Raw genomic sequence first — 60948 nt, 5'->3', positions numbered from 1 at the left:
AATTTCATTTCATATGAAAGGCCCTGGCCATTGTGCACAGATCTGATATATTTCTCAACATCCAATATGTTTATTATGAACAACTTGAATTCTTTGTTCACAATATATATTTCCTCACCACTAGAGGGAGCCATTCTCAGTAAAATGACAGCGACCAAAGCCGACCAGAACTTTATAAGCAAAAGTAAGTTACAACCCCCTTAAGATGTAGTACATTGTCTTTAGACTTGAGCCTGTTCCATTTGATTTGTAAGTCAACACCTTGTGTAATGTGAGGACATTTCTCTAGTTTGCACCCTCCCCCAGTTTTTAGCTTGCAGTTGGAAAGTGCACTTGCTGTTCAGTGACTGCAGGATTTGCCAGAGCTTCTACACTGAGCAGTTAAGTGGTTTAGTATCTCACTGGCATTTTGTCTTTTCTCAGTTCACCATCCCATCACCTCTACAGGCGACACCAGCCCTGCTCCGCCTTCGCCCAAAGCCAGCGTTGTCCCTTCCTCTGCCTCCGCTTCCTCTACCTCCACTTCCTCTGCCTCCGCTTCCTCTACCTCCACTTCCTCTACCTCCGCTTCCTCTACCTCCACTTCCTCTACCTCCGCATCCTCTGCCTCCTCTTCCTCTCCCTCCTCTTCCTCTACCTCCACCACTGCTCCCTCTGCTGGTCCCCCTATGGAGCGGGATGCACTAAGGCTGGTCCTGCTCGGTAGGTCTAGTTCCGGGAAGAGCACTGCTGGGAACGCCATCCTTGGCCGGCAGGAGTTTAAGTTGCGTCGGGCTGGTACCTTTGGGTCCACCACAAAGCAGTGTGGGAGGGGGATGGCTACTGTTGGAGACAAACGGGTCAGTACATCTTGCTCACTGCTTTGTCACACATGGCTTAACCTTTCAAAATGTTGTAACGCCCTTATAAAAACCTTTTGTAAGTTCAGTTTCTATGACTTGTACTACAAATTCAATCTGTTGTTTATTTTTCACTAATTATACACATGCGACTCACTGTCAATGTTTAGGCCACCCAAAGGGCTATAGCACTGTTAATCAGCACAGGGAAGATGAAAGTTTATTATAATCTTGCAACTATTCAGCTCTCAGTTCAATGTCAAATGTCACAAGCAATTGTAACGCAGTGACAAAATTAACTACGTATTCAGAAGCGGATTTACAGTCAGTCTGCCTTCGTTGCTGTCTCAGGTGGCCGTGGTGGACACCGCACCCTGGCTGTGGTCCGACTGTTCTGCAGACGAGGCGAGAGCCCACCTCTCATCCTGCACGGCATTGTCAGCGCCAGGTCCCCACGCTTTCCTGCTGTGCACGCCTATCACGCTGTCCGGCCACTCCACCCTGCGCTCCCTGGCTGCTGTGGATGCCACGTTTGGCCCTGGCGCCGTCCTGCACCGCACACTGGTTCTCTTCACGCACGCGGACCTCATGGAGGATGGTGCCGCGCAGGGGCCCCCTGACGTGGAGCGGTATATCACTGCCAAGCGGCCCGAGATGCTGGAGCTGGTAGAGAGGTGTGGCGACCGCTACCACGTGCTGGAGGGTGAGCGGAGCGTGGACCAGCTCCTGGAAAAGGTGGAGCAGTTGGTGAAGGAGGGCGGGGGGAGCTGCCACGGCTTCCAGCAGCTTCCCGAGCTCACGGAGCCCTTCAGACAGGGCTCAGCCGCTGTTGAGGGAACGATGCCTTTCCGAAGAGACAGGGGAGGGGTGGAGCGGCTGGTGGAGATGGATCGAGGCATCTCGGGCACTCTCCACGCTCTGAGAGAGGAAGAGGAAGATGGGGAAAAGGAGGCAGGACAACAGAGAGTAGGGCTGGAGAATAGCGGGAAACTAGAGGAACCTGGCACCTCGCCCTCGTCTTCTTCACGGCTATGGTCCTTCCTCAGTTTCATTGGAGGGATGGCAGGAGCAGGTGCCAAGCGTGTGCCTAAGCCAATAGCTGGAGGGGCGCTGGTCGGAGGAGCAGTGGGACTGTTTTATGGAGGACCTTTGGGAGGCGCTGTAGGTGCTACAGCAGGATCTGTAGCTGCAGAGGTGGGGAGAAGAAAATTCAGCAAAAGCAAAACAGACTGACACCACAGACTTCCAGAGAGCTCGGGCGATTTCAGGAAGCAGAGTTTTCTTGGTTAGCCTTGTAACTTAAAATGATTCTCCACTGAGAAACCTTCTCCTACTTTTTCCCAGCCAGATAACACAAATGATATGATCCAAAGCCCTCACTGACTAGACTGGAAATGGACAACTTTAGCTGATCATTTCAAAACCAGGCACTTCCCAGATTTTGAGTACTGATTTAATTTCAAAACTGTTTAAAAGCAGAAGGTGTACGGGAACATATCCTGTTGTGTTGCCTTTTTCTCCAGTTAACCAGGAAAACCAGTTTAGTGAAATATCCTGCTTGTATATTGCTTATATTGTTGCATCTATTGAGTACAAAAAGCACCACATCTCAGGCATTTATAAGTGTTGTATTCAGTTCAGCTTAAGCCTTGTTGTGTGCATTATTTATACTTCTGTCCCAGTTTCTGTCCTAAACTAAAAACATGATCTCATATGAGAATACCAAGCAGATGTGTAATTTAGTGAAAGACTAGTCTTAATGTGTGCCTGAAGGAAGCAGCTATCAGCTGAGTTGGAGGCATCGGCCTTCAGACAGGGAAAGTCAAAGCGCTGCCCTGGAACTAGAACATAATGACGTAACCCTAACGGGACCTACCAAGACTACCAGGACTACTAGGAGTTGAATAGGCCTGGTCTGTTGAATTCTGTTGCCATACCTCTGCTCAGAACAATAGTGTTGGGAGCTGGACACACTCTGAATGGGAGTTATAATCTAAGAACAGTGCATTGTAAAGTTGTAGCATAGAAGGCAACATTAAACTCATATGACCTTACCTTTGACATTGAGCCCTTTGAAATGTTTGCTTAGAGTTCTCTCTGTTTTTGTGTTTTGTATTTTTCCAGTGTGGCACTATTAGATGTGTGCACATATGTGCGTGGATTTGTTTGTGTGTGTGCGTGCGTGCGTGTGTGTGTGACCCTGGCCAGAGGAAGCGCTCCATGTCATCAGGGATGTCGTAACCGCGGTAACTGCAGCAGGAATGATGAAATGCAGCAGGTGGCCCAGTGCTGTGCCAGCAGTGAGGGTGTGGTACCCACAGTTCTTTGCTGCAGGGCACTGAGGATAACAGTATGAAGGGCGGTGGGGGGAGGGGGAGCAGTAGGAGGTATTTATCTGTATGGCACAGACCACTCTACCACCCCCACGCCTGCTCTCCAGGGCCCCCCATATCAGAAGCCAGACACAGCAGGGGTAGACGCTGTCCTCCATGCTCACTCAGTCACTGACCTAAGAGCCCCTTACGCCTCCCATCCAGCTTTCGTGGGGGCATAGGTCCCAACGAAACCACACGATACTAGCCTGAGCTTCTTGCGGCAAGTGATTCAAACCGGTATTATAGGCTTATGCAAGTTTCCCTTCCTGTTGTGCCTTGTGTGTATGTGTGTGTGTGAGAGAGAGAGAGGGAGGAGGGAGGTGTCAGTGAAAGCACTTAGTGGTGCCCCCCCCCCCCTTTTTTTTTCATGAGTGTGTTCCCATCGCTACTCTGTTTCAGGAAGCGGGCTGGCTGTCGATGAGACAGCACCAACTGACACCGCTTCCTGGACACCTGATAGAGGGGAAGGGGACTGTCAGTATGGGACAAGACCATAGTCCCCATGACCCAAAGTATACACTCCCTCCACACCAGCGTCCTCACCCCCCCAGGGTACCTGACCCCAGCCACGACTCCTCGGTGACCGCACTCGCAGCTGCAGTGGGAAAAAATGTGCTCACTCCGTCTCGAAGGCCAGAAAGCGGCTGCCCCCCCTTCGCTTTTTTTCCATCCCATTCCGATTCTCACAGCACTGTCATGGATAAGCTATGTCCGGTTACAGGACGCCGTCTAGCGGACTTTCCCCTCCTCGTCGTTGGAGCTTCGCTTGCTAATGGCTCTGTTATTCCTACGCTTCGTGTTACATTTGGCAGTTTACTGTGATAAATCTTTCATCCTGTCCGCTAAACACAATAGCATCTGCACCGGTCTGTATGCGAAAGATGCCTGTCTGTTTATTACAGCAGAGCTTTCATGCTGTCATATATTGTTTTCCTTCTCTAAAGGTTTATAGATTTATTTTATCTTTATTACAAAATGGCAGGTATAACAGGAATTCCTCATCAAGATTGTTTTTAATGTATGAAAGTTTGCAGGTGCTATTCAGTTTGAGATTTCAGTATATTTCATTGTTAGACACTGTAAGTTTCAACTTTTTTTTAAACAAATTTCTCTTGGTTTCAGTAGGGTACTGAAACATGACCACATTTGTAGACTTCCAGAGACCAGTACTGTCTGCAAAAACTGTTTTTTTGGAGCGGCATGCAGAGGCTAGTACCTGCTAAATGTACAAAAGGAAAGATAACCGGTGAGCTTGTGACAGGGATATGAGGTCCCAAAGCACACTGATGCACGTGGAGAGCGAAGGTTAGCCTGACCAGTTCCACAGAGTAGATGAAAATGTTCTTGCAGGCCAGGACAGGAAGGTGTCAGAACACCCAGCTTGCTGCGTTTGGGGCTGCGTAGCTGCAGACTGGTCAGTGTACCCATGCTGACCTCTCTCCACCACCCAAAAGTGCCTACACTGAGCATGAGAGCATCACAACTGGCCCATGGAGCAATGGGTTTTCTAAAGGCAGTGGCCTCTTTCAACAGGAAAATGTGCCCTCCCACACTGCAAAAATTGTTCAGTAATTATTTGAGAAACATAACCAAAAGTTCAAGGTGTTGACTGGGTCTCCAAATTCCCCAGGTCTCAAACCAATTGAGCATCAGTGGAATATGCTGGACAAACAGGTTCAATCCATGAAGGTGCCACTTACAGCATCTAAATGCGCTACTGTACCAGCAGATACCACAGGACATATTCAGTGGTCATGTGGAGTTCGTGCCTCAGTGGTTCAGAGCTGTTTTAGTGGCATGACGGGGAACTACACAATATACGTTTCAAAGTTTTTAAACATTAAAGAGGGGTTTTATGTTATGGCTGATCTGTTCTATTAGACATTTGTATTATAATACTTTATAATTATAATAGTTTATAATATGAATTTATATTGAAATGCTGCTAGAGGAAAAACACACTCTTGTTTTTAATAAGAGGATGTCGACTGCGGAACCACAAACCCAGAATTTCTATTTATTCCTGCTGTCTACGATACAGAATGTCACAATGTCTTCAAAAATACAAAGCTTGTTCTTTTTTCCCTGATAGAGGAAACCCAAATGAAGAACTAGCAAAATGCCGTGGCATCACATTTACTGTGAAATCAGGATCAGGGGCTCAGAAAGGTCCCCACTGATGTTTAGTTTGGGTGTAGAGACACAGCAAACCCAAAATAAAGTTTAAAAGTCATTATAAAAATAATAGCACAATACCACAAAAACCATCCACATACACTCATACTACACAGTTATCTTTGGAACAATTGTTCCTCTTTGTCAGTTCGTCATTTCCCAGAGTGCTCCAGTGTTTGGCACGTATGAAGCCCATGGGATAGGTGATGTCACCGCTGGTATCCGCTCACTGTAACAGTCTGAATCTGCTCCTTCATCTCCATCATCCCCTTGCTCACACCTGCATTTATGATGTCAGGATTCTGCAGAACCAGTGTCTCCTCACTGTCTGTGTCACCATAGCAACTGGACCCTGGCGACGTGGTTAAGGCGATGATGGAGTCTGTGGAGTCTCTGTCGCGGAGGGCCGTGGCCAGAGCGGCGCGGGCCGCAGGGGGCTTCTGGCGGGTGAGCCGGTCACCATCACAGTTGCCCGGCGCGTCACCGCCCTCCTCGGCCCTGCCGCCGGACTGGTCGTTCAGCAGTTTGACTAGGAAGTTGATGTACTTCATGGCGAGACGCAGGATCTCGTTCTTGCTGAGCTTCTTGTCGGGCGGGTGCGTGGGGATGAGCTTGCGCAGCTCGGAGAACGCGCCGTTCACGTTCTGCTGCCGCCAGCGCTCGCGGCTGTTTGTGAAGACGCGACGGGCCAGCTTCTGCGGAGGACCTGAAAGAGACCCACGCAATCCTGCTGGGGTAAATTACACGGGCAATAGACAAAGCATGCATTCTGTACACCATTAATGAATGCAGCTACAGTGTTAACATGCTTTTGTCTCACTTGCACAGATGTATCACTGTGGTAATTATTGGACACGGTTTAAAAAAAAATGTTTTAAAGATTTTTTTGAAAATTAACATTAAAAGGTTATAGCTTTCTATCTCAGGTTGGGGAAATCGGCCTATCGAGTTCCATCACATGGACAGACAGAGCAGGGAGGAGTTCTGACTCACACTCAGTGAGGTCCAGGTCAAAATGGGCCGGTGGCCTTCTCTTAAGTCGACTGTTGCTGAATAGACCATAGTTACCAGAGGCACCAAGGAAGGAGCTGCAAGAGGAAGAGGAGTTAAAATACACCAAGTGTGTCACTTTCTAGCCAAACCAGAACTCTGGAGTTAACACAGCCACCTGCAGGTTTACAATCTGCTCCTGAGAGAGCAAAACAGAAAAGTAGCTGCAGCAAACTATGCTATTCAACCCACGTGCCGGGATGGAAAGAGAGCCTTAAAAAGCAATTATCTAGGCTTTGATGAGTTGCTGTGCTTGGATTGAACAGATGTGACCAGTCGAGACCTGACTTCATTACAGCTGCTCGCTGAAGGATCAAGGATCTGGAGGAGATCTTTACTTGTTTAGGTTGCCACGGCTGCACTTGGGCAGCCTGTTGAATCAATCATTTTATCTGCATACATGCTGAATATCCTGCATCTTTTGCTCAAAGGTTGATGAGGAGCCATGATTCTGAAACTCTTGTCCTGATTCTGGAAGATCACCATTGGCTGGGAAGAGAGGGAACCGTAATCTGAAAAATGGAACCAAAGGAGAGAGGCCGCATCTGTGCCGTGGGCACACAACACCGCTGTCAGCGCAGGGAAGACGGACGGAGGCTTGTGACACAGGTCAAGTCTGTGGGTGTGGGAGGCAGGTGCTACTGGGGTTTTTCCTCCCCAGTTTCCCAAAAGCATCGTAAACGCAAAGACTGCCACAAAGTAATGAGACGGGACTGCTGTGTAGAGCCTGAAGTCTCTCCCAAACCCTCCTTAATGGTAAACATGGACCCTGCAAAAAAACATCGTTTGTATGCCTTTAATTGTGCATCGGTGAACAAACAAAATGCACTCTGGTAGAGCTGCAGTTTGGTAAAGGCTCTCATGGCTGGTTTGAATTGTTTGAATCGCTGCTTTGAATCGTTACTGGCAGTATTCTAGTCAATGATGTAGCCCCACCCATCAGGCAGAAACCTACTGGGTTGGGGTCCTGAGCCTACATAATCTCGTCCTGGAAGATCCAGAAATGTTGAAAATAAGAGGCAAAAAAGATCAGGAGTTTTGCCTTGAAAAGTAATTACTTTTGGAGATAACTTGAGCTCGTGCTTCCTCTTCTTAACTGAAAAAGCTGTGTGGTGACTGTAAAGCATCCTTGGGTTCCTTCTAAGGCCCTATATAAATAACTTAATTCAGCATTCATTCCTGAACATGAGTGCAAAAATGAAACACTTGTGTAATACTCCGAGGAACGTTACTTCCTTGGCTGCCTGGCACCACCTTTTTTGGTGCGTTCAGTGCCATTTAGTTAAACAAGTACTAGTTTAAAACCAGGCGTGGATTGTGATGATCAGTTATGCAAATGATCTGATGCTAACTGGTCTGTACTATAATTGGCACATTAGCATTTTTAGATGAAACACACTAAGTATAGCTGGCGCTATGACATCTTTGGTTTGTTATGCGTCATATGATGCTCATGGATTGCTACAGCTGAACATCATAATGACAGATCAGTCAAAAAAATCAAGCAAGCATTGTGAGTTTACAAAATTCTGTTCAACGGTCATGTGGGAGGGCCCAAGTGTAAGTATTGGAAAAGCCTGAACCAGATGACAGAGCATCTAGTCTCAAAATGATCGTGTCCTGTTCATTTTGATACTGATTCCATTTCCTCCCTCATTATCTCATTAACCTGTAATTAATCCTGAAATAATCCATTGTCAAGCTTGTCAATATTTTAAAGTTCTTTAAACATGTTATACTGCAGCACCTCAAAGGATCACACAAAGATCTAAATCAATCTAAATTAAAAGTAGATGATATAATAACCTGCATAACTGTGGTCATCTGGACCTAATCTATTGTTTTGAAAGCATTTAGCCAAAACCTCACTATTGTTTGTAATGAGTATTTCTCTTGAGCTATGTTCTCTTGAACATAGATCCTAATCTATATAAAAAACATCAGCCCCAATTTGTACACTAAGGAATCTAAGGTTGTCCCTAATACTAGTACTAAAACTAGAAGTAATTTTACTATATTTTACTTAATTGAGTAGTAACATCTCAGTTGTAAAAAAAAAAAAAAAAAAAAAAGTAAATATTTATATTAAAGTGCTGAAAGACTCATGTTTAATATTTAATTACTTTTAAATAGTAATTTGTCACACCAAAGTTTACTATAAAAGCTACAAAGTACTTTGCTTTAATTTATTTACCTTCTGTGAGAAGATCCCAGTAAACCTGTGCTATCAGTGATTCTAGCCCAGAGATCACATCTCTATAGTTCAATTCAAAACCCAAATAGTAGTCGTGAACCTTGTTGACCTTCCCTAACAACATAACTTACTAAAACAAATGTTATGCTTAATTCAAAATGTTCTCCGAAGTAGCAGAACTAGTTCAGTTAACTAATTTTCTAAACAATATATTACTCTGGCAGTGGCTAAAATAAACCACGATCCTTTCCTTTGATATTTATAAATTACTTGTTTATTTCCAGCATCTTAAATGGACTTAGTACTCTCAAAGAGTGTCGGAAACAAAGGGAACTGACCCACAGCATATAACGGTCTATTTATGGAGACATATTTCGGTTGCATAGTGTATTCCATGAATCCCTCCTACCATCCTAGGTGTCTGTGCTCCTGCTCATCTCTCATGGTTTTAGCCCTCAGCCCTGTTTTCACTACAACCTCCTCTCACTTCTGGTGGGAGACTGCAAACTGATCCATTAACCTCAAGCTGCAGCCCAGAGAGCTCCTTACCTGTTGAGCAGCGGATGTGTAGGCAGGAACTGGTGCGACAGGAGAGCTCCAGGCGGGGCCACGGTGGATGTTGGATTAGCCCCAGAGAGAGAGGCCAGCTGGGCTAGCCTGATCTCTCCTGGGCCATGGGGCAGGTGGGGAATGGGGTGCAGGGCAGTCAGCTGGGGCAGAGGAGGCTTGCTGTGGGCCAGGCTGATGACAGGGATGTTGGGTGGCAGCGTGGCGGTGGTCGAGGAGGGCGTAGAGGACGGCGTGATGGTGGAGGTGGTAGGGGCGGTCACGCGCGTGGCCCCCGGCAGCTGGGGCGGCGTGGCTGGCTGCACAGCCGCCGGTTCGTCCTCCGCACTGATTGGCTCAGGAGGTTGCTCCAAAGGGTGCTCCACGGCAGGGCTACCGGGGCTCGTGCCGATGTGGCTCTCTGTGCGGTTAGTCTCGTTAGCCGAGGGGCTGCTGGTGCACGGCGACAGAGTGTGGGGAGGGGTGAGGGGGTCAACCACCGGGAGTGTGGGGGGGGGAGAGACAGCGTGCTCCAACTTCTCCATCATGGCCCTCCCCTAAGCCTGTCTCTCTCTCTCGCTCACCCTCTGTGTCTGGAGGCACAGATATACTCCTGGATATGGCCGGGCTTCTGATGCCGTAGTTAGAGCCGTAGCTCTGTACCACAGGTGTGCTTTTGGCTGTCCCTTGCTCCAAGATAAAGGGCACAGGAGAGCTTAACCTCCACCTTTTTCTTTCCTTGCTTGAATCAGGAGGAAGCTCGTGAGTGGAGCCAGGAGTGTGTGTGCTGACCGTGGCACTCCGAGGTTTGCCCTTTCGACTGGTGCCCTGCTGACACCACATCAGGCGGCTGTGATACCGAATTGAAAGTCTCTCCAGAGCTCACTGCAGAACAGCAGACGGTCGCTGACAGGCTTGCCAGACGTCTGGCTGCATTTTGTTTCCTTTTCGGTTCAAACGTCAACCATTCGCAGACCTACACAACTGTAGAAGGACATCAGAAATTGTAGTTTTAATAATTGAAACATATTACATGTAACATTAAAAAAAAGCAAGACAGTTTTTCACAAAAGTCCCTCACCTTTGTTTATTGTACATTTATTGAGTCAGTACAGCCTAACCTATAAGCTGTTCACATTTGAATAAACTGGGTGAGCATTTCTGAACACAAACACATTTGTCATGTTTTAAAAAGATCTTCTAAAATGTATTTAGGATTAACAACAAGAGCAATTTGGGAGACATTTAATATTTGAAACCAAGTTACACAGACCAGTGTAAAATCTTCACGGACTCTCACAGATGAGCCGAGACAGGTAATTAAGGCAAAGTTCCATGTTCTATTTTATTACCCGTGAAAGAATTAAACAAAGCGCCACTGGTCATCTGTTTTCGGACGGTATAAACACAGAGGGGCTGGGGCTCTGTGTTTGCGCGGCCTTGAGCGATTCACAACATGCTTTTGCAATCCAGATCCTTCCCCTTTCCACACAGTGCACTCTCTCAAATGACTTCCATTCACTCAGCGAGTTTCTCCTTTCTACCGATGCTTCGAAATATTCCTCGTTATTATGGTGCTCTTAGGTGGGGCTGTAACAGAGATGCTGTTTTAGGTGAACTGCGCTGTGGTGTACAGTCTGACAGTGGAACCTCCAGACATGGGGCTTCATACACCAAACAGTCATGCTTTTTGCCAGTTGGTTGATGCAGGTCAATCAAGAAAGCAACTGATTAATTATTTGATGGAATTAGCACAGACAAATGAGAGTGTATTTTCATATTCAAAATACTCTCTTCATGACCTGTACACTGTTAATTAATTACAAGTCTCTGTTGTTATTGAACATTAAAAGTTACATTTAGTTTTAATTTAGGCAAGGCGTACACTGGCAGTTTTTACATTTGACATTTGCTCTCTTATGTAGCTGAATGGTTAGGAGATTTCCATAAGTATACAATTTGACATTAATATTAAAACACCAATATAATTCTAGTGTTTGGACTTACCGGCACACTGAGGTGAGGTGCAAAAATAACCATATATTTAAGAACACCAGCAGGATGACAGTTACTCTAACTTACATCTTGAGTAATTTCATCTAAACTCCCTTGAAAAATTTTTTCATACTCATTAGCATATATGAGGTTGCTATGTCATAAATGGGCAGTTGTATGAAATAACTCAAAACAAGTAAACTATGCGGTTTCAATATAAGTGTTCTTACTGTTAAAGATTCTGAAAGTATATGCTTAATTTGCAATATAACTGTACTGAAAGAGTGCACGTACCCAATTACCTTTAATATACTCATCAGTTCATTAAAAAATGGTTCGTGCATCATTGCGTTAATACAGGAAGATTGAGAGAATAAATTAGCAAATAAAATTTTATTTTAATATAACCTGACAAAATATAACGGCTATAAAGTAGTTATATGTTAATTAGTTAAATAGAAGCAGCATTGTTATTGTGCACAAAGGCAGACAGATGAATGTCAATAAAGTCCACTTCCTTAATAGCCTCCCTGATAGCTTCCTTAAGGTACTTACCATGGTTGTGGACGGAATGCCGATCACACCCCTACACACATGCTTGCTGCGCTCCTCACTGCTAGTGTATGCGTCCGCATGTCCTCCACCGACAGCCTTGTGTGCCACAAACACAACCTCCTAGTCTTTCTCGCCTTCCATTCGTTCCACGCTCATATCTCTCTCTCTCTCTCTCTCTCTCTCTCTCTCTTTCTCTCTCTCTCCGCCCTTCTTGTCCACCTCTCGACAGCTCCACAGATGAGCCAGAAAGGTGCAGTGACTGCTTCTGAAATGAGTGACTTGTCTGAGTATAGCCTGGGATCACACAGTACAGTGGAACTACGGTGGAAGACACAGAACACTGCTGAAGCTTCCACAGGATCCAGTGTTTTGAGCAGAAGCCATTATTATTGTGAGGTGTAAATGGAGGTGAAGCATTTTCACCCTGTCCTCTTTCTTCTCCTTCTCTACTGTCCTCGTCTCCTCTTCCCCCCAGCAGACATGGTCTTCCAGTTGACTTCCACTTGGATAGGGATGTATTGGTCTATACAGAAAGAGGGAGACCAGGAGAGGGGAAGGAGGGAGGGAGAGAGAGAGAGGGAGGGAGAGAGGAGGGGGGGGGCAGTTTTCCGCTCTCTACTGGACAGGAGGATGTACTCGCGCAATATGGTGAGTACTGATAAGCGACTCAGAAACTGCCTGCGGACCTTAGATAAGGAAGCATGCCCCTCGTACACACACACACACACACACATAAATACATACACACACCTCTCTCTGGTCAGTCCCAGACTCTAAAGGTTCTTGGATCACAGCTAGAAGGAAGCTGACTTTACATTACCACTGAGTAACACTAAAGAGGCCCACGCACACCACACACACACGTGCCGACTTGATCTGCTCCAGTTCACCAGACATGCCACTAGGTGTTTTCATTAGAAACACTTTGCTCACTGTAGACATGAAGTCATTTTCTTCTGCATGCTGGAAATTGCCCACAAATATTATTGTGATTATGATAGTGATCATCATCATCATCATCACCATCACCAACATCTTTATTATTATTATTATTATTATTATTATTATTATTATTATTATTATATTATTATTATGTTTTGATAAAGGAAATGAACATTTTCTGTCCACATTTTTACTTTATTATATCTTATATCTTCTTTTAAAGTATATTCAATGCTGGTATTTAGTCAACATTTTTAATTATAGTAAAATTACCAAGAATTTGAAGCTAGAGCAGTTTCAGGTTATCATTTAAAATCAGCACCTCAGTTTACCCTGTACCCTGTATTAAATATCCTCATTTGTCTAGAATTTCCCAGTGACTGTAATTCTCTTCACACTGTATAGCTTAATTATATTTTTTATTCTAATTTTTTGGATGCATTACCCTCCTAGTACCTTTCTATTCCTGAATAAGCAGTGCATTAATAAAGATTCGTACATTTAAGGTCCCCAGGTTTTAATGGAGTTAAAATAAACCCTTACATCTTATATTACTAGAGGTCCCAATGTTCCCTAGTTTGTCTTGTGCTTCTGTCTGTAACACCTGTGGTTCCAGCTGGGTGCCTGCCTCCATTTGAGCTGCACCCCGGCTGCATACTCTCTCTGCGGATTTGCCTATGTGTTAAATTAAGACTATGAGAATGACTCGAAGCGCAATACCATTGAGACATGGGTTTTCTCCATTTCTAAATATATCCTTCCCGGGGCGTTGAATAGACTCTCTAACGCCCAGTCAAGCCGGCAACCTGCCCACAGGGTTTCTATAGACCCCAGTATAGTCACACGTGAGTGGCCCTCTAGCCCGTAGGGAGTGGGCAGCAACACCTGGAGGAAGCGCCTTCTAAAGTAAACGGAGCACAGGCTCTCAAATTAAGTTAAATTTGCTATGCAGTAAGTTCTTAAGTACATGTATAAGTAACGGTCCTAACCTTAACCCTAACCTTAACCTTAAGCCTAACCCTAACCTTAACCTTAACCCTAACCCTAACCCTTACCCTAAACCTATGAACGATAATTGCAGATGGTTCATTTAATCGGTTCTGTTGCGGTTTCTCAATATGAGGATCAAAGAATGTTCAAGCGCATGCCGTCATGACGTGGGCAAATTAACATAACCTGGCACACCATGCAAAACTACAGCAGTCGGAGGCTGAAGAACACCACAGTGTAGGCACGGTAATGTCAAAAACTCCCCCCATGAAGAAAAACGCCAGCAAGGTGTGAAAGTGTAAAGAAAAAAAACTACTCATGCTCCAAAGGTAACAGCTCATGTGTGACAGATGGTGCTTAGGCATGCACGGACCTGGCTTCATTACTGTGCCTGCATCACTGCTGACTGAACACTCAGAACATGTCCAGCTCAGAACATCACCCAAAATTACCAAAGTGATTGTGGAGTTTTTCAGAGTTAAAAAGTAGAGTAATCTTCACATGAGGTAAAGTCCACTGAACAAGATCTGCATTACTTGCCTGACAGTCTGTGGGTCACAGAGGTAGTCTTCAATCAGGAAATCGTGAATTAGTTACAAAGTATGTTCAAGTCACTATTAAACATGACAGGAAATCATCTTAGCAATAGGTTATCAAATAACTTATATAACTTAATCAAATAACTTATTTGATTATGTTTACTCCTAAATTGAAATGAATATTGTTCATGTAAGGTTTACTCAATTTAGATATAGTTATGTCATAATTCAAACTGACAGGTCACATGAACGTAACTAACGTGTTAGGCTCCTGTAGTTCACCTTGTAAAAACACCTAGAACTTCTCACATATTCTGATGGACTAAAGTTCCATATTTGTCTTAGTATAAACCAATTAATTAAAATGCCTTTAAGACTATGCAAAACATACATTCTCTCCGGACTGTCCAAACCTTTGACTTGTACTACACATACAATCACTTGCTTGATTCTTATCGGAATCTGGTTTGCCTGTAATAATTTCATGCATGAGAGGTTCTCTGAATTAGATAATCTTAAGCAGCAAATGACTCAGCTATAAAGAAAAGTCTCCCAGAGTACTGTTGACATTTCAATTTGGCTCTTTATGTGAAGACCCAGGCTGTGCATGTCAGAGGTAATAGAGAAAAGCAGATGGTTTCCTCTCAACAGCAGCAGGGAGGAAGAAATTGGAGCCACTATTGGAATCCTGAAGAGTCTTATTGTACAGCCTTTCCAAACACAAGCACTGCTAAAGTAAAGCACCAAGGCTGACCCGTCAAGTGTTTGTGTGTTTCACCTTTATATAGATATACAATCAAATACAATGTCAATTCAACAGTTCAAATATACATAGTAATGGGCCCACACTGAATTAAAAAAAGCATAGGAAAGAAGTTAAATTACCGAATAATGCAACATTCCATGAGAGTGAACGATTAAAGGAGATTAGCAAAATATACTGCGGATGATGTACAGATCACAATTAACCCTTATAGGCAATACCATACATGTAAACAGAGAAATCACTCCTCTGCTTTCTCTGTCCTTTGGACACACACACACACATAATCGCACACACACACACACACACACACACACACACAATAAAATGCCTCCATGGACACATTTCCTGTGTCCTGTATAAACACTATTGTGCATGTTCTGTGATAGAAATCAGAGGGACTAATTGTTTAGAGCAATACGAGCAGTCCATTCTGTGGAGAAAGTGACAAACAGAGCAGCATGCCAGGAGGAGAGAAGTGTGTGTGTGTCGGGGGGGCAGACAAGTGTGTACGCGCAGAACAGAAGTGTGTGTGTGCAGGGCTTAGTTGAGTATTATTTTTCCCCCACCCTATGGTGAACAGCATGAGGGAGGCCTTTAAAAAACCCTGGTCATACCACCCAATTAGGCTGTTCGGATATAGCCAGAGAACAGAGGAATTATACATAAGAACTGCCTATGGATTCAATTATGATAAAAAAAAAGGCTTGTGTGCATGCATGCTTAGTAAAGGATGCTAATCAAATGCTTCTCTCATTTACCCAAGGCATTCCTCCCTTACAGAACTATTTGACCAAATAAGAATTTTATCTCATCTGTGGTTTCCATGCAGAAAGTTCAGATAATTTCACCAATTTACAGACCAACCCTAATCAATACATGATCCAAGAGGTGACGGTGTCTGGTCTGCTTCAGGCACCTAGCTGATGTTACAGGAAGTAACTGGGAGTTAGAACTCTGGCTCTGTAGTTAAACTGTGTGGTAATGTTTTGGACTAGCAAATGTACTATTATTTCATTCCACCTTTTCTGCAGTGGACTGACAAGTTTGAAAAGGTTTGAAAAGTTTTGTTTTCCTGCTCTGAATAATGATGATGTACTTAAAACATGGCACTCAACATGCCTCAGAAGTTAAATGTAACTCTTTGATTCCAGCAGGGAGTGTTCCCAAGGTTTTCCCAATATTTCCAAAATGTAGGTAAAGTTAGCCCACCATCTGGGGAAATGTCAGCACATTTCTCGTTTTTGGACCTAGTGAAAATGGACAGCTAAACAATTTAAGAAAACTAAAATATCCACCTTTCTCTTACGTTTTACTGGTGATAATATTCAAATTAATAACATCACGTATCTGTTGCGAGTGTTGAGTATCCAGGATGCACCTGAGGAACGGAGGGCGGATGTGAGGGACAGCTGTTTCCTGTCCACACTTCCTGTTCAAGCTTGGAGGTGGGGGCTTTGGTGAGGCCAGTGGCCATTTCCAAACAGGATATCTATGCCACAGTCGCAGGTGTGAGCTCACAAACGCTCATAATTCATAAGTCATTTCTTAATACACAGTGTAGTGGGGCCCTGCGTTTCCGAACGGGACTGTCGAGCATCTGCCATGGGGACCTCCCTTATCTTTTACCTTGGTTCCCCACTGTGCACAGCACAAGGGCTCAATCTGAGCACAGTAGCGGGTCATTCGATGTTGTCTTTGGAGAAGCTTTGTTTGAAATGCACATAACTTTCACTCCAGCTGTCCATACCAAGAGTGACTCGGTGGGTGGTCGTCTTTGATGAGGTCAACCCTGGCCAGATATGATGGTCTTCTGCTGGCCAAGATGTCAGGCAATCGAAAAAATTTGACAGTAGGCACCTGAAACATTCGCCCCCCGCCCCCAAATCACTTCTAACTAAAAGATTTGAAAGAAGTCCTATACTATTTACAGTCAACTAACACTGGAAAACTGGCACCAAAATCACAACCAAAGACCCCAGCAGTTATCCAAAGCTTCCAAAAGTGTGTCTTTGAGCTGCCTATCAAATTATGATGTTTTAAAGTGGAAAAAACCCCAACAACATGGAATTTGCAAACCAGCAGTTTTTGATTGACTCATTACGTTCATTCAAACTTAAAACTCTTTACAGGAACTAGGACTACCAGTGCCAAGAGAATAATTAGACTTAATAGCGTCAGTGCCTGCAAAGACCCAGTCTGCCAGGTAGAGTTCCTTTCTCTCGCACGCACGCACTGCCTTCAGACCTGTCCCACCTCTACCTTTATGTCATGTGCTCCCCGTTGACTTTTCAAACATCTCCTTGTGCCCACTTCCCCATACAGGCTGTACAGCTCCGAGTGTTTCCCAGAGATGAACACAATGGTGTGCTTGGGGCTTGGGGTGAGGTGGCAGCCAGTGGGGTCATCATGGCATGGTGAAAGAACAACAGTCGTCACCCCTGCCCAATCATACTGCTAATACTCTCCATCCTCGTAACCCCGCGGCTGGGGGTGACAGTGTTTGCTGGATCAATGGCCCTCACAGGAAACAGCGCTCCGTATCACCAAGTCTTTCCGTTGCGTACCCCTCTCACTCGCTCTTACATGCTCTTACACCTTGCTTTCATCACAGATGCATTCTCTCTCTCCGTCACATCCACAATCCAGCTTTAAGTACAACTTCATAAATTGATTGTATAAAAACTGCTACTGATGAAGCACATTTAATTTATGCCGAGCTCCACTTTTCTCCTGTGCAGAGTAAAAGTGCCATTTCTATGTAACTTCCACTAGAGGGAGAACCAGTACTGTATGTAATCCTGGAAACTGCTTCTGGTTTTACAACACCGTATGCCTTTATTTTATTGTATATTTACTAAGTTACCACCTCATTTTATCAGATATTACAATGCATCAGTATTTACATAAACTTCCACAAACACAGAAGTGTCAGAGTCCAGTCATGGATGGCCACGGAAATATGGTTTTACAACAGCCCTGATTCATGTAGGTTGATTTCACTGCTCAGTCCTCAGTGTGCATGCTTAGGGGTCCAGGAACCGGAGGTTCTGACACAATTCCACTCACCATAGTAGTAGTACCATTTAACAAAGCACAAGTGCTATAACAGTTATCTCTAAATCCCCAAAGTCAACCTTTCAGTCAGGTATACTGGAGTTGAAAATGACCTCATTTAATTTAAAGTGGATTCAACCAGAAGTCATTTTTAGGCTTGGATCATCATCTTCATCTTCTTCAAAACGAATCATGCAGACCAAACCGTAAGTCCTACAGACATGACACTTGGTCAATAGGTAGTGGTCCCTCCCCCTACTCAGGTGCAAGATGCCAGCCAGATTGGACTACAGGTGGTACAGTGGACTCAAACGCATTCCAGTCCATAACTCCTACACTGTATGTCATACAGACAAAATTATTTTTTCCAGTCATTCCTAGTCTTCCAGTCTAAAAAAGAGCCCCAAGAACCCATAAGCTCTGCCTACTTAAATTTTGAGATCATTTGCATAATATGCAAAAATCACACACAAAATCACATTTTTGAGCACAAACTAGTCCTAGGATTTTCACCAAACACACACACACAAATCTGGTATCCAGACATTCAGAAGAGTGTGAAGTTTAAATTTTATAAAAAACAAAACAAAACAAAACCTGGAGCTTTCTACACTGTGGAGTTTTCACATACCAATCAATCAAGGGGTGGAGATTCCACTGCAAAAACTGAACAAAAACAGCTACAACTCATGAATACTTCAATGACAACAAAGCAGGTATGGGGCAAGTCCACCATCTTGGTGCACCTGCTTTACTAGGGAGTGCTGTAACAGGAAAGAAACCGTCACACACATTCAGATTGTCCAATGAATATGAAACTTGGTACACAACATCTATATGCACGTATGCAGCAGGACCTACAACAGGGATATTAGATCTCCAAAATGGTGGATGCCTTCAGCCAATCAGCATTCAGTACACATTTCACAGGCTTAGCATTGGTCAATCCACATGAAACATGAATGGTATGGTCATGTATGCAACCTCTAAGACACAGTCAAGTTTCAAGGCAATTGGCCTCTGGGTGATGCTTTACTAGATAAGACAGTATATCTCCTACATAGTTTCACTTGGCAACACAAACTTGGACTCAAATGAATCTTTGAAGGAGTCCAAACGGCTTTGCAATTGCAAGTGCTGATCAAAAATGTTTAATATTGTCACATTAGTTAATAGGATGAAATTTGAACCAGTTATAGGATTTTCAATCACATCAAATCAGGTCTTCAAATAATCTGTAGTCTGAAATGAAATAATTAACCCCCCCCCAAAAAAGTTTTTTTTGACTGTATGTGGCTGCAACACATTGATCAAAGGGGTACTAGTATCATTTTTCTGAGTCATATCTTTGAAACCCTATCATAGTTTATCTGATTTTGACCAGAATGGAAATACATATTCACACTACCATTCTGAGGAAAACTTAGGCAAAAGTTGGATCTGCATATATAACGTGACGTCAGGAGGCTCACCAGCAATCAATTACCCATTTTGCTCGTGGCCGCAAAAAAGCCTTGAGTTTTCAAACCTAATTGGGGAGGAGTTGGGAACAGCATGTTGTATCAACATTAAAATTTACAGGCATACATGCAATGATGGTCTGATGGTGCCGGCAACGTTGGAACCACATATATCAAATCAAATTTATTTATTTATTTATTTATTTACAACAAATTTTTTCACAAATCAGCTAAACAAATGTCCAAGTCCAAGTCCCCAGTGAGCCAGCCAAGGGCGACAGTGGCAAGGAAAAACTCCCTACAGCATGAAGAAGAAACCTTGAGAGGAACCAAGACTCAGGTCACCACTATAGTAACAATTTTAACAGAAAAATATAGAAAGAAATGAAATGAAACAATAAGCAATTATGTCTAGTCCAGTTTTCTAGAAGTCCTAGTCTTGTCCCGATGATGTGCATGTGTCCGAAACACATCCCACATGGGAACATCCATCAAGAGCAATGGTGAAGGAGTAGGCTGGGGTGGAAGTGTGGTGTGCTACAGCAGGGGACATCAGGGGCTGGTGGTAACATCATGACATGACATAACATCAGTAACATCATGACATAAGGGGTAGGTGTACCTCGGCAGAAAGAGAGACTAGATTATTAAGCATGATATGAGGGTGTGTAAATTAGGGAACTATAATGTGCAAAGATGGACTCTGGCAGATCTAGCTATGGCAGCATAGCTAAAAGGATAGAGCCAGAAGGAACCACAGGCATGAGGGCTCTATGGAACATCAGCACTGCGCCGCTCTCAGTCAAGAAACTTGAGTGACAAAAGAGAGGTGAATTGACAGCATCATAACATCCCAGTTTATCATAACTTTCAATGCCCATGGACACCTGATCTACACTTTTACTCAAGAAAGTATTTAATAAAATGACTGACTGTACGGTACAGCAAAGTTGGAGTCGCAGACATGACATGACTTCAGGAGACTCGACAGCGATCAATTGCATTTTTGGAGCCGTTGTTTAGAGCGGCATATATGATGTGATGTGTGGAGGCTCAACAACGATCAATTGCCTATTCAGCTAATGGCCCAAAGAAAGCCTCGCAATTTCATACCTAAACGAGCAGAAGTCGGGAACAGTATGTCACATCAACAGAGAAAATTACAGGCATACATGCAACGACGGTCTGATTTTGGCAAAGTTGCAGCCGCATGTATGTCGTCATGTCGGGAGGCTCAACAGCGATCAATTGCCCATGTAGCTTATGGCCGCAAAAAAAAGCAGTGCGTTTTCATAGCTAAATGGGCAGCAGTCGGCAACAGGATGTCGCATCAACACCGAAACTTGCACATATACATGCAATGACGGTCTGATGTTATTGGCAAAGTTGGAGCCGCATGTGTGTCATCATGCCAGGAGGCTGAACAGCAATCAATTTCCCATATACAATTATGTGCAAAATAATAGCAGTCTAACATCAATAATGGCAGAAAAGATAATACAACATGGCTGTATTCATGACTAGGCATAGCCGAGTAATGGACAACCAACAGAATCAACAGTCATGACATGCACGCTGCTAATTGGGTGTAATTGACTCATTTAATGAAAGGGGTGTGTTCAAATTACAGTGTGGAGTTCAATTAGTGAGGTCATTCATTCCATGAAGAAACAGGTATCAATTATGATTCTTATTTAAAGAAGGAGGGCAGCAAATGTTGTACCTGCTGGTTTTAGCCATTGCTCAGTGAGTAAAATGGGTCATTCCAGACATTGTACCGAAGGAGAAAGAACTTTAATCAAGAACTTGATTGGAAGTGCAGAAAATAATAGGCTGCTCAGCTAAAATGATCTCAAATGCTTTAAAATGGCAAACAAAACCCGAAACTTGTGGTAGGAAAAGAAATACTACCATCCGCAAAGATCATAGAATAACAAGAATGGCAAAGAAGCATCCAATGATCAGCTCCAGGGAAATCAAAGAAGATCTTCAGTTACCTGTGAGTACTGCAACAATCAGAAGATGCCTACATGAAGCCAAACTATTTGCAAGAAACCCTCGTAAAGTACCATTGCTGAAAAAAAGACATGTTGAAAAGGTTAGAGTTTGCCAATGAACACATTCACTGGACTAAAGATAAGTGGCGCAACATTCTATGGACAGATGAGAGCAAGATTGTTTTTATTGGGTCTAAAGGCCACAGACAGTTTGAGATGACCCATAAACACTGAATTCAAGCCACAGTACACTGTGAAGACTGTAAAACATGGAGGTGCAAGCATAATGGTTTGGGCATGTTTCTTATACTTTGGAGTCGGACCCCTTTATCGCATACCAGGCACCATATAAAATATATCAAAATACTGGATGAGGTCATGTTTCCTTATGCTGAATAAGAAATGCCCTTGAAATGGGTGTTTCAGCAGGACAATGACCCCAAACACACCAGCAAGTGGGCAACATCCTGGTTCCAGACCAACAAGAATGATGTTATGAAGTGGCCAGCCCAATCCCCAGACCTCAATCTGATTGAGAATTTGTGGAGTGACATCAAAAATGCTGTTTTTGATGCAAAACCCAAGAATGCAGAAGAACTGTGGAATGTAGTCCAGTCAGCTAGGGCTGGAATATCTGTTCGCAGGTGTCAGATGATAATTGACTCCATGCCACACAGATGTAAAGCAGTTATCAGAAATAAAAGGTTATACAACTAAATGTTAGTTCAGTGATCAACAGAAAAGCTAAATCTGTAAACAACTTTCAGTTTATACTCTAAATATTCGAGTAAATGATAATGAAGATGCTGAATAAACAGCCCATTATTCTTTTTTCTTCATTTTCAGTTGGAAAATTTATATTTTGTTCATGTTTTCATTTGGAATTGAATGTGCAGTGCTCCCAGTGCCTTTGTGTGTATGGAAATAAATGCTATTATGAGGATTGATCTTTTTCTCAGTTGTTTTAAACACACCGCTATTATTTTATATAACTATCTTATGGCCGCAAAAAAAAAGCCTTGCGTTTTCATAGCTAAATGGGCAGGAGTCAGGAACGGGATGTTGCATCAACATTGAGACTTACAGGTATACATGTAACAATGGTCTGATGTTACTAGCAAAGTTGGAGCCGCATATATAGCGTGACGTTGGGAGGCTCAACAGCAATCAATTGCACGTTTTGCTTGTAGGCCACAAAAAATGCCTTGTGTTTTCATAGCTAAATGGGCAGGAGTTGGGAACAGCATGTCACATCAACCTCAAGGCTCACGGGCATACATGCAATGACGGTCTGAGGTTCCTATCAAAGCTGGATCTGCATATATGACTTTACGTGGGGAGGCTCGACAGTGATCAATTGCATGTCTTGCTTGTAGGCTGCAAAAAATGCCTTGTGTTTTCATGCCTAAATGGGCATTAGTCGGGGACATGACTAAGGATTCTTAGTGCTTCCCCCTACTGCTCTGATCCAGAAAGGCGCATAGCTTCCTTGTTTTATAGGCTGTTTTATAAGTAATTTCTATATTATATATTCTGTATGTGCTATACGATCACAGAGCATTGTTATATTTTTGCTCTTTATGCTACACTCAATTAGTGTGTAAGGATAAGTAATCTACAAGATGTAGTGTATTATGGGTGTGTGCTTGCATGAATGGGAAAAGAGAGAGAGAGAGAGAGAGAGAGAGAGAGAGCGCCGTTTCCACGTCCTTACTCAGGCGTACACACACGCTGCCACTATGCCATCAGATCAGCCAGCTTGTTTGCTTAAACGAAGGTAAGAAACACTTTCCTGCACTTATTGCTTTCAGGTGCACTAAAATGTAGGTGACTGGTCGGGGCAGTTCCATTCCAGCCCGTGAGGTGGCGCTATGCTCCAACTGTGGGTGCGTCTGCAGGGTGTCCCACAGAGGCAGGGCTGTTGAGGTGGGTGGTCCACACGAGGTAGAGGAGCAAGGGATTAACACTGTGCTTGTATTCCAAAAAAAGGCGGGGTGCAGGAGAGGTACAGAGAAAGTGCGGAAAGAAAGAGCGCACGTGCACACACACAGACACATATGTCATGCAGATGCTGCCTGGAGTTTTAAAAAACGGGAACTGGAAGGAAGAATAAAAAGAACAATAGTTCTGAACAATGGAACGACTCGGAGTGGTGGAGGAGAGCCTCTGCAGGGTGTCCTCGTAGCTGTAAGGGTCGGCGCTACAGGCTCCCAGCACACCATCAAGAAAGAACCAGCCAGAATCACATCTAAAGTTTCAGTTAGAACTGCAGTCTCAGCCGCGCTGTCCTCAACAGAGTAAAGAGAGGAACAGTGCACTTCGCTAACAGTAATAGTTTAAACTCCAGCACTCCCCGACTCCATACACATGACCTCTCCAAGTGTTTTCAACAAAACCCTGAATCATCAAAGGCTGTCAGAATGGCTGTCAGAATGACGTTCCACTAGAGGAGGTACACACATGGACAAAGATATACGTCGGCCAGTTAGTGTCGGAGACGCTTGGCACTGACACAAAACACACGTCATATGCACTATGAAAGAAAATGTCAGCCCGAAAAAATGAGGCAAGAGGCAGCCAGATGCAATGAATGATTAAAAAACACTCTTCGTTGTCAGGTTTAAAGTTTTGACTCTGGGGAAGGCTGAGAGGCGTGCAGGAGGGGAGACGCGTGGATACAGATGCCCAGCAGGGACGTGCAATTAAAATAATGATAATCATTTATGGAAACCTTCCAGTCAACACTGTTCACTAGTGCTCCCCTGTGGTACCATGTTGTATTTCTCCCCCTCTCTTTAAGTAAGTATCCCGATATAAAACACAGCTGTAAATATGAATGCAGTCATTTATCCCCAGGTGACTTTTTCAAACAAAATTGGATAATTTCTGAAATCTTTTTTACTAATACTCTTTTTTTAAGTTCCGGCCTTAAGTTCTGGAATTTGTGGTCCTACAGAAGCCCATTTTTCACACTAAGGAAATGAACACCAAAAGAACTGCAAAGCACAAGATTCACTGCAAATGCCCAGGAGGTAGATACTTACATGTGTGTAAAATAAGCATGCTGTTCTTAAGCAGTGTTTGTGTGAGTGCTCTTGGGAATGTTGGGGTGTGTATGTACCCTCAATGCAGCTGCCCCTGCACACCCCCCCGCTCATCTTTTTCCCATTAAATCTTTTCTGTTGTGCCTCTTCTGTGGTGAGAGTGTGTGCCTATCCATAGCACATGTGTCTGTGAATGAGTAGAGATGCCTGGTTAACAAATGAGTGTGTGTGCGCGCGCGCGTGTGTGACTAAGAGTGTGTGTGAGAGAGAGAGAGAGAGAGAGAGAGGGAGGGAAAGCACACGTCTGGCAAAGATTCTCATAAATATATCTGTGTGGTAAACAAGTGAGTTGAAAATAGTGCAGACAAGTACTTAATTTGTGTGTGTGCGCTTGTGTGTCTGTGTGTGTGTGTGTGTGTGTGTGTGTGTGCGCGGCATACAAGTCTGCGTATGTGTACAAGCTCATATAAATTGTGAATGTATGTATATAGCACGTGTGCTAGCATGTGTAAGAAAAGTCATGTGGTGAAGGGGTAACTGTGTGTAGGCCAAGCCTTGTTCCACACAGTGTAAAGGCTGTGGGCTAGTGCTCTTTCAAGCTTGTAAAGTCCCGATGAAAGATGCGGCCTTTAATGTTAATGAACAAAACGTGATGTGCAAAAAAATCCCTGCTCTTAGCGCTCCAGCCATGCAGCTGCATTTACATGAAGGTATTTCCCTTTATCTGTCACTGAGCACAGGACTGATTGCTTCTCAACAGGACAACGGAAGGGCCTTCAGCACCCAGGAGGACCCTTGTTACGTTCCTGTGACTCAGGTGATGCAGCAAGAACCACATCAGGCACACAAAGGCTCCAGCAAAGGCTGATAATACAAATCCAAACCAGCTGCTCAAAACAAGTAAACAAGCAAATAAACATGCCTAAATAAACAAGCCAACAAGCAAGGTTTTGTTTTTCTGTGTTCATAACTAACCGACTCCACATGAGAGATGACCCGAGTGAGGTTCAGCCTTCACCCGGCACTATAGAACACCAGAGTTATTCCTGTTGTTCATTTTATTGTATGGTGCTATTAGCCTTTATATTCCCCATAACAGCGCTTGCATTTGTCCAATGAAAAAGGCTATAATAAAATACCCTTTCATTCAGTTTTCCCAGAGCTGTGAAAAGGCCATCAATAACCAAAACACGCAAACACTATAAGTGAGCACAAGGTCAGCTATCAGTTCAGTTACAATACAGAACGGTTTCACCATCATACCCATAAGCATAGTATAATCATCTCTCTTGCTCACTGCTATTTGAACAAATGTCTGGTGAGAAGGGCAATAAGAAAGAAAGAAAAAGAAAGAGAGTGAGAGAGAGCGAGAGCGAGAGAAGACTAAGCTCTCATGAAAGCCGCCTGTATAAACTGTAGCGAGGCTGTTTCAGTAGGGTTTGGGGAGCAGTTACGTGCATTGTGTGTGAGGTAAAGCAGGAAGGAGGGACATCGGAGACACATCGGAGCCATCTGAGATCTTGTGCTCTTCCCTAGAACCCGACAAGCAAACGTCATACCGTACAACACAGCTTCATCTGATCACTAATAACTCTTCCTGCTTTTGCGTCTATAGCTTATAAAACAAAGGAAATCAATCAACCGCAGATGCCAAATGACATTACTACTTTTACTGTGAACTGATAAGTGAATGTACACATACCATTTACATTTACTGAATCAATTTCAGGGAAGTTCCCTCAGTTATATCTTGGCCAACATGGCTTGACCTTGGCTTAAGCTAATATTCATACAAAGGAAAAATACATATTAAAAGTACATGCAGATCGAGGTATCTAGTCATGAACACTGTACAAATCAAGTGAATAAAAGCTCTTTTTAAGATATCAATCTTTAAATATAAATCTCTCACCCTCTTTCTCTATTGTATGTCGGCGTAGCTGCAGCTGCAATATGAGATGCAGTCTGTAAGCAATCAGCCTGTGACAGTTCTTGTTTTGGCTACATCTCTAATTAATTGAATTAAAGCTGAAATTCTACACTCAATCCTGGTTTTAGACTAATCCCATGTGCAGGAGTGCAGAGACTGAAGATGAGGATTAGCAGCGTTAGCTCGAAGGTTTCCTTTAGATATAATAGATCAAACATGTTATTGGTCCTGATTCTGGAAGTTATATTAAATAAAAGACATGTTCACGGTGTCTATGAACCCAACTTTCTGTGATTTGTCTTTGAAAATCCAATTTGGTCCAGGCAAAGACTTTTTGGGGGAGAAAAAAATGCTTATTAAAGTGTATATTTGTAGGAAAGCATCAGAGCCAAACACATTTTTCTATAAGGAACAACATTAAAGCATTTGTCTTTCATCAGACTGCTGAGTTTTAGTTTCCACTCACATCTCCTTTTAAAAAAGAAGCTGATGTTCGGTGGCCTGATTGATCGTGCTGTCCAAAACCAACAGTGTCCAGCTGTGGTCACTCTGGAGCCAAAGGGAGAGTCACTCTCCTGACAGTCACGAATCAGGGCCTTTCCAACAAGACGGCTTCGTCCTACACACACGCGCGCACGTGCGCGCACACACACACAGCCTGGCAGCTTTTAGATCCCATACGCATACGCAATGACATGAGTAGATGTTTGTGAACATATTTGTATTATCGAAAAAAAGTAGCTCGTTTCAAATACTAGAAAAATTATCAAAAGGTTTTCTAAATAGATATTCTACCATGTATTTAGACTTTACAACTGTTCCCACTGTGCGTCACCTCTAACAAAAACGTTACAGTTCAGGATGTTTTACAGGCAATGCCAACATCTCAGTAACATCTTGACAAGTGACTTTGGCTCAATACCATCTTTCTCAGCTTCGGCATGGCCTTGCAGGAATCGCTGTGAGCTTGAAGAAACATATCAGATCCAAGTTGGCAGGGACACGCGACTAGTGCGCATGCAGACCCTTATCAGTACCAAGTGTCTCTGCTTCGAGAGAACGGCTTTAAAGAAAGCAAAATCGCCTGTCTTACCCCTCCACTCAGTCGTGCAAAAAGAGGAAAGATTTGATTTCAGTGATCGCGAGTCTGTAACAGATCTGTTGCCCAGATGGGCCAACTTCAGAGCTCCGTCTTTCTAAACAGGGTCATGTTTTTGCTTTTCCAAAGGAATTTTCTGCACATGTGTACTTATGTCGTCGTCCCCCCCTCTCTCTTATTGTGTTTCCACTTTATTAAGTGAATCCCGCCTTTGTTTGAATGCTGACGGCAGAGCATTCGGTTCAGACTTCACTGGCTTCCTGACAGACTGAAGAAGTGCTAGGCAGATCCAGCCCAAGGCCCATATTGAACTCATACACAGCCTTGGGACTCATTTTTGTGTTGGATCTAAAGTAAACTGTCACTCACATTAAACATTTCAGTCTTCATGTGCCTTTTATCCATCTAACAACTGTGTATTTTGACCCTCAAAAGACACTGCTTTATTGAAAATGGATAATACTGTTTCAGAAAGAGAGACAGAGAGGGAGGTTTCTACCAATGAGTGTGTATGTTCGACCTGCACAGGAGTTCGGTATGTGTGAGGCACCCGTTAGCTGTGGCAGGCAGAGGTTGAAATGTATAACTCAAACACCAGTCTAATAAATAGGGCACAGCGCAAAGAGTGCCGACGCACATGTCAGTGAGCAAGGCACAAAGAGTAGGAGCAGCGTGGGTGCGTTTGCTTAAGTGCAACTCGGCCAGGGTGGTCCGGCGTTTTCCTGGTGTGTGGGATCATCAGCATGACCTTGTTACAAAAAAATCCCAGTAAGCCCACTCCCAGCCCATCTGTGCAGGGCCCATGGGACAGAGGGAAGAAGGGAGCAAGTAAGCGGGCAGGACGGAGTATGCACTTGTGAACTTGAGTGAGGGCCGTAGTGTGCGCTCTACACCACTACAAAGCATGCTTTGACACGGACCTCCACGCCGATCCCTTCCCAACATCACTCTCGTTTTCTCCTTCTCTCCCTGGCTTACAGTGAGACTTGATTGTAGCTGCAGTAAAGGGCGTTTCAAATGAACCAAGTTTACACTGAGAAGCGCTTTATTTACTTCTCTCCCTCAAACACACTCGACAGACCTCTTGGAGCTTCTTCCTCTACCTTAATTTTCAGTGGTAGTGAGTAAGTACACTTATAAACTACAGTCAGGCATGACATCATTCTGTATTAGCTACATTTCAGTGATTTGGCACTGGAAACCCCATTTATTTTAGACCATGTTGTGGAACACCCAGAAACGGGATTAACTGAACAGAGTGATGGAGTGAGGGAGCATGTAGAGGGAAAAAAAGCTAGCAAATATGAAAGTAGACGGTGAATAAAAATGCAAACAAAATTTCATATTTAAATCTATAACTGAGCTGGAAATGCATGTCCAAATAAACAAAAACCATCTGTGTAAAGTTTTTTGTTTGTGTAATCTTTTCTAAAGCTTCTTTCCTCTTCAGTTCGCTGGTGTGTGTGTGCGCGCACAGAACGTGATTGCATGGTGGTTCTTTGGTTCTTTAACAGCGGGTAATTGTCCCTGGGAAAGAGTAAAGCCATGCCCTGGGGCAGCCACGTGGCGTGTGGGGCTCGACCCAGCTCCCTTTTACAGCCGCAGTTTAAATAAACTCACCTCTGCGGCAGCAGCAGTCAAAACACAGTAATAGTTTTTTTTTTTTTTTTTTTTTTTTGGGGGGGGGGGGGCATTTACATCCCCACCAACTACATCACTTCTGCCTGCTCCCTCTTACTATTCTCACACACACACACACACACACACACACACACAATTACAAATACAGCACATACGTGCACACATTTTACACACACTTTGCCTCCTTTTCAGGTGTCTGAGTCGCAATTCATGACATTGGTGCCATCTCTCTCTCGCTCTCTCTCTCCCTCACACACACACACACACACGTGCACATGTTCTCTCTCCTTGTTTTGAGTCTTCGCCACCTGTCAGGGCTGTTATGTGCAGTGCTGAACTCACAGTACGGTGATAAAAAGAGGGTCATGAGGAACAGGTCAGCATAATTATGGGTCAACACTGCACAGTCAAAGCACAACAACCTAAAAGATCCCAGGGGGAGATGCACTGCATAAACCATAATTCCCCACCACACAGCACACACACAAACACCTGGTTAGCAGTAGGCCAAAGAGCAGCAATGTAGTACTATAAAAACAACTACACTGCACGTACACACTCTAGCTCTCCCCAACCTACTGAAAAAGGCAACTCTGAACAGTTTTAAGTTTATGAAAACGTACAAAACAGTTGGCATGACGACATTGTAGTGGGTTTACGGTTTTCCGTGAAGGATGGAGAGAGTGGAGTCATGCAGGAACAGGGCAGGCCTTCAACATGTAATGCAGTAATCCCTATTATAACAAAAGAAAAAATTAAATAGAGTGTGCAATTCCTTTCTCAGCACCACAGTGCTGAAAGTTCAACATTTAGCAAAATGTTGTTAGCAAATGCTCACACAAAGGACTCTGTAATTTAAATAATCACTTTACCTCAATTGATGTTTAAAATGTAATTGACAGTCATCCCTCTTTAACTTTCCTAACAAGGAATGTCACGACTAAAATGTGTGCGTCAGGGAGAGAGAGAGAGAGAGAGAGAGAGAGAGAGAGCGAGCGAGCGAGCAAGCAGATTTTTTCAATTAGGCGACTCCTGCACTGAGCCAAAAGCCACAAATTAGCACCCTCCAGCAGCGGAGAATTAGGAACAATTTTGTGTTTGCTATAAAAAATTATTATTTTTTAAAAAGCAACAAGAGGAAGCACGACAGCAAAAACACAGCCTGCACCAGGACCACCAAAGCACAGCCATAAACAGCGCACTCACCAAAGAGCACGGGCGGCAGGCACACTGGCAGAAAGAGGGAGGGAGGGAGGGATGGAAAGAAAAAAGAAAGAAACTAACAAACTGATACAGGAAGCAACAGTGACAAAGAAAAGAAAGAGAGAAAAAGAACTGGCTAATGACACTAGCAAACTGCAGAAAGGGCACTGTGTGTGTGTGTGTGTGTGTGTGTGTGTGTGTAACATGATGGCCACGAGGGACTCTTTGCATCAGCAGATGAGAGCGGTGCAGCCCACCGCAGCGGCCTGGCTCCCACACCACATCGTGGAGCTGCGTCAGAGGCGGCCACGGTTGCTGCGGCCACGGTTGCACGGTTCCCCTTTGATCTCATCTCCCGAGCGCTCCGTTTGCTCAAGCGCCCGCCTCGAGCCTCAGATCCAGTGCCACCCGCAGCCGGTCCAGAGAGCACTGGCCTTCACTGCCATACAGCGGCAAAACAGCTCATACCGCATGGTTAACACGCAAGGCGACAGTCGTTTAACTTTGGGCATGAGAGAACACAGAGCGGCCTGGTGTTCTCTCATGTGTAATGTACAGAGAGTAAGAGAAGGAAAGTACAAAGTGGGCGTATGCGTGGAAAGAAAAAAACGTTTGTGTGTGTATTAACTAAATGTGGTTACAGGATCATCTGCACACACACATACTGCGGCCAACTACCTACACTAACCAGGTGGTCTTAGGCTTTGAAGGTTTTAAATTACAGCCATCTAATAAAACCAAGCAGGTCCGTTGGCAGGCTTGTATTCATTCCAAAGAGTAAATAAAATAAATTCAGAATAATACAACATGTCCAAACATATAAATAGAAACTTCAGCAGCTGCACTGTTGTTTCATTTTGTTCTAGTCAGAGAGTTAATGACCAACATATATAATCATCAGCTATACATAAATCAGGCAGCCAGTGCAGATTAAGACAGTCTGCAGAAAACAGAGGAGCTTATTTAAAGCAACACATGAGGAGAGGGCACTTTCTCTTTTGTCTGTAAAGGCATCACTCTTCCTCCAGTTCTTTATTCTGTCTCGCTTTCACCAACAACTCTTTTTTTCTTTCTGTAGCTCGACTCCTTTTATTTCTATCTCTCAGTGATACCCACAAACTCTCTCTCTCTCGCTCATGCACACCCCTCAATTACCCTCTCTATTCAGAATGCATGGCTCGACTGTGAGCTCAGTGCACTTCTGGGTGGCTTTCCTGCTATATGTCATTGTCATCTTGGCAGCAGCACTGCCAGGGGGGGTCTTTTCCTACACACACACACACACACACACGCGCACACACTTCATCATATCACCCACATGCTTAAGTCATGTAAGACAGTCCTGTAAAAAAAAAACAAAAAAACTACATTTGGGCCGATAGAGTTTAATGGGCCCTGTGGGGCGCGAGAGAGAAAGAGGAGGGGTTGAGATCATAATTGAATAAAGTCTCAAATATGGGAGGAGAGGCCGGCAGGAAAAGCAAAGGCAGGAAGCTGTAGACCTTAGCCACAGCAAACGCTGAGAGACTTACCGGTTAACAGCCTACGTTGTGTGTGTGAGGAGTGGGAGAGACAGACAGAGATTGATTCAGTATGATCTAAGGCTGGCTGCACTGTGCTCAGTAAACTGCCCTAATGTTTCTTTGTGTACTTGAGCTTGTCAGCACAATGGCCTCAGAGAGAAAATGAGGTGGTACTAAACCAATCCCTCATATGCAACGCTTCTGTCTAAAATCTTTAGAACCCGGTGCAAATCATACTGACTGCAGCATTCTTGGCAACGAGTGGCCAAAAGCCTTCGGTACATCAGAGGCTGTGCTCTCTTACACCACAGTTGGTCTGGTCAGGAGTGAACATTCACAGATGTGGCAGAACAAACAGAGGAGGGAAAAGATAAATGAATAACAGTATGGAACGCTTGTTCAACATGATCAGAGCAGCCCCAGGGCAAGGCCTGCTGGGATATGCAGTCGAGAAACAGCTTGCTAAATGTGCCCTGCAGGGAATGCTTAGATGTGTCAGAAATAAACTATTCATTTCCGAGTCATTCAAAACCTTTCAGGCAGTGAGTAATGTCATGCCTAATCCCAAAATGCCCACAAACGGGGTTAACAGGGCAACTTCTGCATGTCCGCTCAAGGTCTGGATTGAGAGAAATCTGAGAGACAAATTTTGCATTTCGATTCATATACATGCAAAATTATGTGGAAGGAGACAAGACAGAACATAGAAAGGGGGGAGAGGTAGAGAGAGTGTGAGAGATGGAGAGCCCCTTCTTCCCACAAGTGCATAGGGCTCCGTTTGTTTTGTCAGGTGCACACAGACCTGATGTAGGTCCGTGCATGTACACTCCCCCACTCTTTCCAAGAGCCCTTACATTTCCACAGCCCTCAAACTCTTCACAAAACAATTCACAAATTCCCTGCTATCAAGCATTTCCCGATTTATGCATTAGGTCAGGAAAGAACACAACAAGCAGTCTTGTGTCTTTTTCCACAAGGGAGCGAGTAAGCTTTAAGAAATCAACACCTCGGTCAACTGTTTATTTTCACAAGAGAAACCAAAGTATTCTGGAAAACGTTATTCATCCGGGGATCCTGGTCTTGAAGAACATCCCGATCCTGCAAATCCAATAACACTCAAGGCTCCACAGTCCAAACACAGGTCAAATGACCAAAAGCTGCAATGGGATGGTCCACTTATGTTAGAGGCCATTGTCTCTACAGTTGGGGTAGTCAAAGCTTCATGAACTCTTTGGTACCACAGAAATGTTGGCCATAACAAAGAACACTACTGCGTCAAAAGCAATATTACCACCAACCATTTAGCCATAAGATAGAAATTCAATTGCACTTTAAGCCTGGAGGCCCATATGTATGTGATAAGCCCCAGAAGAGGGTAGCAGGAACTGTTTGTGCCAGGTGCACATGTTCCTTATTCAGACTCAGGCTAGGGATAGGATAGTGCGAAAGAATGCACAAATCCTTGGGTGTGAATTCCTGCCTCTCACACTTCTCCTACATCTCAACTTGGCTGTCTTTTTTTCAGTAGTTTCAGAGCTGTATTAGAGTCAGAGAAACATACAGTGCTTTGCCACTTATATGCGCACATTCTTATGTTTTTGTGTTTGTGTAATACAAAAGCATGGAAGAGTTGGCATAAGTCAATTGCCACAATAAACAAAAATATGACAAAACAGCACACACAAGTAATGCCCTGACATAACGTAATATCCAACAAAACTTTAAATTATGCAAGGTAAAACTCCCATAAGATGGAATACATTATTGAGGCATATCTACACATAAGAACCCCTTAAATATTAGCTGAGGTTTCAGACAACCTACTGCACAACACTGTCGAGTTCAGTTGTACATCATTTTTTGTTTTACTTAAAAGCAATAAAGACCAACATTTAATGAAATTAAGCAGGAACAAAATTTATTTAGTTAGTTGTTTAACCTTAATTAATCCAAAAAGATGTAAAATAAAAAATACAGCTGAGTTATTTATTTTATCAAATATATGATCAAAGCAATGTAAATACTTGGATTGGAGTCTCCTCTTATAAATGTGATGTGGTATCAAACAAATTTTCGTTGAAGGGCAACACTGGAGACTAAAATATCCTCAGATTTATCTTCCCTAAAGGCCCAAACGGGTTTACAATGAATCCTGTTAAAATAATAAAATAAATAAACAAAAAGGTCTACGAAACGTGTTTCTCAATACCCGATTGTCCTTTATAAAACGTACATTAAATCACGCTATGCTTTGTTTGTGACTTGTCAATAACGTAACCAAAAACCGACAGGTGTTCATACCTTAAATCAGTACGCTATACAAATTAGAACGGTCCTTCCCAAATGCATTCAAGAAACATTGGCGAAACTGCTGCAGAACATAAATGGCGCCAGTAAACAGAAGTACATAGAGCAAGCCTCCGGCTATTTAAATCATTTTAATTTTCCAACGTCAAGGCTTCAGAGACTTTCTAACAACTGCAGTCTATGAATTCGTAGTCTTAGTATTGCCTGATAAAAGATTCATAGCGTTTAGTGAAGGTTAAGACTCTTTAGCCCCAGAACACTGACTTCGGTTACTTTGACTAGAAAAGTATAATCAATTTATTCAGCACGTAGACCAAAAAGTTCCATTGCATTATACTGTCGAATGAATCTTTTTTTAATTATGACAAGAAATTAAACGATCAGACATGCAAATATCACGAGTAAAGTAAAACAACGCTGTTCATTCTCTTGTACCTCACAAAACATTATTTGACCAATTAAAACTGCATTCAACACTAAAATTGCACAGCTAACATCAATCTTTTTTTTAATGCCACAATCACTAAATATATGTTAAAGAAACTAAACTGCAAGTCAAAACGTATTTATGAAATGTGTTTATAAAATGTTTAGTTTTGTAAAAGCAATAATACCTCGGATAGGAGAATAGGACGCGAGACGTGTTTAAGATTATGTCTACTTGAAAGAAAACCATTAGCTACCAGCGTCGCCGAGACGCAGTAAAAGTTTACTAGCCAGCGCAGAGTTGTGAAAAGCTTGCAGTTTATGGTATTCCTGCTGAAGACTGTAACAAGCCGGCACTCCAGCTGAATGAAGACCGGCTGTCTGTAAGAACGGAACGCCTGGGACGGGGTTCGGGGAGCCTGCGCAGCCCGTGTCAAGTGGATCAAAGCCGAGCGAATGCGGCGGCGCTGGCAGGTACCCTTTCAGTCCAGCGTTTGAGGTTCTGGACAGGAGCGTAGATAAAAGGCTGCTGACAGGTGGAATAAGTGGGGCGCAGGACGCGCTCGGATGACGGTCCATTCCGACCGGATACAAGTCTAAACCAGGAATCTGCAAGGACGCGGTACCCAACGCGTAAGATCCGAGCGTGAAACCGGGCAGCGCGCTCAGCTCCAGTGGGATTTCCTTCGCCGTTCCGAGCGTGAAGTGCTGCCGCTTGAAACGCTTCCTCCGTCGCAGAAAGCTGCCGTTCTCAAACATGTCAGACGACATGGGGTCTAGCGTCCAGTAGTTGCCCTTTCCCGGATTGCCAGGTTCTCTGGGCATTTTTACAAAGCAATCATTGAGCGATAGGTTGTGCCGGATTGAGTTCTGCCATGCTGGGAACTTTTCTCGGTAATACGCGAAACGCTGGCTAATGAAATCGCAGATCTCACTTAATGTCAGGCGCTTATTTGGACTCTGAAGAATTGCCATTGTAATAAGGGCAATATAAGAGTATGGGGGTTTCACCGATGCTGCTCTCACGGAAGGGGAGTTGGATTTTGGTGTCCCGTTAACGTCAACCTTTTCTTTCTCCGATGCACTCCTCGCGTTCCTTGGTGGTGAATTTTGAATGATATTATCCGTGTTAAAGTCTCCAACAACGTCAATATCGGGCTCTTCCATGGAGCTTTTATCCAAGATCATAATCCGTCAAAAGATGCCACCTGCGTGCGACGCCAGGCTCACATCTGAGCAGTTTAGATGCTCTCGCTGAATGGATCGTCTTGGCCAAGTTCATTCACACACACACACACACACACACACACACACACACAAAATGCTTTGCCCAGTTCAAACCGGAGACCAAAGAGACCGTTATAGCCGTGCTCCAATTCCGCCTTTGTCACTCCAAGAGAAAAGTTTTATTGTGACAAGACTAGCAAAAACGACATTTATTTCGGTTTATAGGTTAAAACAAAAAACAAAACAAAAACCCCCGTCTTCCTTACTGAGAGGGGGAGAGTGTCTTAAGAAGGCTTTTTCCACGTAACCCTATCCGTTAGAAGATCAGGAGATGATGTCATGTTGCAGTTTTTAGGGAGAGACAAAACTTCCTACCAAAAATATCCAAGACATACAGTCCAAGCAGTGATCTTTGCAATTTACAGCCAATAAATTCTTTTTTTTTTTAAATGCGCAGTGCCACGTTATTCTCCTTCATGACGCATTCTAAATGTTCAAAAATGTGCTCGTCTTATTAGACATTTTGCCGAAAAACTGTAGTAGTTTCCCCATTCTATGCGAATTACTATCGTTGTTTCATTTAGATTCTGATTTCGTTTTTAATTCAATACGTGGACATGTAAATCATGGGCCTAAACAACTTGCCATACATTTTATTGCTAGTTTATTTTATTCGAATATCAGCCTAAACACTTGTTCACAGCAGTGAGCTAAAGCCTAAATTTAGTTTTGTAGTAGAAACTGTCGATTAATTATAATTTAACAAATCATTTCCCAGAGGTTTCAATAATATACATTAACCTCTATCAATAGTTTTCATAACGGTAATACTTCCGTTGACTAAAGTAAAAATATTCCATCCCAGTGAACCTTTCCTGTGATAAACTAATATAGTTTTAATAATTAATAAGACACATTGATAGATCATTCCATTAAAAATCATACGTAAGATGTTGCCAACTAGGTTGTTATTTATTCGATTAAAACACAATGTGTTTGATATCGATAGGTTGAAATAAATACAAGTTAAACAAATGTAACTTTTAATTTCAATTTTTAAAGTCTTGCCACACAAGGGAATGATTTGCGGTACTCCCAGTCCCTGCTCACGTGTCCCCCCCTCGCTGCTAACACTGCAAATAAGACGATCCAAGTATTTCAAGAGTTCAATTCGCCTACATTTTACTAAGCACCATCGGTAGAGCCCATTTCATATTGACGTTTACCTTATACAGATCGAGTAAACAAATAGGCCTTAATAAATTAGATTTACAAGACAAGAGAAGCATGAACGCTGCATTGGTCTAAGATTATTTCCACGGATAGGCCGAGTATTACTGTAGATTCTGTAGATTTAAATATATATTAACAAAACGTAAATCAAAATGTGATTTTTTTTTTTAACTGAATCAATTTTCACAGAATAACTTTTTAAACAATAAATAAATCTCAGTAACTAATCCCATGCAGCAAATGCAAAAAATGCAAGTGGTCAAACAAAATTATAAACAAAAACAACAAACCAAGATGTGAGGTGAGGCACATGAATAAACAGACATACCCTTTAGGTTTAAATTAAATTACACACCTCGACAAAGCAAGCATAGTTAGGACAAAGAGCAGGCCACAGCTCACCTCTCTAGGAGGCACATGCCAAAAGGGTGACACCCGTATGAAAGTGATGACAGACTCAAGCATTTTAGAGGTAAATAAAGTTGGTGTAAAAGTTGACAGGCTGTGGTAGATACACACATTTGTTAATGTACTACAAAGACCATCGTTCATTCTAATAATTAATTCTTTCATGGAACTGATGAGAAGCAAGTCTTCATTTAGATGCAAAATATTTTATGTTAATTTTCACTCATATGAGACTGAGGGCTATCCCAGCAACTAATCACAGTATCTTGTAAATCCACATAGAATCAGGAAACAAAAGATTCTAATCGCTTCCGACAGCTTCCAACAGCTGGCCAAAGGGAGTCCGAGACATTATATGCATCTGGTTACATCTGAAGAAACAGATTTGTATGCTGCTTGCAAAGGAGACCCTGAAAAATTCTGCTGACACTTTTCCTTGTGTACACATTCTGCTGTGTCAATTCCAACCAAAAGCCAATTTAAATCCTTAAACTGATTAGAGTTCTACAATTCGTGAAACTGAAAACACATCCTATGACCATAAAAATGGGTAGACGGAGAGAGAACACACAAATACTTAATTCTAGCTGGGACTCGGTAACTCTAACCAGTCCTACCAGCCAGCACGCTTGTTCTGAGAGGAAAGTTGAAGAACATCTCCACACTTCAGACATTTGGAGTTGGAGTTGGCCTCCTTCCTGGGAATGTTCCAGCACTGCAGACAGCGCACACGATATTTCTTATACCTGCCACAAATAAAGGAAAAATCTCAACAACAGCCACAATCAAAAGGTTTGTTCATTCTGTGAATTTGGTCACAATAACCAAAAGATTAATAAGCCAAAGGAAAGGTGTTGGTGAAAAAGACTGATAATTTTATTATTGTTTTTTCTGTTAGTTCAGTCCAGTTGCACCTATATACTCAAATCTGATTTCATGTTGATTCGAGATTTAAATGTTAATTTGGGCTCAACTTAATGTAGCACTGAACTGAAAAGATTACTATGGACTGAAACCAGCTTTGTAGTATATCTATAAGGAGATTGATGTCTGTGTCCTCACCTGATTCCACAGGCATTGCAGAGTGGAGTACCATCTTCGGCATCTCGCCACAAAGGAGTCTTCCTTGTGCAACAAGACGCACATATTTTCTCTAAAGAGCAAGAATTAATGCCTGAATTAATCTGTAACCAACATCGGCTGCCAGTGGGTTTTTGCACCGTTTTACATACGCATTATGAAAAGAAAAGAAAAACTAATATGAAAAAAAAGCTGTTTGAAAACAACTCATCTGGAGTTATGTACATCCTTGCTCAAACTGCAGAAACATGTCAAATTCCTGTTTCATGATTAGGTCTTGCTTAAGTTAATCTACATGATAAAATTTAGAAGAAAAACAAACAAAGTCATGAATATATTTTTGTTCACAGATGACAAATTGACCTCAAATTTCTTTGATCTATTTCAGGGGAGTATGACAAGACCACCAGATACAACCCTTTAGGAAACAACATCCAAACCATTATGTATGAATGAAGTAACATTTTTATAGCAATTCTCTCAGAACCCAAGGAGGCTTTACAATCAACACACAGCTTTTACATCCAGTCACCGCACAATAATGAGAAGTCTTTAAAATACTTAACCAGATCTAACAAACCCCTACACAAAGTTTGAGAACTGTGTTGTGCACCTTGGCCACATCCTGCAACTGTTAAGTTGTGAAACTGATTTACAGTATGAATGACAATGTACGGCCCTGCCTTTCCTGAGCTGAAGTCAGCGCTCCACCTGCTGGTAGACGATGGCACTCACTGGAGAGGCTCGCTGGGTCACTTTCCTCTTCAGAGCTGCTTGTGCGCTGCGAGCTCTGCATCGACCTGGATCTGCTGCCTCTGCTCCTCCTGCCACGCCTGCAAAGCTCAGCACAGGAGAGAAGCAAGCACTGGAACAGGGTCCTCCTGCAGCTACACAGCATATGCTCACACACAGGGTACCTGACCTAGAAACCTCATCACTGTGCATCATTTTGAAATTCACAAAATAAGCATTATTTGAATTTTTATACATAATTTTAGAGCAAGTTCTTGCTTGAATTCTCCCCATTTAGTTCATAAATTTGTACTCTGATCCCCTCATCTGTTTCAGGTTAGTTAGAATTGAGAAAATACTATATGAGTGATGGATCACCTATACTCCTGAAAGGTACCCTGTAGCAGTATTTAGCCCCAAACTGAATTCAAACTTATATTCACTTTATGATTTTACCTGGCATATTGCATTAAGGGGGAAAAACTTCATCCAAAACTGATCTACACCATGCAAAGGGAAAAGCGTGACTTGCCTGTAATTTGAGGTGATGAGAAGCCGGCACTGATCCGTGTTGTGGTCCAGCTCTGTGTGCATGCTGAAGGTAACTCCCTGAAGCTCTGGGTCCTGGAGGTCAGGGCTGCGAGCAGGGTGAGCCTGCTTTCTGGGTGTGCGTCTATGGTTGCCCCATCTGGGCTGAGTAGAGGACACTGCCTTGGCCTCTCCAGGCTCCTGGGGCTTCTCATCCTTATTGTCTTCCTGATTATTATTCAAATCTGTTCTATACGAGGATGGACTGACTGCCAGTGATGTCTGTGGTGCATCTTTTGACACCACCGTAATCTCAGACTGTGGAGATTCATAGGCATTGGAAGTACACATGTTGGAGTCACCATCTTTTTCAACAACCAGAGACGATGTAAAGTCAATGGCACGAATCTCAGGCCCTGAGGATAAAGCACTGTCCATTTTTCCTTGTTCCTCTAATATGTGAAAGCTTGACTGTGTTGGGGGCGGATCACAAGGATTGACTTTTTTTGCTAGTTGTAGCATAGATGTTTCAATATGGAAACAGTTCTCAATGCTTTCTTCACTCACTATACTCGCACTGCTTGAAGGAAAGGTACTTCCTGTATTATCAGCTATCAGCTCTGCAAGATCATCTATAGCTTTGTGTTTTGTACTAATATTTTCCTGAGTTTGATTCACCAATAACTGATCAGTGCCATCTATAATGTGCGTCATGGAGAACCAAACATTAGTCTCCCGGTCGTGCTCAGCTGAGTCTCTTCTCAAGGACACATTAGGAGTGCTTGTGTCAAACAGAACAGCTGAAGGTAAAGAGGAACATTCCATAGCATTTACACATCCAGATTCAGCGTTACCCGTGATAAGCGCGAGACTATCCGTCTTAGTTGTGCGAGTGCAAGCGTCGTCTTCTTCATGTGATTGTCCAGAGTGCAGCAGCCTCTCACACTGAAGGTTAATAAGGCTCATCACCTCCCATGGGCTACTGGCCTGAACACTGCTCAGCATGGACAAGACTCCTGTCAAACTAGGCTGTGGTTTAGAACTACTAACTTTCTGACTTTTCTGGCTTAAAGGAGTAGAACTGCAAGATGATCCAGCTTTAGCGTTATCATGAATTCCCTTGGCACCCGCACTGTGCTGGTTAGCAGGTGAAGCAAGCTTGGTGGCCTCCTGAAGAAGGTAGAGGATGGATGACTGAGTTACATGAAGGTCTTCAGGACCCAAGTCCTCTCTAGCACTCTGAGGGGAATTTCTGAGGTCATCTTGAGTGTCAGCTCCTGAGCTCATGTTTCTTTGTTGGGAAAGACAGAATAACTTTATTAACCTATTATTCATTTTTTTTCGTCATTCATAGTGGCAAACAGGCTACAAAACCATGTGAACATTTTTATAGTGATCTTTATGATAGCCATAGAGGCGGTGCAAAGGTATCATAATCTACTTAAATGCCAGACAGAGACTTCGGACAGGCTACCATAAAAGTGCGGTTATTCGTTTTTATTAGAAAAGGAAAAATTTATCAAAACGCCATATTTACGACTGTCCCAAAAGTAGCCGGAAAAGATTATCAATGACTACTTGAAGCACAGTCATTAAACGAGGTGATAGATAGAACAAAAGATCTAATTTAATTTGAAACATCTTCAAGTACCACATTAATTCATCAGCACTTACCACATTAATCCATCAGTCAGATTCTCTGGAGAAATTACAATTTAAAGTCCGAAGTGACTCATAACTTCCTCGAGCCCTCTGTACCTCAGATTTCAAATCAAAAGCGAAAAGGCTACTAATATACTACGGTAACTGGATATACAAAACACCGCTAGCATTTTTTCCAACTATTTTTAATGCCCCGTCTTTCCCAAAGTGGGTTTAAACTGATCTATTGATCAGTGACCAAATTCATTCATACAATTTAACAAAAAGAAAACGCTTCACATCTCGATTTTTGTGAACCCAAAGGGCCTTTTTTCACTCAAAATTTGAACGCTTAACGTCACGTGGCGTGGGCGCGTCAGATGATCCTAAAACCCAGGTGTTGCTGCTTTCAGACCCCGTTCATCATATCCGTGGAGCCTTACATACCTGCTCATTTCAGTTGGATTGTTCTTATTTACCGTTTAACCAAGTACTTGCCCACGCTTGTTGTAGTCTCGAGTTATTCTGTTCTATAACTGCGTTAAGGTTTATTGTTCTTGTTGGCTTGAGTACAAACCACAATCACTTTGAGGATGCAATATTTTATTGAACAAATATTAAACATTTTCTGTAAAAAAAGAAAAAAAAAGAAAACCTACAGTAGGTGCAAGGCTATGTGTTGTGTACATTTTGCAGAGTAGAGATGGGCATACAAATGATGAACTAGTCCACCCCACCCGTGTTACAGAAAACATTGTGTATTTCAGTAGTGAAAGAAACAAACACGAGTGCACTCATAATACTGACGAAGGCAAAGTTCGACACCTAGCAAACATGCTTAGTTCAGTTAGTGTAACACTCCCATGGGATGCTGGGTCTGAATAATAGAGCAATAAGAACCTGTGCCTTGAAATAACATTTAGCCTACAAAATGTTTAATCCAACATTGAGATGAGATGAGATGAGATGAGATGAGATGGGGGGGGGGATGTTTAATAACTGTAATATTGAAAAATATAATTACGCATCTGACTGCTTAAAGAGGAATGTCCCTTGTCAAATTCTGAAATTATAAGACAGATCTGTAGGTTGATTATAGAATTTGCTGCTGTCAGTTTTCCAGCTAAGCAAAACATCCCCGTGTTGCTTTACAAATCTAGTCAGCTGGACAGTTTAACACAAGACCTTCAAGTGCCTTTTAATATATAGACACCACATGGTATTCCTGACCACATATCCCTGGAAATAATCCGCTGTTTCTTTTGAAAAAAGGCTAATGCCGATTTTCAAGAAATTATTCACCATTCACCAAACTCCTTAGACATACTTGCAAGAAAAATAAATAAGATTGAGGTTTAAGTTTTCCACATTTCTCTTCGGCCCTTTAAACGGTCATACTCAGAGTTGCAGATTTCTTCCATGTTTACTCTTCCTTCACTCCCAGCCCCCTCAGTGATGTTTGGGCACATGACCATCTACATAGAAGTTCCGTGTGACCTTGGGCAGGGTCAGCTCAATGCCATCCAGCTCAGGGGTCAAAATGATCTGGCAACCCAATCGAGAGTTCTCCTGTAGCATAGGGGCCATGTCCAACATGTCGTCCTCCCTTTCGGGATTAAAAGATGTGCGTTACATGCATACAACATAAAACATTAGTACTGATTTTAGTAAATTCTAAATAAACTCAAGATATTGCACAATAAGCAATGCAATATTTATGAAGAATTAAAAGCAACTTAACATTACTAATAACAGATGGCAATAACAGACAGTTTGAGCTGAACAACAAAAAAAAAAGATCAAATCTCAAATGGTTTGAGCTGAATAATAAAATGCACAAGTGTTACCTTTCATCAGGCTCAGGTAGCTTATCATAGTACTCATTATTTACATAAACATGACATGTGGAACATGCCAAGGATGCATCACAGGCCCCTAAGAACAAGGCAAAAAAAAAAACCAGGTTCAGAATTTGGACAAGTTCAAAAACCAGCACTGTAATCTAAGCAGAAACTAGTCAGCTCCTTTCATAATGACTGTGGCAATGATGATAAAAAAAAATGGGAGTCTGTAAAATAGACTACCCTTAAACATTTGGATTAAAGTTGACGAAAAGGAGGAAAAAGTACTGCAAGTCTCATGCTGGTATTTCCCAGCACAAGTTTGGGCATTGTTTTAGAATTTGAGTAGCACTTTGTGTTGTCCTTCCACTCCAATTTAGCAGAGTACGTATGTTAAAACAAAATAACCTGAAGTAAAATAGGTCCTCTGACACACCAAGATGACAAAGGTGTCATCTGTATGGTCAACAGGATAGAAAAACAGGGCCCTGTTTCCCAAAATCATTGTAGTGCTTAAGATAATCTTACATGAGAGAGTGTTTGTAATATTCACCACCTTTGTAAATGTTTCTTTCAATGGTTAATTCAGAACCTTGTACCAGAACAGCTTATCAGCTCATCATAACTAGAAGAACAAACTCCTATGGCTATTACTGACAGAAATGTAGAGCTCACCTTCAAGATCGACGCCGTGCCTGTGCGCCAGGTATAGGACGTTTTCTCCTACTTTAGCCTTCACCGGGGTCCTCTGTCCAGACCGATCAATGTACACCACGTTAATGCTACAGCAGAAGGAAGTCAGAGAAGAACGACTTAAATTATTAAACATCGTCATACTTGTGCTGTACATAAGACGGAAAAAAACACTAAACACCAACTTTGTGTTGGGAGAGTTTTTGTGAATCAACTTGACTAGAACTTAGTCTCGAGAGTTTGTGTCATTTGGGACTAAATGAGGGGTTAACACATATTCCAGTAAGGTCTCACTGGCAAAAGGTTACAAGTTATCCGAGAAAAGGATCTGAAGTTAAACAGAGCTGAGGTGACGCACACATCCTCGTCTGGGTCTTCCACTTTAGAGCTTCCCTCTTCGCTCTGGTGCCGGGCTGAAACGATAAACCACGATATTTCTGTAAATTCAATGAATTTAGTTTTTCTTCACAAATAAGACATCTAACCTAGATAACCAAATAAAACGACCCTGGACGTTGCCAAAGTTATACAATGAGATTCCCAAACCACTAAGAACTTTATGTTTTCCTGTAACAGTGCTGAATTATCAATAAGATGAAGCAATACTGCTGTTTCTAAACTAAATAAACTAAATATCCAGCCTGCACATCTTCCTTTACCTATTTTTTTTCGCCAAAAATTCAAACAGACCTTGAAGCATCTTAGCCTGCTAGCTAGCTAGCCTTGACCATCAACTCACTTATCGACGTCTGTAGCTGTCTGTTCGGGGCCGAGAAACGGTCGATCGACCGGCTCCTCGTGGAACCCAACATAGCTTTATTGCAGATATTTAACCGATTAAATGGGCAAATACTGCAATCAGGTGCGACTTTAGCGAATCTCGACGTCAGTCCCACGCTCGCCCGGACAGCAGCGGCTGCCGCCATGATAGTGTTTTGGTCACGTGATTTCCAATTGCCAATAAAAATCGAATTAAATAATAAGGCTTACATACCTGTGCTGTTTTTCGTTTTTTATTACATCTGGGGTTTTTTGTAAATCCTGAGTCCAAGTTATGCTAAAGTGCAACTAAAAGGTAACAAGGTTAATGACGAATTGATCTGAGTTGTTTTGAACTATCTTAGAATGAATTTACCCGTATGTGCCCTGCGTGCATTTTACCACCACAGGGCGCTACACAACAAATGAAAGGTCCTACGGGTTGGACTGCGTAAGGGGCCAAAAACTAAAGGTTCTTGCAGTCTTGCAGGCATATCTCCCTTTCACGCTACAGTACACCCATGTGCCTATAACCTCTCGAAAGAGAAACCGCGAACACCAGTATTTCATCTTACATTAACTCTTAACGCCAACTGTATTTACCATTCCGTCTGGAAGACTATATCAGGGTATACAAAATCACGTATGTGATTGTATGTATTTGCATCTAAAACACTACATAACACACAACATTGTTCCATTCTAAACATTATTCCAGAAAACATTAATGCAAATAAATATTATTTTAATATGGGAACAAAAGTAAAAAACTTGGTTTTCCTATATTTATATTGACTACATTTATATATGCATGAAGAAAATTCCAGGGAGTATCTACAGAGTTCTATAAACATGTAAAGGCTGTAAAAACATAGTAAACATTGCAGTGTGGCATACAGGGTTTCCAAAGAAACAGAATGTTTTGGAGAGATGTCCTTTATCAGCTGTGCAAGCTTTGTTTCTCTGGAGACTGTATGGACAATACTCCAATTTTTACTACCTCTACAAAAATAAATTTAAATACCAAAGATTCAGAATAAATCTCTCTCTCTCTCTCTCTCTCTCTCTCTCTCTCTCTCTCTCTCTCTCTCTCTCTCTCTCTCTCTCTCTCTCTCTCTCTCTCTCTTTCTCTCTCTCTCTCTCTCCTCAAGTAATCAAAATGAGAAGCAAATCCCCTTTGGCTTGGATTTGTTCTTGGTCTCTGCAGTGAGTCCAGCAATATAGTGAATATTCCACAGTGAATACGATGAATCCTCAGTTCTGATATGACATCAAATGAAGCACTGCTGCATGCAGAAAAAATTCAGCTAAGGGCAATTTCTGCTAGCAATCATACGTTTAACACCCACTTCCTATATCACAGGGCCCCTGTATGCAAAGTAGGTCCTGAAACCTAGTGGCAGTGTGCTGTGGGGGGTCGGTGAGAAAGCTTGCTCAAGAACAGCCTTTTTTTATCTCCACATTGTGAAGTGCAGCCTCATATTTAGCAGCATGATTCATAATCATAAAAAAGCAAAATAGGTCAGTACTTTCCCAAGGTAGATTTAAGGATGGTGAAGGTTTAGAGTTTACATGATTCAATTCACTAAGAGATTTCACAAATTTAGAAATATAATTCTGATGATTCTACATTTTCTTAGGTTTTTTCATTAGATTAAATGCCACAGTCCCAATAACAAGCTTTGATGTATATAATGCTTTGTATTTCTAAAAACATTTGACAAAAATAATCTGAATATTATCTTATTATCATCTATTATTACTCTCCAGGCCTCCTACATTACAGTGTTTGTGTGTAAAACAGATTTGTATATGTGTGTAAATACATAGGAATTTGACTTATTAGACAATGAGAAACAAATGTATATGAAAGTGTGTGTGAGGGGTGTGTGTATGTGAGCGAGTATACACGTACTCTCCCTTCTTTTAGCTTCACATGTTTCGATCTATTTTTATATCTCTCTTTCTCTCTATAACTTTCTTTCTTTCCCTTTCTCTCACACTCTCTTTCACGCTCTCTATCTCTGACATGTAAAAATACTGAAAGCACATCTGAGAAATACTTCAGTTAGTGGTAAAGGGCAAATATAAGCGATCCAGGTGCCTGTTTGTAAAACAGGCTTTGCAGATGCAAGAAAGCGCTCACTTGAGGTGACTGCTCCTAGTCAGTGGATGTACTTGCAAGAATCTCATCTTTGCTCAGCAAACCTGAAGTTTGCTTTAGGTTAACCTGAGCCCTCACATCCACAGACTGTCTCGTAGTCTTGTGTACTCGTGGTTCATGTGCCAAGACCCACTGGACACAGAAAGCAAATAAATCACTAGGTGTCTTTGTTAAAATGTTCAATTTCTGACCACAACCCGATACTTTTATCCGTCTGATAAACTGTAAATGTTGGATTACGTGGAAATTTATAAAATGGTACAAAGACAGGTAAGGACAGGAAGGTGGGCACAAGTCCAACATGTGAATGTGTGTGTGTGTGTGTGTTCTGTGTGTGTTTCATGTTTCTGGGATCAAGGCAGCTCCATTTCAGCTTAAACCGAGAAATAGATAAGAAGCAAGTTACAATATGCCCGGATGACACTCCTCCCCGTGTTTGACTGTGAGAAAGACAACGGCTATCTTCAGCAAATCGGCACAGGCTTGCTAAGCCTTACAGATTCCTTGTAAGTTGCATCGCCAGTAGCCTCCAGTGTTACCAAGTCTCATTTCAGCTCAAACATGCTGGACGTTTTATCTTCCAGTGCCGTCAGTGGCTCTGCGCAGAACTGAGGCTTTCCTGTCTTGTGAGCCAGGAAAGATTACACCAGAGAGTAGCACATATGATTATGAGAATATGCACAAATATAAAATCTAAGAGAAAAAAAAAGTGTGAGACATGAGAGTGTCTTTGATGACAGTGGAACCATGAGCAACACTGCTGGGAGCTCATCTTTCTAGTTTTTCAAACGATCACACTGCAACCATACAGTATGATCACACTGCAACTACTGGAGCAGGGCGCCACGTGACAGAATCAAATCAAAGTTTGTTTCTGAGACGCAGATTGAAAGCAATCTGTGGTGGTTGGACTATTTGTGGGTTGATGGAGCGTATGCGGGGCGATGGCCTCCTCAGCAACCCTGGACATTGAACCCAGCTTGCACCCGTCTGATGGAAGACCTATGCCCTCCAGGGCCGGTGCTTCTGTGCTGGTAGGAAGGAATGAGTGAGGTGATGGAATAGAGGTTTTCAGATGCCTCTCACATTGTAACTGGCATTTCACCAGCCTCCTCCACTGACCTAGAAACAAGGGCTGCAAGGAAGGAGGACCTTGACAGGCAGAAAATATCTCAAACCACCATCTGCGCCTCCTCAAGTGGCCTGAAGCAGAAATGTTTTTACTTTGCTTTCTACTTTCACATTGCCCACAATGAACAGTTTAGCATTTTGCCTCCAGACTTCAGGGTTTGTTTCAGTCTGATTTGTGATGGCACAGAAAACGAGATGGTTGTGCCTGTCTTCAAAAGACAGCCTCTTTCCACTCACACACTGAAGTGAATGCATGATGACCTTTGTTCTTATCTGACTGATATTTTAGCTTGATATTGCTTTGATCTGAATTTATGTTTGTACCTTTGCACAAAACAAATCATACAATAACATAGCATTTTCATTAACTTTTCAGAATGTATCAGCTCAGTGTGCGGAAATTCTATAATCCCATGATGAGCATTGCAAACACAGCATATGAGTTGAACCCACGCCTCAATACCAGTGTGCCGGGGCTGGTCTGAGTTTTGTCCTGCAGCACAGAACCTCACAGAGCAACTGGAGCATGTGAGACATGGCCCTTCAATCTTTTGTTTTTGTTTTTGTCGGTTTTTTTTGTCATGGAAACATTGTTCTTGATTCCTTTCAATGACCTTTTACTCTCTAAACCCATAGGTCATGCTTGTTTATTCAGCACCTACAAACTAGACCTCATAAAAATGGTTCCTTTCTCCAGAAGGACAATCAGTCAGTTTTAAAAGATGTTTTATGAGATCCGTGATGAAAATCCTCCAATTACTTCTGTCTACAGTTTCTTTGCTGTCCACAAAGAAAGGCAATGACTTTTTTTCAACTGTGAAAGAAATGTATACCCTTTCTTGACAATCATAATCTACTGTTCTTACTGTTACAATACAAACTTTTACACAAACCTTTACACGCAATGTGGTCGTGTGTTAACTACATTCACACCAAGCAAAAAAGTAAGAAAATGTGGTCTGAATATCTTACAGAAGCTTTTTTCTGTGCACACACTTCTCTGCTACTTTCTGAAAAGAACAGGGTTAAAATTCATTTTCTCTGTTATATATGTTTAGTTGGAAAAAGAGCAAGCAAACTGATTGCAGTCCTGGGGACCTTAAAATCTAGTGTTGGGTATCTGACTCTGAACAGGGTAAGTGAAGCATAGCCAGAACATTTCACTAAAACCACAGGGGCTCTGAAAAATTCTGAAACATACACACACACACACACACACACACACACACACACACACGTACACACACGTACACACACACGTACACACACACACACACACATACACAGAGAGAGAGAGAGAGGAGGCATCACTAACAGGCAAATGTTCGACTATGTGTCAGACTCTGTGTTGCACTGAATATGAAGGAATATTAGAATGCTGGGATATGTGGTTTTGATATGGCCACCACAGCAGGATTCTGATTAATAGGAGGTGTCTTCACATTCACTTTCTTTATGATCAGCAAAAGGGGATAACTGAACACCATATATTGCTATCCAGGAATGATCATGTATCCAGGAACACCATCGATCTAGGAATGACCATTTATCCAGGAACATCATCTATCCAGGAATGACCATCTATTCAGGAACGACCAAAGCCACAAATCAATCACAAATGCCCCTCTCATTCTCTCTCTCTTTTTCTCACTGCTAACCATTCTCTCATTCCTCTGCTCCCTTTGTTTAGTAAGCAGTTGCAATTGCAATTATTGCAATTACAATTTCCATTGCATTTTCATCAACTGCCAATGCAGTTTTACAGTGTCTTTCTCTGCCTAAAAGTCATCCAGATCAACTATAGCTTCTATATATTACTACACAGGCCTTTGGGTTAATAACCTGTTCAATAAAATGACTTACATTCAAAACGCCTGATGTGACACGTTTACGCTGTACTCTGACCTGCTGCATTGTGTTGTGCTTGTTCTCTTATCATGTCCCTGCAATAGCCATGATAACAAGAGTCTGGAATGACTGTGTGGAAGAATATGACGTGGTTGCCAGGAACCTGGGTCTAAACCTCTTTATTTTCAGAAGGTTGTAGACTTATCATCAAGAGGTGTGCCGATAAGAGTCAGGATGTAACATGCCCGCTGCTCCTTCCAGACATGACTTACTGCAGAACCCTTCACCACACATGCTACAACTCTCACTCTCACTTGCCCAAGTCTACACACCAGCTTCCTAAGTGGTTAGGCCCCTCACCTCCCCAACCAGAAAACAACAGTTTGTTACATTTTGATTTCAGTCAGCACCACCTAGGCATGTTGGCTTGGCTTGTGCCCTCTGCAGATAATAGTGTCCCTTCCGCTTAAGGGAGGAATAATGTCCCTTCCTCTGAAGTCCTTGGCAACTTCGGGAAAGTGTTAACTGGCATCAGCTTGTTGCTCCAGCAGTGTCTCGGTATGGTCCTACCTGTGGAAGGTGCAGGGAGGGAGCGAGACACAAGTGGACGTTCCTATAGAGTGCCTTTATTCTTCGCTAGCAAATAAACAAAGGAGAAGTGCAGCAAGCTGAAATAAAGCAGCGCTGGTAGCAGAAGTCAAGGTGTTGCCACACAGAGTTGCAGCGAGCTAAGTAGTAGCTGGCAATAAACTTGCTATGCCATCTTGAACTTAGTAGAGAGGAACATTGTGCAACATTGGACAAGAAAATGAAGAAACAAAATGCAAACAAGGGACAGGTGCAAGCAGTCAATATTCAGAAGATTATTGAGAGCGGGGAATATGTGTGTTTGTTTGCTTGTTTGTGTGTGTGTGTGTGTGTGTGTGTGTGTGTGTGTGTGTGTGTGTGTGTGTGTGTGTGTGTGTGTGTGTGTGTGGCAGTGGGCATGTCCCTTAGGCTGGGTCCCTGGTACTCAGTGACACTACATTAAATCACAAGACAGAATTGCGACCGAGAATATATTCTCCATGGTTGATCGTAGTGTCAGAAACCAGTGCAGATCATTCAGTCTGGATGAGTTCACCAACCTGGGGGGCTGGAGTGAAACTTTCAGAAGTTAAAGGTCTTCTCTGCTCCTCCAAACTACCTTTCAGGACATGATGAGGGTGGTTTGATTGTATGTGTTTTGACAGAGTGGTTTATATCTATTGCCAGGTAGATGAAAGCCATATGAAAACCAGATGGTTGTTACTAAAGTAATGTAATACTTTAGAAAGTTATGTCCCCAGAACTCAGCGCATTCAAACAGATACATGCTGTTTGGTTTTAGCCACTTAGATATGCTGGTGTACTCTCAGTTTATAAAACTTGTGAGTTTAATAAGTCTTTCAACAGTGAAACAGCTTAGAAGCCAACAATACCTCTAGAGGCTACAGGAATTTCCTTAACATAAGTTTGGTTGCACATACCTTTCAGACACACACACACACACACACACACACACACACACACACACACACACACACACACACACACACACACACAAGCACATTCATGTACAGAAATACAGACATGCAGAATTCCAATGTTACTGAATTCACTTTTTACCTTTTAGGAAAAACCCAAAGAATCAGCTATTTTCTCCAGGCTTAAACAAAGACTTAATTATTTGGTTTTGTTGAGATTTATTTCCAACCTTTCACAAATACTTTACCTCCCTATGGGTCTGGAAGCACCTGAAATAAAGATTAAGCCTGTGGCCAAAGTTATGGAGAGGAACAACACACCTCTGGGGAAAGAGAGAGTTGGTCTAGCAGAAGAAACTGTGAACACATTGTAATATATGCATTACACAGCTACATATATAACCTTTCAATGACAGGAACATAAAGGCTTATAAATGTTTATAATGCTGTACCATGAGGTTTATAAATATATTCATCCATGATGTGGATGGTTAGTTTATGGTAGACTTATATGTTGGCATTAGGCAATTCATGGTGAAATGTTGTTGAGAATATAAACATTTAAAGATGCATTCTATGGAGTGGTAAAAGGTTTTAGATTATTATTTTTTGTTTGTTTTAAAGCATCAGAAAAGTGAGTTGTGAGTTTATTCTTGGCATATAAGAATCCTCTCTGGCATGTAACCTGTAAACTGCTGCTTTTGACTTGCTTCCACTTTATCATTAATGTTTTGCTTAGCATTACTTGAACTTTCTTCACAATCTGTTTAACATTCATATTCAAAAAATAAACCAAAGCTTTGCACATTTTACCACCCATCATGTTCAAAGGTGTGTTAAGATCAAAGGCAGGAGATGTGGAGGCCACATGCCGAGGCGGAGCCAAGGGAGGTTTGTGCAACTGGTCTGGAAGGGTGGAGAGAAGATAGACAGAGATGCTCCAGAACTGCCCACGCTTCCTGGATCTCCTGCGGCATGTGGGACCTGAGGGAGGACATAGACCCGGCAGAGCCTGTCAGTCGTAGATTACAGCTCCGACTCAAACTCGAGGGTGATGACTTTAGTTCGGGGGCCTTTAAGGCAGAGGCCTTTAGGGCAGCAGTTAGCAGACAATAGAGTGTAGGGGGCATTTAGGGCAGTGGTTAGCAGATAGCAGAGTGTAGGGGCATTTAGGGCAACGGTTAGCAGATAGCAGAGTTCTTTTAGGGCAGGGTTTAGCAGGCTTGGAACCTCCTACCATTTCAGAAACATTAATCTATGGTGGATGTAAGACCTGCATTAGTCCCAGAGGTCAACCAGCTTCTAACCCCTTAAAACAAACAACTTACATGTGTTTTCACTGACAGGGTCTCAAACTCTCACTCACACATACATAGAAACACACACACACAGAGTTTCTTTGCTGTCCGCAAAGAAAGGCAATGACTTTTTTCAAATCTGAAAGAAATGTATACCCTTTCTTGACAATCATAATCTACTGTTCTTACTGTTACAATACACAAACCTTTTACACAAACCTTTACACGCAATGTGGTCGTGTGTTAACTGCATTCACACTGTGCAAAAAAGTAAGAAAAATGTGGTCTGAATGTCTTACAGAAGCTTTTTTCTGTGCACACACTTCTCTGCTGCTTTCTGAAAAGAACAGGGTTAAAATTCATATTCTCTGTTACATATGTTTAGTTGGAAAAAGAGCAAGCAAACTGACTGCAGTCCTGGGGACCTTAAAATCTAGTGTTGGGTATCTGACTCTGAACAGGGTAAGTGAAGCATAGCTAGAACATTTCACTAAAACCACAGGGGCTCTGAAAAATTCTGAAACACACACACACACACACACACACACACACACACACACACACACACACACACACACACACAGAGCAAGCAAGAGAGAGAGACATAAAAGAGGGACTTTTTCTAGTTTAGTTTAAAACAAATATACCTAGTACATACAAAAAAAGGAATATCAATGTTTTTTTTAAACATTCTTGTGCTCACCCACACTGGAAAATCAATGAAAAACAAAGGAAACTTGCAAAGGTTAGTAGCCCAGAATGGCTAACTCATATCTGCAAATGCTGCCATAACACAGGAGTGTCCTCTTGTCAGAGTGTGTGGCAAGGGATGGCAATTAGAAGATTCATGACAAAAAGCAGAAACCTTCTGCTGTTGTTTCCCACAGTCAGCATTTAGCTGACACTTTTATTCAAAGCAACTTAGAACTGAAAACAACTTGAGTAACTGAGGGTTAAGGGCCTCACTCAGGGTCCCCAACAGGGGCAGCCTGGCAGTGGTGGGACTTGAACCAACCTGCAATTGATTACCTTAACCACTGAGCTACCACTGCCTGCTATATCAGTACAGAGAGACAGAAGGTTAGCGATAAGGACAGTGGTTAAGCAGTCTGTGCACATGTGTGTGTGTGTGCATGTGTTTGGGTAGGTGTTTCAGCCTGATGTGTATTTCCTGCACTAAAGGGGTAGAGTACTGTTTACCTATCTTTGACTATCATTGTATTTTTTGGTACAGTCTGTCACATCATTGTGGCTAAAAATGGATTTTCATCCCATACATGTATATACCAAAGATACACATATAAAAAGGTCACACACAGATATAACATATAGACACACTCTTTCCACACACCTGCCTACACATAATCACCACCATGCCCCCCAGACAATGGTAATCTTAAACAGACTATAGTTTTCCAGCATAAAGGGAAACAGTGATGAGACCTACTCAAGACGCATATAATTCACTTTTATTGTAATGATCTCTTGTAAGGGAAAAACAGATGTATCTGCACATAGAGATATGCCCCAAAACTCACACCCGTTGATTTTTAGAGATGTCATAAAACAGGTAGGTGTGTGTAACTTATCTGTTTCTCTGTGAGAGAGAAAAAGAGTCACACACATTTTTTATTATTTTTTTTACTTCTGGTGACTCAACTGCATTGCAAACCCACTCGTACACTCATACACACACACACAGGGTGTCTGCTTACCTCATCTAGATACACCTATTCTGTCTGTGCTTAGAGGACAGGAGGCAGAGAAAGTGAGTTATACATACTTGCTGGAACTTTTGAAGCTTTGACAGAAAGGCATCATCAAGATGAATCAAGATGTACACACACACACACACACACACACACACACACACACACACACACACACACACACACACACACACACATACACACACACACACATACACCACCTGCCCTGCTCTCAATCACCTGATTATTGACTATTTGCACCTGTGCATTGCTTGTGTTTTTATTTCTCTCTTATTTAAGCCCCTGGAATGCTGTCCTGGTGCCTGGCATTGCTCAGCAACACTGCGCTCAGGAAGACGCCTGAGTCTTACTGCTGGTCTGCTGCGTTTCAGCAGCTCAAGTTGTCTTGCCGGCATTGATCTCTTCTGCTTTAATTTTAGTTTGTCTCTGTTTGTTTCTGTGCTGCTTTGTTCATTTCTCCTTACTATGGAGAGTCACTTCTAGTTTTCACTGTCGAGCCTTCAGTTTCATATCATGCAGTTACATGCTTATGAATCACTCATTAGCAAAAAAAAAAAAAGATTGATTAAATATTAACCTCATCAAATTGTGTGTGTGTGTGTGTGTGTGTGTGTGTGTGTGTGTGTGTGTGTGTGTGTGTGTGTGTGTATGGGATGGAGCGGGAGAGTCTGTCCTGGAAGACTGCTGTACTGTACATGGGAAGATGTAAGTCTTCTACCTCTCAGGCCTGTAGTTCAGTCCCCACTGTTGTGTGAGAGATAACAGCAGCATGAAGAGACATCCCACAAAGCTTGTATTACAGGGGAAAGTGAAAACTCCTTGAAGAACTGGATGTATAGGTAAAGATGGGGGAAATGCCCCTTTTTGTCTTTATTAGCATTCAGAAGCACTGCAGGTCCTTTAGTCTGGCACAGTGCCAGCCAAAACACCCTCCCACATTCTAGTGACTTTTTTCACTACTCCGATTGGTGCTCAAGAAATCTGGCACTGTGGCACAGAGAGGCAACAATGTTTTAAAAAAGAACAACACTACAACTGCAAAGTTGCTCCAGTTACTTCACTAGACTTATGTTTTCACTGACATCACTTCCTCTCCACCCTACCCGGGACTCAAAACCAGGGCAACTAGGTGAAGATGAGCTCTGCCCACCGGACCAAGGAACCCACTCCCTGAGACGCCACCCAGAGCACACATTTAACTTTTGTAGATGATGGTCTTGGTCACAGCAACACAGCACTACCTGCTTTTGTCTTTGTACAATTTGGATGTAATTAAATGTAAAAGAAAGTGTTGACAGAGGGCAAAGCAAAGACTTGCGGTGAAAGGTTATTCACGTGTTCCTAGATACGACATCTGCAGCCAGCCTATCATGTTAAACAGATGTAGTGCTGCATATTAGATTATTAATGAGGTAGACATGAAAGGCACTCAAATATGCTAATATTGCTAAAAAAAAATGTATTTAAATTAATAGAGCCACATTAGCTGTTCTGCAGCTAAGAGCATGCTAAATTCTTACAACTAGCTTTTGTTTCTTGTCATCTTAGAGTCTAAATAAAATTTGCCTTTTCACCTTCTTATGGTTTATATTGTTAGACTGTGCACCGTGTGCTTAACTGTCACGTACACCAAGTAGGTTTTAGTAACAATTCATTCATTTGTCCAAGATCTGAGAGGAGAAGGACTAGCCAAAGCAAGCTAGTACAATGTGTCACATAAACATAAACAAACCAGTAGGTCCTCCATAATTTAGCTATTGGTTAGCCATGCTGCCTGTGATCCATCACACTGCATGATCAGCAAAGGGACGTGCAGGCAATCTCCAAGGACACCATAATCAGGGGCATTCTAGCCCAAGGACCCTTGCTGAGAAGGTTGGGTAGCAGAAATCCTCAGTGTTTTCATTAGGGTGCATGCAGGCTCTCAGGGCGGCGGTTCTTCTCGAATATAAAATTCCACCTATGTCTCAGTTCTGGCTAAATGTGCTTTTGTTTCTGCTTTACAGGAAATCGTGAAACTCTCAACTGTCACATTTTGATACCAGTCCCGGAACACAATACAAAGTGTATTTCCAGACACATGACACTACCTCACACAGCAAAAATGCCTAGGGGTGTAATATCTCTTGATAATAGCATCCATTTCTGTCCTGGTGGATGCTGGTGAATGCTGTACAGGCTAACCAAACAGTGGGGTAACTGAACTTACTAGTTTGGGGCAGCTTGCCTGAAAAACAGGGAACATCGGCTCACACCTTGAATCTTTGGTGCGTGAAAAATAAGTGAATAATGGAACTGTAGCAAGTGTTTGTGTGTTGTGTGGACTGCACCCTGCCAACCACTCCCTCGTTATGAGAGGGCTTGGCTCCACACCGCTCACACCCAGTACAAACTGGCTTCCTGGCCTGAAATACAAAGCCTTCCCTGGAAAAGTAAATTTCCCACATTGTTTCTGGACAGCATAGTGGGAGATTGATGTCTTGGAAGCAGGCTTACCTCCCAGCTTCTGCTGGACAGCTCTGAAGTCAGTGCCTGGTTTTGTGTGAGTGTGTGTATGATGGTGCATAGCAGCACCATTCAACTTGTTGATGCTGTTCCGTTTAAAAGCACCAAACCTATCAAGAATGGGAAATGGACAGAAAATAGCAGAGAAGAGAAGGAGAAAGGAGAAAGGTTGAAGGGCATAAAAGAGAGAGAGAGAGGGAGTGAGAGAAATTGAGAGAGAACATGAAAGGCAGAAAGAATGTTTTGGAGGGGCCTGGATGAAGGGAGTATTTACTAGCAAGGGTTTCTGTGCCTTGGTTTCTGTGGTCCATGCCGATGGCTCCAGTCATATTTAAGATCCAGCATAGATGCTGTTTTATGGGAGTCCAAGTGCTGTGGCTCTGCTGACCACAGAAGGTGGTGGGTGGGGGGCTCGGGCCTCTCGATTGCGCTCAAAGCCAGCGCTAAATCATTACTAGCGCTCCTTTAAAGCTGCTTTAAATGGTAAAATTTTTAAGCTATACAATATTTGATGAGAGCAAACAGAAAATCATAGCATAGCAACCAAAACCACAATTGCTTCTTTCTCAAGCATGGACTGTTTTGTTCAGATGAGGTCATCAGTGCAGCTAGGATCGCTAAACCAGTCGCCAGCACCGATCTCAACTGTTCCAGCCTTTTCACATGAGCTTGTTGGTTTTAGGTTCTGTTTTCAAGCACAAGAAGCTTCAGTCAGCCTGCTTTTATGCAGGTTGTTAATGGAGGCCCGCTAACGTGACCAGGACCATGTCAGGGATGTCGATAACACTGGAGGATTTGTGGAATATTCTAGTATAATCTACCTCCTGCTGCACTTCCCTTGGAGGTGAGTGGGGAAGAGTCCTCACTGGAACTGCTAAAAAATGAATGAAGATCAGAAAAGAGGCTTTATTCTCAAAGTAAAAGGTCATAAACACAGTAAATATGGTATACGGTAAAAAGCAGGGATATGCGGAAAGAACTGAGCTTTGTGGGGGGGGGGATGAGTTCAGTTCAACTGTTAGCCATTTGTTAAGGCTAATGTAGGTGTCCGGTCTAACCTTTCTCCAAGTGCCAGGAAAATCACACATCATGTGTCAGTGACATCGAAACCATTGCTTGAAAGCAGGTTCCCAAGAGCCAGTGATGACAGGGAGTGACACAGCGAATGCTCACGGCTTTTATGTCTGGCTGAGGCAGGCCCCACACCTCTTGCCTACAGAACCGACCTCCGCTGCAGCACTGGCTCTCAGGAGCCAGGCCAACATGGGCCAGACAGCGCTACCGGCCCAACATGTGCCTTACATCAGCTTCTTAACCCATGGATACGCCCTTCTAATAAACATGATTTTGTTCTCTTTTTGTCAAGATGGATTTGTTTACTTTTCTTAACTTTTTGCTTTGATGTGTGTGTGTTTTGTCATTTGCACTATTTTCTTTTAAATGTTACTGTGTTGGTTCCTTTTCAAGCATCAGTCATGCGGTTTGAATAAAAGCAACAAGTGTATAATGTTTTTAAAGTGTTTCTGTTCCAGATTGGTTCATTTTAAGGATATATGAACTGCTTAGCCAAAGTGTGTGTGTGTGTGTGTGTGTGTGTGTGTGTGTGTGTGTGTGTGTGTGTGTGTGTGTGTGTGTGTGTGTGTGTGTGTGTGTGTGTGTGTGTGAGTGCATGTGTACATGTGTGTAAGCATGTGTGTGTGCACGCGTGGACGCACGTGTGTGTGTTTTGACTGTGGTTTTATTGCATTCTACACTGAGAGGGGGCTTTTGCTCCAATATTTTTTAGTTTTGTTTGTTTGTTACTTAGTCAAGCTTACATCCAAAAAATGAGAGACAGGCAGGAGAGATATTGTGAGGAGATACCAGATAGTGTAAACGAGAGACAGAAGAAAGCATGGTAAGAGAGAGCAGACAAAACATAAACAGTGGAGACCATCCATTCAACAACAAAAGAGCTTCTAGCCAGTGTTTCTTGGGCCTTCTGAGCTGGGCCTTCAGGAACAAGGTATCAGTCATCAGTGAGCTCAGTAAGACAGACAAGTACTGGTCAGAGACAACAGAACAGCAGAGGAAGCAATCCAGAAAATACTGATTTAAATCACCTTTAAGTTTGAACAGTTGGGTTTCTGACGTGATAGATCCTTCTGAAAGGGTTTGTCAGAAGCAGCACAAAACTATGACTAATCATATTAGTTCTAACCTCATATGGAAATGCTCATACTGGAATCGTTTTCAGGATTAATCAAATATATATGTGGCTTAAAAACTGCTTGTTTTTTTTCTTGAAACTATAAAGAACTCTGCTGTGAAAGAAAGAAAAAAAATTAATAATTCTGCAGGCCAAAGGTTTTCTTGATGTTCAAATGTTCATCTTAGAAACCCTTCTATTACCCTTCATTATGATTTTAAATAATTAAGGCTGTGATAATTCAGCACTTTAATAAACATTCTTCATAATTAGCAACATATACTGAATGAATGCTGCAGTGTATTACAATCCACAGGAAACAGTGTGTCAGGCATCATTACAGTCTGATTAGGATTTATTAGGATTTATTTACCCAAACAGCCAAAATGAGCAAAAACCACAAAAATAAACAAGTACAATATGAGCACACACAAGCACGGAGACACACACACACATACACACACACACACACACACACACACACACACACACACACACACACACACACACACACACAGAAAAAAGAAAAGAACAAAACCATGAGTGAAAAAAAGATTATGACCTGAAATTTCTAGTGCATGTCTGAGCAAACACCCACATCAGTCATGGGCAGAAAGGTTAGCACAGAACGCTTCTTAAAAGTTTTCATTATATTGGGTTACTTGCTGCAAAGAGGGGTGTTCATAAAAAATATCTATACTTCAATTAAAAACTGATGTTATTTATATACTACAGACTGTATATTTATCTCAGCCTATCAACAGAAAAACAACATGAAACAAAACAGAATGACAAACATTTTACATGTTAAAATATGATGATCATTCATGCTGGAATGTATGGTAGATATCTCCTCTTTTTCTCCCACACACAAACACAGACATGCACGCACACACACACACACACACACACACACACACACACACACACTCACACACACACACTCACACACATAGACACTCACACACACACACACACACACACACACACTCACACACATAGACACACACACACACACACACACACACACACACACACACACACACATTCACTCAGGGACTTCATGAGCGGCGAGCACCCACTGCTGTCCCCCATCATCCAAGTAATCCTGAATCATTTTAGGGTTGAGCATCATTGGTATAAAGTGCTTTCGGGGGGGGGGGGCTAAACACCCTTGTTTATTCTGCCTTTGTGCATGATATGACATGTGCACCGTCATCTTTCCAGATCAGTGACTTTTTAAAAATGTTTAATTGTTCATTGAGAACACACACCTGGAGGTGACATATGACTTAATCTCTATGTTCTTATTCTCAGACAAATGACAGAAATGGTTCATCGACCATGTACTGCTACTCACCTCCCACACTAGCAGCATGGCTTAGAATAGCTAGATTCCACAGAACTTGTAAACTTGTAAACAGCCTTATCGCTCTACCATACATTAAAAAACACTTCCATCTACTTTTGTTTAAACAGAACTTGACTCTTATGCATCTTGAAAACAATAAATGTAATAAATCATCTTACATTTGCTTCAGATTACAAAGTTTTAAAAAATAAGGAGGAAAACAAATTTTCCATGTGTGTACGTGTGTGTGTGCGTGTGTGTGTGTGTGTGTGTGTGTGTGTGTGTGTGTGTGTGTGTGTGTGTGTGTGTGTAAACATGTGCATGAGTGTTGGCTGAAACATTTACACACACTTCCTGCTTTGTCCAACTACACACACACACACACTTGCACATTTATTGTCACATTTGAAATGAACATGTATAGGAAAAAATAAAC

General features: G+C 42.5%; 4 protein-coding genes and 1 long non-coding RNA gene across 5 annotated transcripts; 2 read left to right on the top strand and 3 right to left on the bottom strand.

Annotated features, from left to right (window-relative positions):
* Positions 1-597: 597 nt before the first annotated feature.
* On the top strand, positions 598-2878 carry LOC113580393 (GTPase IMAP family member 9). The gene is made up of 2 exons (XM_035529297.1): positions 598-839; positions 1191-2878. Exons 1-2 carry the CDS (start codon positions 669-671, stop codon positions 2070-2072), a joined length of 1053 nt encoding a protein of 350 aa, XP_035385190.1. The 5' UTR covers positions 598-668; the 3' UTR covers positions 2073-2878.
* Positions 2879-5211: 2333 nt separating this feature from the next.
* Positions 5212-11880, bottom strand: lyl1 (LYL1 basic helix-loop-helix family member). Its single transcript, XM_035530772.1, has 4 exons — positions 11730-11880; positions 9183-10163; positions 6383-6477; positions 5212-6095 (listed from the first exon to the last, which is right to left on the bottom strand). The coding sequence occupies exons 2-4, from the start codon at positions 9725-9727 to the stop codon at positions 5599-5601; spliced, it is 1137 nt and encodes a 378-aa protein (XP_035386665.1). The 5' UTR covers positions 9728-10163; positions 11730-11880; the 3' UTR covers positions 5212-5598.
* Positions 11881-12328: 448 nt separating this feature from the next.
* LOC113579587 lies at positions 12329-17823 on the top strand. The gene is made up of 3 exons (XR_003410889.2): positions 12329-12377; positions 17096-17169; positions 17289-17823. It is a non-coding gene; the product is annotated as an uncharacterized LOC113579587 (long non-coding RNA).
* Positions 17824-33818: 15995 nt separating this feature from the next.
* Positions 33819-36127, bottom strand: LOC113579516 (forkhead box protein D2-like). Its single transcript, XM_027013515.2, has one exon. It carries the CDS (start codon positions 35836-35838, stop codon positions 34900-34902), a length of 939 nt encoding a protein of 312 aa, XP_026869316.2. The 5' UTR covers positions 35839-36127; the 3' UTR covers positions 33819-34899.
* Positions 36128-42085: 5958 nt separating this feature from the next.
* Positions 42086-44975, bottom strand: fdx2 (ferredoxin 2). The gene is made up of 5 exons (XM_027013581.2): positions 44773-44975; positions 44392-44446; positions 44016-44122; positions 43347-43434; positions 42086-43105 (listed from the first exon to the last, which is right to left on the bottom strand). Exons 1-5 carry the CDS (start codon positions 44957-44959, stop codon positions 42949-42951), a joined length of 594 nt encoding a protein of 197 aa, XP_026869382.1. The 5' UTR covers positions 44960-44975; the 3' UTR covers positions 42086-42948.
* Between the last annotated feature and the right edge of the window lie 15973 nt (positions 44976-60948).

This window comes from Electrophorus electricus, chromosome 1 (assembly GCF_013358815.1).
Source record: "Electrophorus electricus isolate fEleEle1 chromosome 1, fEleEle1.pri, whole genome shotgun sequence".
NCBI lineage: Eukaryota > Metazoa > Chordata > Actinopteri > Gymnotiformes > Gymnotidae > Electrophorus > Electrophorus electricus.
The sequence above is the reverse complement of the archived record's forward strand: the minus strand, read 5'-3'. Positions and strand labels throughout refer to the sequence as shown.

What these genes read in the sequence shown, in the direction of transcription:
- lyl1 (XM_035530772.1), bottom strand. Translation starts at nt 9,727, where the DNA reads ATGATGGAGAAGTTGGAGCACGCTGTCTCTCCCCCCCCCACACTCCCG. An exon ending in ACACATCCGCTGCTCAACAG is followed by an intron (nt 6,478 to 9,182) that starts GTAAGGAGCTCT and finishes TTCCTCTTGCAG; the next exon opens with CTCCTTCCTTGGTGCCTCTG. An exon ending in TGACCTGGACCTCACTGAGT is followed by an intron (nt 6,096 to 6,382) that starts GTGAGTCAGAAC and finishes GGTCTCTTTCAG; the next exon opens with GTCCTCCGCAGAAGCTGGCC.
- LOC113579516 (XM_027013515.2), bottom strand. Translation starts at nt 35,838, where the DNA reads ATGATCTTGGATAAAAGCTCCATGGAAGAGCCCGATATTGACGTTGTT.
- fdx2 (XM_027013581.2), bottom strand. Translation starts at nt 44,959, where the DNA reads ATGGCGGCAGCCGCTGCTGTCCGGGCGAGCGTGGGACTGACGTCGAGA. An exon ending in ACAGCTACAGACGTCGATAA is followed by an intron (nt 44,447 to 44,772) that starts GTGAGTTGATGG and finishes TTATCGTTTCAG; the next exon opens with CCCGGCACCAGAGCGAAGAG. An exon ending in GAAGACCCAGACGAGGATGT is followed by an intron (nt 44,123 to 44,391) that starts GTGCGTCACCTC and finishes CTTCTGCTGTAG; the next exon opens with CATTAACGTGGTGTACATTG.
- LOC113580393 (XM_035529297.1), top strand. Translation starts at nt 669, where the DNA reads ATGGAGCGGGATGCACTAAGGCTGGTCCTGCTCGGTAGGTCTAGTTCC. An exon ending in CTACTGTTGGAGACAAACGG is followed by an intron (nt 840 to 1,190) that starts GTCAGTACATCT and finishes TTGCTGTCTCAG; the next exon opens with GTGGCCGTGGTGGACACCGC.